Source organism: Blennius ocellaris (assembly GCF_963422515.1).
Source record: "Blennius ocellaris genome assembly, chromosome: 10".
Classification (NCBI taxonomy): Eukaryota; Metazoa; Chordata; class Actinopteri; order Blenniiformes; family Blenniidae; genus Blennius; species Blennius ocellaris.
Window position 1 is genome coordinate 9,565,273 of NC_137659.1, and position 65,467 is coordinate 9,630,739.

General features: G+C 42.9%; 5 protein-coding genes across 7 annotated transcripts in view; 3 read left to right on the top strand and 2 right to left on the bottom strand.

The window, feature by feature from the left end:
- Positions 1–3,843: 3,843 nt before the first annotated feature.
- Positions 3,844–32,943, bottom strand: prkci (protein kinase C, iota). Of its 3 annotated transcripts, XM_080503834.1 has the most exons (19): positions 32,916–32,943; positions 32,636–32,799; positions 23,199–23,320; positions 19,939–20,028; positions 18,263–18,313; positions 17,326–17,411; positions 16,853–16,990; positions 16,664–16,718; positions 15,692–15,746; positions 14,350–14,527; positions 12,626–12,723; positions 12,272–12,358; positions 12,036–12,171; positions 11,857–11,944; positions 8,849–8,974; positions 8,402–8,481; positions 8,046–8,135; positions 5,692–5,807; positions 3,844–5,589 (listed from the first exon to the last, which is right to left on the bottom strand). In XM_080503834.1, exons 2-19 carry the CDS (start codon positions 32,716–32,718, stop codon positions 5,502–5,504), a joined length of 1,767 nt encoding a protein of 588 aa, XP_080359960.1. In that variant the 5' UTR covers positions 32,719–32,799; positions 32,916–32,943; the 3' UTR covers positions 3,844–5,501. The 3 variants fall into 3 exon arrangements, with proteins under 3 accessions (XP_080359960.1, XP_080359959.1, XP_080359961.1); XM_080503833.1 differs by having other exon boundaries at positions 32,636–32,928; XM_080503835.1 differs by lacking the exons at positions 32,636–32,799; positions 32,916–32,943 and adding an exon at positions 31,942–32,016.
- Positions 32,944–37,726: 4,783 nt separating this feature from the next.
- On the top strand, positions 37,727–46,621 carry LOC308135131 (polyhomeotic homolog 3; the record flags this gene model as incomplete). Its single annotated transcript, XM_080503005.1, has 13 exons — positions 37,727–37,894; positions 38,723–38,878; positions 38,957–39,028; positions 39,383–39,535; positions 39,708–39,797; positions 39,904–40,126; positions 40,945–41,697; positions 42,342–42,628; positions 43,289–43,445; positions 43,551–43,662; positions 44,618–44,747; positions 45,265–45,553; positions 46,467–46,621. Exons 1-13 carry the CDS (start codon positions 37,739–37,741, stop codon positions 46,619–46,621), a joined length of 2,733 nt encoding a protein of 910 aa, XP_080359131.1. The 5' UTR covers positions 37,727–37,738.
- An 822-nt stretch (positions 46,622–47,443) lies between these two features.
- On the bottom strand, positions 47,444–54,119 carry dapk3 (death-associated protein kinase 3). The gene is made up of 9 exons (XM_080503950.1): positions 54,059–54,119; positions 53,256–53,351; positions 51,075–51,435; positions 50,457–50,586; positions 50,296–50,344; positions 50,177–50,203; positions 49,938–50,090; positions 49,799–49,844; positions 47,444–49,006 (listed from the first exon to the last, which is right to left on the bottom strand). Exons 2-9 carry the CDS (start codon positions 53,315–53,317, stop codon positions 48,470–48,472), a joined length of 1,365 nt encoding a protein of 454 aa, XP_080360076.1. The 5' UTR covers positions 53,318–53,351; positions 54,059–54,119; the 3' UTR covers positions 47,444–48,469.
- A 2,018-nt stretch (positions 54,120–56,137) lies between these two features.
- On the top strand, positions 56,138–59,864 carry bet1l (Bet1 golgi vesicular membrane trafficking protein-like). The gene is made up of 4 exons (XM_080503935.1): positions 56,138–56,175; positions 57,343–57,428; positions 57,961–58,017; positions 58,138–59,864. The coding sequence occupies exons 1-4, from the start codon at positions 56,157–56,159 to the stop codon at positions 58,303–58,305; spliced, it is 330 nt and encodes a 109-aa protein (XP_080360061.1). The 5' UTR covers positions 56,138–56,156; the 3' UTR covers positions 58,306–59,864.
- An 818-nt stretch (positions 59,865–60,682) lies between these two features.
- The window catches only part of tgs1 (trimethylguanosine synthase 1), an 8,798-nt gene continuing 4,013 nt past the window's right edge, over positions 60,683–65,467 (top strand). The window contains exons 1-8 of the mRNA XM_080503009.1: positions 60,683–60,877; positions 61,327–61,394; positions 62,009–62,130; positions 62,725–62,815; positions 62,984–63,058; positions 63,344–63,772; positions 64,541–64,667; positions 65,292–65,378. Of these exons, the coding sequence (XP_080359135.1) occupies positions 60,762–60,877; positions 61,327–61,394; positions 62,009–62,130; positions 62,725–62,815; positions 62,984–63,058; positions 63,344–63,772; positions 64,541–64,667; positions 65,292–65,378 (1,115 nt within the window). The 5' untranslated portion in view covers positions 60,683–60,761. The remainder of the gene's footprint in view (positions 60,878–61,326; positions 61,395–62,008; positions 62,131–62,724; positions 62,816–62,983; positions 63,059–63,343; positions 63,773–64,540; positions 64,668–65,291; positions 65,379–65,467) is intronic.

The following is a 65,467-nucleotide window of genomic DNA, read 5'->3' on the forward strand; positions in this document are numbered from 1 at the left end:
GAGAGGACATTGATTTTCCTGTAATAACATCACTCCGTGTACTGCGGGGAGTAAATTAATCTCATATGTGCAATAATGCGAGCGGCGCTGCCCAGTGAGGTAGGAAGTGGTGTGGGGGGTGTCGAGTTGGGATTTAAGACGGAGAGGGACACTGATAAGCCTCTCCATTAGGCCGGAGTCTGTCTAACTGTTATTGGACTCGGTACTAAGTGGACCCTGGGGGCAGACACCTCGCAGTGGTTTTCATACATCCTGTCCGAGATCGATGGCACATATCAATATGGCCAAAGTTGTTCAATGGATGTATGTGTAATTTGAAGAGTAATGAGGCTTACTGAAGTGGCGTCTTGAGGTCCCCCACCCCCACCCCCACCCCACCCCACAATTCATGACAAATTCATCTCTCCAGGTCAGGTGATGTATTTCCTGTGTCTGGCTCCAGAAAGTAAGTCTGGAAAACCTGTTGAACCACCGAAACACCTCAAGAGGAAAGTTGTCCGTCATTTTGTTTGTATAATTTGTGAAAATGCTTCGAGTTTTCTGAAGTTACACACAGTGTTGGGATAATTGACGTTTTTTTTTTTTTTTTTTTTCCAAGGAGGGAAACTGGTGACACTGGTGAATCACATTCAGGACAGTTAGTGTGTCGACATACAGTTTTTCTGGCTGGAGTCTATCTTATCCTGCTTGACAGAACCGTATGTACATGTTTATAACAGGAAACATTATCAGGATCGCTTCGAAAGACTCCATGACACTTTATCCTGCTTTCTGAGTGGATTCCATGACCCTAAAACAGTTTTTCAACCATCATCTCTTAATGACAAGTCCAATTTTCAATTATATGGAATGAATTTGGGTGCAGTTTGAACCTGATATGATAGAAGACAATGAAATATTCCCTTTTTCCTCTCAGGCTTGTTTTCAGCCGACTCAATAGCGCTTCAGTGCAAACACGAGATAATAACAAGATATCCCCTCAAATGTAATTCCAAATAGACTCAACATTTGTCCCTTTAGCTGATAAACCATAAAGTTGAACTTTTCAATGAGATCATTTGTATTTGAAACTCACTCAATTACAACCAACATGAAAAAAAAAAAGTTTTCTTGTCTATCCACTAAAGGAAGTGTAACTCTGAAGTTTTAGGTATTCTGAATACCTAAAAAACATGTTTTGAAGACAATAAAGCAGATCTCAGGCGTTAGGATAAACACTGACATTATAAATCTGAGTGGATTTAACGGGAGGAAAAAAAAAAAAGGGAGATTTATACTTTTTTGGAAAGACAAAGACAGCTGCTGATCAAAACGCAGTTGTCGGTGTGGGAGAGTCATTTATTTCTCAGTATTCAGTCATATAACAGCTCCACCTGCTGACTTTTTTTTATTTTCAGTTTTGAACTTTTCATACTTTTACATCTTTCTGCATCATAAACACTGAGGTTCGTCTCCTCTTTTGTCCTTCATGTAAACGTAGTTTTCTCCGTAAATGCATCTCCCACAACCATCTATGAGTCTCTTTCCATTGCAGGACTGTCAGACTGGTAAATAAATGTCATAATAACCTTTTTTTAAAAGATTTGATTATTGGTTTTTAAGGTGTTAAATCAGTTGGCACCTTCTCATTTATCCAAGCGTTTACACGTTTATACCCGTTTCGTCGTTGAGGTCGGCGAATCAGATGGTCTGGAGGAGAGCTAAACATACAGGCCAACTTTATCTTGAGTGGCAAAAAGACATCAAGAAAAGTAATAGTCCAACAGACATGGTATTCTGTATTTAAGTCAATATCTGTTCCCCAAAACCTGAATAAGTTGATTATTTTAAGGAAAATAAACTTCTTAAGAATACTTCCAGGTGGAAAAAAACCTGTAAAAATCTATTCGTCCAGAGTAAAACGATCAGTAAAGCATATAACGAAATAAATATAAAATGAAGCATCATCACTTTTTTTAAAGGACTGAATTCACAAGGCAAACACACACAACTAATAAATATAATACAGATGAATATTGGTCCAGCGTGTGGGAAACACACCGCTCAAGAATTCTCCTGCTTCGCTTCTTTATTACTCTAAAAATTACAAAACAAACAATTCCACGTGTAACACGAGGAACTCTGGACATTCTAATGTGGATCATTTGCAGCTATTTTTTTTTTTCTGGGGAAAGTATAAGTAAAGAACGTTGCGGCGAGTCGATGGACAATAACAATGGTCGCACCCCCCCCCCAGAGTGACACGACTCCCAGACGGTCCGTATTCTCCAGGCAGCCTCTCATCAACAATCCCCTCAAGTGCTATTGAAACCAGAGCTTTATGTTTTTAATCACCACCGCCATGATTCCACCAAATCGTTGGAAGTACAGTGCAAGACGAGTGTGTCTGCAAGTGTGTGTTTTACTAACGGGTGCTGTATTTAGCAGCACCGGGTACGATTCTTCGTCTGCTGCTTAATGAATCCCTTCAGGGAGGAAATAAAACACCCAACAAGATAAGTGCAATTAGAGAAGGAAGCTTTTTCTTTTTTTTTTTTCCTTTCCCTTTTTCTATTTTCCATCATTAATTATACAAGGTGAGCGTTCCCCGTGCCTGGGGAGCCCCCCCCCCCCCCCCCCCCCCCCCGTTCTCCACCGGCGAGGGCAAGGGAACAATGTCAAACACAGTGTCGGGGGAGCGCAGCATTATGCAAAGACATTTATCGTCGTCCTGCAAGCGGCACCGCAGCATCTGTCTCGTGTGAAAGTATGGAGGTGTGTCTGTGTGTGTGTGTGTGTTGGGGGGGGGGGGGGGGGGGGGTCATTTTCTACAATATCCAGCAGTTCCAACAGACCGGGATATGGAATAAGCTTCACACAATGGGCTTCAAGCCACCATTGTGCCTCTTACTGCAGCTCACGGATCAATCCAGTTTATTATTTCTGACACGTCATCATTCCCCCCCCCCTCTCCCAACACACACACACACACACCTTTCTGTATGGAGCAGTGTATGAGAGAGGGGGGAGGGGCCTTCCAGAGACCTTTTGACCCTCTAGAAGGATGATGAGGTCCTGTTCTAAACACCAGGCAGGAGCGGTGGTGGGATCTGAAGCAGCTGGTGTTCTAGAGCTCTGCAGTTCAAACTGTCTCAGCTGGGGGGGTTTTTTTTCCCTGTGAAAATTCAATGTCGTCTTTTATTTAGAAGCGGCGTCAAACATAAGGCCCGTGGGTCAAAACCTGCCTTCTTTGTCGTTATATCACTTGTGAGCAGACCACCTGAAAATAAATAATCTATTGTCCCGTTTAGGGTGATCCTGTTGCTTTATTTTCCCGTTCAGAAAGGATCGTCTTCATACCGCGGTTGTAAAGAGTTCACTCGAGTTATTCTTGCCCAAGTCGTCTCGTTGTTCTCCTCTGGCATCAAGAAGGTGTTTTGTCCCAGAGAAGTGCAGCTCACTGGATATTTTCTCCTCTTCACACCATTCCCCGCAAACTCTACAGATGGCCGTGTGTGAAAATACCATGTAGAGCTTTGCAAGTTTGTGAAAGAATCCGACCAGAACGTCTGGCACCAACGAGCTCGTCTCACTCAGACTCGGGTAAATCACCTTTTTCATGCTCGGTTTCAACTGCGGGCGCTTATCTACCAACCCTGGTATTAGTCTGGAGGTCTAAAGCCGGGACTAAAGCCTGTTTTATTACGACGTTTCAAGAGAAAACGGAAAAAAAAAAGCATCATTTTTGTGTTTTCGTTTCGACCATCCAACGATGACACAAGTCAACCCATCTGAAAACTCACGTATCGTCTTTACACAGCGCGGCGCAGTTTCCCTCAAAGACAAGCACAGATTACCACGAGGAGATAAATAAAATGTTTATTTTATCATTTGTGTTTCTTCTTTCTTTCTTCGAACACTAATAATAAAGTTCACCAGAGTCCTGTGGATGGTAAACATCCCCAAAACACAACAAGTACAACAAATAGTGTTTGCATTGGGGGGGAGGGGGGGAGTCACCCAGTAACATTTTGGAATCATTGTGACAAAACAAAAACAAAAAACAAAAGTAACCTGATTCACAAGTATCAATAAATCAAAAGTAACAGAGTGTAACAGATAAATGTGGTCCTTCGGGCACTGAGGGGGGTCGGGGGGGGGGGGGGGGGGTCCCCTCTGGGTGTTCATGCACCATCACCTCTATCTTAACAGCTTTTTTTTTTTTTTTTTTTTAAAGCTGATTTATAAAATGTCGGACTTAGAAAATGAAGAGCGGAGGAGATTCGGATTCAGGTGGAACCGGGCTGCGTCGTGGACTTTGGGACCGTTGACAAGAGTTCTTGTTTTGATAATTACAACAAAAAGACGCAACATGGAATGGAAAACAAAAAAAAAAAAAGAGATAACAGACCATAACTTTCAGAAAGGTGTAGTATTAAAAAAAGTATGTGTGCGTGTGTGTGTGTGTATATATATATATATATATATAAATTCTATGACTGCGGACAGCACATGTTCTGGATGTAGACTCTACCTTCTAATACGTACCAGCGAGACAATTTGTAACATTGTTTTTGGTCCTGTCTGGTGTGTATTTCGCGAACGCTGCAACACACGCGCGGGCCCGAGCGTTCGGGGGTGCGTGTTGTGCGATTGGTTCCAGCCCCCTTCCCCCCCCCCCCCCGCCGTGGCGAGATCTTCCGTTCACAGTTTGAGAGCACAGACTCGTAGATCAGTGTCACGCGGCGCTCGGACGTCCTTCATCGTGGGAGAACAGACCTGAAGCCGACTTTTTCAGTCCCGGGAGTGTTTTCATCCGGATCCTGCAGGCTCAGGCTGGCCGTCTGACACTCAGAACAACATATAGATTTGTGTCTTTTATTTATATTTAGAATGACTGGGATGTTGTTAAATAAAACATGAGAAAAATATATAGTTTTTTTTTTATCTTTTTCCTTTTTCCTCTTTAAAAAGCTAGTGTTATGGTTCTTCTTTTGTCTACAGAATGCGCGTTGCGACAAAACTAACTCCAAAAAAAAAAACCTGGGACGTCAGTGTTCTCCGACTGTGGCTGGAAAGCTAAAAAGGCATCATCTAACCTCAATAGTAGTTTGATATGTACACAAATAAAATCCCCCGTGATTAGTTCGTCTGTCGGGGGCGGCCGTGCCTCGTCCCACCCCCCCCCCCCGTCACCCCGCCCACCCCGGCAGCAGCCTTTGGAAGAACGATAAAGAGGCCCCGATGAGAGAGAATCCGTATCAGTGCAGATTTACAGGATATAAAAATAATTAAGAAAGAAGGTCGGCTTAAGGGCAAGTGGTTATAAATGGCAGAGTGTGAGACTGGTTTTGGCAAATAAGCGTTCTGCTGTGCATGTGTGGCGGCCCCTCAAAAACAGAAGGTGGATGTCGTCCGGTTGTCTCGGAACCATGCAGCTTGAAGACACAGAGAGAGAGAGAGAGAGAGCGAGAGAGAGAGAGAGAGAGAGAGTGTGTGTGTGTGCAGAAGTTGCACATCCCTCACACACACTCCTCCGCGGACATCAGGAGGGGGTTAATGTACTCGAATCCTTCAAACTCAGACTGGTCGATCTTCTTCACCACATCACTGCAAAAGAAAAAAAACAAATGACATTTATTTTTTTTCTATATATATATAGAGGAACGTTCCGGCTCAGCGGGGGATTCCAGCAGGGTGAAATGAACTCACTCGTCGTCGGGTGTGAGCTGGATGGGCTCGTTGGTGAACTGGGCGTCAAAGTTGTCGAGCCCAAATTCTCCTGAGATGTTGGGCTTGAAAGGAGGAACCACCTGCTTGTGCTCCAGCTGGAAACGATAAGAGGCCGACAGACAGCAGTCAGACGGGACGTCAGAGACACTACGAGCTACAAAAAAGCATATCAAGGGCAGAACGAGGCACCAAATATTTGATTTTTGAAGAATTTGGGGGCGGAAAATACTGAGTTTCGATGCAAATTTAGAAATAGATCAACAATTCCACCAGTGGTCTGCAACTTCATGACCAAAGGAGACAATTTGACAACTTTACACTGATTTATGCCACTTTTAAAATAAAAAGAATAGAGGTTTTAAACTTGAATAGAAGATAAGAGATTTGATGCATTTACAAAACAGAACATTGCTCTTCGTTCTTTATTATTCTCACTACAATTAAAAAACCGCTCATCTTCTATTTTTTGAGAAACACAGATCAATTAGATATATGTCACGAAAGGAAATTCATTCTACTTCGCATTGTCATCAATATTGTTTCTTTGGCTATTAAATCATGTTTCAAAGTACATGTGAGAGAACTAAAACCTGGCAGGATCCTCATTGATCACTGATTATCAAACTCGTCTGTGGAGGAAAGTCCTGTTTTTAGAAAATGAATCAATCTATCCGTCAGTGTTCGATGGTCATTGAACCTGTATTATGTTTTTAGCTTCATAAGTTTCACCGTCTTTCCTCCCAGCCTTTACTAGAAACCTTGAATCTCAGCCGCTTCTTCATCATTGCCGTGCTCGGCGGCTGCATGAGCTCCCCCTGCAGGCCGCACTGCAGGGACAGACTAAGTTTGGCGGTGGGGGTGGGAGGGGCGGGGCGGGAGGGGGAGGGGGGGGGGGGTGTAAGCTGATCCCTCCAGACGCTCTGACCGACTGCTGGGTGCTCTGCTCCAGACCAAACAGGGAAAAAGAGGTCAGGGCGGTCCCTGGCGAGCTGCCCCGTCTGTCTATCCTGCCCAGCATGCATCTGTCTGCCCTTCACTCGAAGGTGCAGCGAAGCCGTGCCGCAACGGGAGGACGGGCTTCCTCGGCTCCCGTCGCTCTTCTTCTGAAGGATTAAATAATAATCTGACCTCATTTAAAGTTTGATGATGAACAATTATGGGAAAAGTCTCTCGGTCAGGCAAAATGGACTCCAGACTTCAAACGTTTTCAGCCTGCATCAATACAACTACCTGCAATAAATCAACTTTAGACTCATAATGTTAAGAATTAAATATTATTATGGGATTATAAGCGAAACCAGCTTCCGTCTTCCTCGTATCTTGTATAAAAAAAGATGATGGCGTAGTAAAGCTACACTTCCAGACGGCGACCATCATGTCCATCCAGACGAAGTTAGTTGAGATGGAGCGATTGTAAAATGCTGCACTCTGCAGGTTTCAGAACGCAAAGTTTCTCAAAGGGAGGACGGACTGAACCCAAGCCGAGGATTCATGAGAGCATTTGGCTTCGTTTTCCAGCAGAAACGTTTGTACATTTCTTTCACGTTGCAATCAGAGCAGAACGAAAGTGATGTCAATAATTACAATGAAAGCCCAATCCGAACGGAAATGCTTCAACGTGTTGAAATGGAAGATTCTGATCTGATGGGGGTCTGCTCTGATCAGGCCTGGTTCAGTCTTTCCTGCATGGCTGTTCTGCATCATCTCCAGGTGACACTTTGTGCTGCTTCCACACAAATTAAGTGTTTTCCTGAACAACCATCTCATCTCTCATTAGGAACAAAAATCAGCCGGATTGCAGGAAAAAAAAAAAGTGACCGTGTAAACATCGGCAGCGTACATTGCGCTCGCCGTACACGAACCTCAGGTTGGCTTCATATTCAACGAATTCCTCGTGAAGTGGAATCTGCTCACCCTTCTTTGGCTTCCTGCCTCGGTCTGTGTGTTCGTCATCCTATCTGCTGTCGCCAGTCTTCTGCCTGGCCTATTTCTAACTGCTTGCTTTCTACAAGGACCCGAGCATCACCTCACAAATAATAACCTCAGCACTGACAGAACGTCTGTGCCTGAGAGGTGGGAGGTGTGAGGCGTGGGGGGGGTGGGGGTTAACCCTGCGCACTTAGATTTGACCTTCTGCTGTCTAGTAACAGCTTCCTGTTTTTCCTCCCCTCTCCTGCGATCGATACATGAATTCACGGAGACCCGTTTGGCAGGTCTGCGTGCGCCGCTACCGATCTCCCTCGCTCGGAGTCGTCTTCGGGAGAATTGTGATTAAGAGAACAGATGAGACGAGCGTGTCGGCGGTTGAGAGGAAGAAAGTGAAATCAACTCGCCAGGTCCCAGTCGACGTTTCTGAAGAACGGGTGGCCCATGATGTCGGCGAAGCCTGTCTGAGGGTGGCAGCCGAGGCGCTCCTTGGGGTCCTGCGGGTGAGAGGAGGGTGAGAGACAGCCGGGGGATGATGGCAGACAGCGGGGATAACAAGTCAAATAAGCGGCGAGACAGGCGAGAAGAAAGAGAGAGACAGAGAGAGGAGGTGCAAAGAGGGAGATGGGGGGTGGAATGAAAAGGTTTGAGGAGGTAGGAAGGGAAAAGGGCTGAGCAGCGGGAGACGGCAGGTGACTGGCAAGAGATCACAACAACTCGGCGGCGGCGTTTCATACAAAGCCCCGTCTGCCCCCGTTTGTACCTTGTTGAGGAATCCCTTGAGGACGCTGGCGGCCTTGACTGACAACGAGCGGGGGATTCTGATCTGTTTTTCCAATATTACTGTGGGAGGGGGGAGGGGGGCACAAGAAGAGCAGAGGGTGAGACAAACGGTCCCTTGAGGCTAAAATGACCAACGCCACAGTGTATCCTCATGTTAAACACAGGTGAGGGTGTCCATCCCCTTGAAATATCACTGCATACTAAAAAAAAAAAACAATGCCTGGCTTCACGAGAGAAATATCTGCCATGTTTTTAATGAATCGCACAAGCTTTCACACATTTCCCCCGTGACAGATGGCGCGAGCCTGGTTCTCAGGGGAGCCAGGAGAAAAGGTGTCGGTATAAAGGTGTCGCATGCTTACACACACACTGTGAAGCTTCCTATGTGGAAGGAGATGCAGTGTGTGTGTGTGTGTGTGTGTGTTACCTTGGAAAAGGTAGTCTTCTGTGTTCTGGTCTGGGTTGTCGGAGCTGCCGACGATGTCGAAGGGCGAGCGGCCCGCCATCATCTCGAACATCAGCACGCCCAGCGCCCACCAGTCCACGCTGAACCCTGGGACACACGACATGTGGCATTTACGGCGTGTTTCTGGACACAGACGGGGTGTAAGCAGGTGATAGAACGCAGCGGGAGAAAGCGGGACAGAATAGCGCAGGGTGTTTGGTCCTGGAGGTGAGATCAGCTCCTCGCCATCCTGAGCACCAACTGAATAAGTAGAACCTTCTCTGCCGACGTGAGGCTCTGCTCACTGAGGTGACCGGGTGAGGCGTGGCAACGCCGTAAGGGTTGAAGCTTGCTGAATCTGTGCCGTTTAAGGTGCCTGTTTGAACAACATTTCACCTGAAAACGCATCATTTTGTGGGTTTTTATCATTTTAGACAGGTTTTGAAAACGAGGTCGGTTTACGTGGAAATGGTAGAAATGCACAAAGCAAGTCTCAACTTCACCAGGTCTCAGGAGAAAATGGAACTATTCACTCCAGATGTGGTGGACATGCGGAGCAGCATGTTTTCCGCCATCTAAAATTGAGACTGAGGTTCTCTTTACACAACGTTTCAAGTCACAAGCCATTGTTTTTGCATTTTTCATTGACACAACATTATTTTGAAAACAATCTCCATTTACAGGGCGACGGCAGAAGCATTTCCGCCGTCTACATGGAGACGGAGATGCTTTTTCCATCTTGCCACAGAGACGGAGTCAAAGCGTTCTCAAAAAGTTCCGTTTTAAGTGGCTCAACGCACATTGTCATTTCACGTTTTTAAAGGAAAACGCTGTGTGATCAGGGCCTAATAAAGCGGCTGGTTATTGCATATTGTTTCAATGATGGCAGTGGTGTGGCAAGCGTGATGCTGAGACAATAAATTGTTTTCGTTTAAATTTTTCCATCGCGCCGAGTGAGAAAACCACAGGCGTTACTCAGAGGCGAGTGTCTGTGGCAGCTTAGTGGAATCCAGCCGTCATTGATGTGTACTTTTCATTTTGGTGACATGTCAGAATATCCATGGTGACAAACAGCCATTGTATTCATTTAAAGAGCACAGGACTTTTTTGCTTAAAATAAAAAAAGCAAAACAAACAGAGGAACTTGTCGCTATGATACCCGTTTATGTAACAAAGGAGCGCCTTCTATTTCCACTGCATTGTGTACACATGCACCATTACAGCACCAATGGAGAGACTCGTATTTCACCGAGAACTTGAAAGTTCCTAACCTTTAAGAGAAGTGTGTTTCCCCCCCCCCCCCAGTCAACTTTCACCACGTCATTTTATCCTATTCATATCCACAGCTTTCAGCCTAATGAGATTAGATATAATCTTTTAAGAGGATGTTAAAAGGGCCCCTTTTGTAATCAAGATTACATCTGAAGTAGCTCAGATTGCATTACCCCAACATAAATTATGTCTCACTGCAAAGTAACAAAACTTTAAGGCAATAAGTAAAAATATGATTTAATTGTTCCGTCGGTGCTTCTTCTCATTTAGTTTAGTCCATGAATCCATTTCCATCCTCTAACAGTCTGAAGTACCTTCTGCTGCGCTGGTGCACACAGTGCTGACAACTCAGCTGACATGTTGCAGCAACACTGCCATAACTTTATTACCAACATAAATAATCAGAATTTTTTTCCAGTAACTAACAAAGTAAACACAAAAAGTACTTATTTACTCAAGACTTGACAAGATAGTATGACTAAAATCAGGTCTCGTACATGTTAATTCCCTAAAGTTCACGTTCAGACGTTCATCATACTCCAGGATTGATCAATTCTTTATCGCTAAAGTAGATCTACAAAGGGTAGATACAAATATCCTATCAATTACTATATCTGACCTCTCCAGCACTGAGCTGGAAATAGAACACTGCGAATCTATTTAGAAAATTTGTATTTAATAAACCAGGGGGTGGTCATCAAATTGATCCCAATTTAGTTGCATCTCAACATTATTCAATTCAAACTGATTTTAGTAGATTCCTTTTTTTTTTTTTTTTTTTATTCTAATGTGGCTATGTATAGTTTAAGTAATCTATTGGGCTTTAATCTGGACTAATCCGTCATCATGATTAATCCGATTAAATTTTTTTTTTATGCAATTAACCCATCTGCAGAGCATGCTGTGTGTTGTGCGGCGTGTTTAGGGCTGCGCCGCGTCGCCCAGAAAGTAGAATCCTGCCAACTTTTCGCAAACGAGGCGCGTCGAGCAGCGGTCCGAAGTATCGCAAACCTTTCGTCAAATTTCTAAACAGGAAGCAAGACGAGGACAGATTAATCCACTGCAACAGCTCATTTCTTGCCTCAGATGTTTTCAGTAATACTTTCCGCTGAACTGCTTTACTTATAAAAAGAGAAAGTTTGTGACTTCCTCTCGGACAAGAAGCTAGTTTGTAGCTGGTTGAGAAAGGAGTAATGGTCACATTAATGAGGATTTACGCGTGTGTGTGTGTGTGTGTGTGTATATATATATATATTCTGTTCTTTCTTGAGTCCGTTTGCTCATGCAAAATAAATCCCGATTGGTACAGAATAAAAATGAATAATAATGTAAAACGTTAATCGTTTGACAGCGCGAGGAACCTTCAACATTGGAGCGTCTGTTCTTTTGGCTGCACATTAAACACTGAAGTGACACTAAAAACACTAATTGCTTCAGTTACCTTGAAATTCTTATATATTCTGCACCCACAAACTGAAACCTTCCATTCATCGGGTTAAGCCACGCGCTCTTATTAATTTCATCATAACGTTCGTTCGCTGCTACTCTTGTTCGCTGCTTTCCGTACGTAGGTTTTTGATGCATGGAGAATTGTTGGGAGTGTAAAATTAAAGCATGCACAAATGTGTTAATGTTATTTAATTGACCCAGTACGCATTTCGACAGCAAGCGGTGAGGCAGCATTGATTGGCAAGTGGCTAAAGTGTTGGAATTCTCACCGTAATCTTCGCCTCGGAGTATTTCTGGCGCGATGTAATTTGGGGTACCACAGAAAGTGCTCGTCGTGTCTCCCGGTCTCAAACCCTCCTGCAAAAACCAGCCGATAATCAGCTCCGACGTGGTCACGGGAGGGGCCGTTAAACATCACCGTCGACGTCGTCGGTTCTGCGACGCTAACCTTGCACATGCCGTAGTCTGTGAGCTTGATGTGTCCCTCCGAGTCCAGCAGCACGTTGTCCAGCTTCAGGTCTCTGTAGATGATTCCCCGCTCGTGGAGGTAATTGAGCGCCATGCTGATTTCTGCCGAGTAGAATCTGAAACAAAAGCGGAGCAACGTTGGATGTTTTTTTTTTTTTTTCCCCACCCCCCAAATCAGCTGTTTGTCATTAAACAAAAAAGAGGATTTTGCTCTACCTGGCATGCTCTTCTGGGAGTTTCCTTTGCCTCTGCATGTGGAACATGAGATCTCCACCATTTACATATTCAATAACAAAGAAAAGTCTGTGGAAAAAAACAAGCAAGTTTACTGAATATGAGATAAGTCACCTAAAAGGCTTTTCAAGCTTTTGCTTGTATTTATTTCAGTCGCGTAAAAACCTAAATTGAAGAATATACATCCAACCGTCCATTTTTTTTTTTAACTCCCTGCCAAACCGTCAACAAATACAAATATTCAAATCCAAGAGACTTTCACCCATAAACAAATAAAAGATGAAAATGAGATCCAACTCAGTAAATTTCCAGAGCTCCCCGAGGGAGTGCCTTCACCTGCTTTCTGTCTGGAAACAGGAGTGGAGGCCGACCAAGAAGGGATGATTTGAGGCCTGTTCGAAGACGTGCTTTTCTGTTTGGACCCAGTCGATGTCCTGGAAGAGAGAAACACACAAAGACACTATCAGCTGTCAATCACGGCTCAAGCCGACACGCTACCCTTGAACTCAGAAAAATGCTGAATGAGCCGCATCGACCACGCTTTGCGAAGCTCCGGGTTCAGCGGCCTGCGAGACGGGCCGTGGCAGCACAAAAAGGGCTGACCCAGGAGGAGCGGGAGACTGATGATGATGATGATGATGATACGTCTGGACGTGGATGCTGCTCGCTGCTGACAAGGCAGGGACACCGCTGCACTCGTACATCGATTGAGAGGCGCATGTCAATTTGTCAATCACGGTAAGTGCGTCTAATCAAGGCTAACTACTCCGACTGCCGCTGGCCGTGCCGCGACACGTGTTGGCCGGGGATCGATTTCTGGTGGCGTGATGGTTTATCTACACCTTCTTGGAAAGACTGATGGCTTCACAGGGGTCTGTCAACTTACCTCTTAAGTGTCTTGGACAAGATACACACGATGACCGTTCGGTCACATGAGACCACCGTTCGGTTCGCCATAAATAACAGCTCCCATCAATTGTGGTAATTGTGTTAATTATTCGCGGCAATGACAGGAGACTGATGACTTCTCTATTAACTCTCTTATCTCAACAGGAACGACGCTACTGTGTCACTGTACTGAACAAAAGAAATTGGCCGGCTCACACGGAGCGCCGGGGATCCTAACAAATGAGCTAAAAATTCAGGGACTGCTTCACCATGAAAAGTGCGTAAACCTCAATCAGTATTATCCTTGAATGAGTAAGGAATTTGATTTGGCCTAATGTTTACCTTCTTACATTACGACTGAATTTCAAATAAGAAAATCGGGCGGAAAACCAAGTCACAATTTGAAAGCTGCATTTGACTATTAACCTATTGTGAGTATTTTTTTTAATGATACATTCGTTTTAAAAACTTGACTTATAAACAAGATTAGCAAATACTTAAAAATGCTCACAAATTAACAATGTTTTCTTTGTTTTTATTAATTGCAGGTTGACGACCAAGCTCGATTGTTATTACGACTCAACTATAAAACTACAAAGTCCCAGGAGCTTGAATATAATATACATTTATTTTTTTATTCTTGAGATTTTTCTCTTTCAATCAAGGTTGCACCGAAACGCAAGTGTCAAATACTTACCTTTAGTTTAAATACAAAAGTTTGATCTTCATGTCACCATATTTTTCATTGAAAATGTTTTTTCCAATAAGAAAAAAGAAACAGACTGACAGATGCCAATGATTATTATTGGTTTGCATAACTTCGTTATTTTGTACTAGGTCAAATATTTCTCTGTGTTGCAAACTTAAAAAAACTGGAACTTTTCTTTCAGGGGCGCGAAAAAAAGTGTGCGTTGGCTCAAAAAAGGTTGAAAAACACTGCTATAGAGCATCCTCACTGCGCATGCACACCATACCCCCGTGATAACCTGCTCCATCTGCTCACGAGCATGTAAACAAACATGGCGGCCCCCCGTAGTGATATGACTCGCGGTCCATATTCATATTCTAGTCTCATCGTCCATATCGGTAGTTTCATAGTTGAGCCCTTATTATGTACTTTTCCTGAGGTCAGCTCACATCGGGCCCATGTTTAAAAGCGCAGCGACGCGTACCTCGTCATCGTTGACCAACTCCTTCTTGACGACCTTCATGGCGTAGATGCGCTCCGTCTTCTTCAGCTGCACCAGCAGCACCTTGGCGTAGCTTCCTCTGCCAATCACTCTCAGCAGGTCGAAGTCTGCCAGGCCCAGGCTGGAGGGGGATTTCCCCGTGTCTCGACTGCTGCGTGCCTGCGTGGAGTCCGTTCAAAAGAAGCGTTACATTACAGAACAACCGAGAGTTGACGTTCAATTTAAGTCCATAAAAAAAAAAAAAACGTTTTTGATAGATTTATTGACGCCCAAAGCCATTCGCTGTCTTTCACAAACAGGAAAACTACTTGGATTCCATTTTGAAAGCACTGTAAATATAAGTCATGACTATCAGTGTTCTAAACCCTCATACTCCCCCAGTTAGATTAGATCTGTGCTTCTCAATGTGTGGCATAGAGAAGGCTCCCCAGGGGCGCCAGACAACTTCAAGGGGGGCAGCAACAAAGACATCTCAGCGTTGGCAGTGACAGTCGGGGAACATATATGAATATATGAAGACGTGTCTGGTACTTTGAATTGAAAGTGATTAAGTGGCATGAGAAGATATGACAAACGAGGAGACAAAGCGTTCTACTAACTCGTGAAAGTTATTTGGATGGATGTGGGGGAGTTGTTTAAGCTCAGCGTTGGTGGTGGCTTCCTCCAACACTGGATTAGATACTCAACCTCCCGGTAAACCTGCGTCAGACCTTCATCAAATCCTCCTCAATCTCTGAGCTCCCCTGTAATCTACTCTGAAGTGAGCGATTTCGACTATCTATCCATCTAGTATCCTCGTCCCGTGACGCGCCCCCCCCGATCCCCAGAGTCACACATGAAGCTGTAGATAAGATCATTCAAGCTTGCCCTTTTATCTCTGTCTGTGTCCAACTCGATCTATTCTTTCTCTGCGCCGCTTCAGCCAGCAATCCCCACAGCCCAAACTCCAAACTGCATCCCGAGCCATTAATCAGCCTCTGGTGTTAAGAGCTGTGATAAAAGGTTACTTTATTAGCACTACCAAAGGAAATCAATACACACAGCAAGGCAAGGGTGACTACATCTGCAAGCTCGCTTTCTAGCACACGTGCACAGCGGGTTGAGGAGGGATCACCCAAAAGCACGACACGGCAAAAAAACAAACAAACAACAACGAGCGGACAAAATCCGGCTCTAGTTGATCTGATTCTTTCTCCCTTTATAACAAGCAGGGCCTGTTTGGAAATGGACACACGCCAACATATCCATCCAGTCATTATGGCAGGTTGACAGACTGACAGTCGCATCTCAGCAGTGCAAGAAAAAAAAAAAAAACTTCTCACCTTCCTTCTCTTCCCCGTCATAAGTCAAGCTTTCCTGGGAGTCTTTATGTTGAGGGCCTGAGAGAAGAGAGGGTGAGGGAGAGAGCAGAGTAAGAGGACAAGAGTGAAAGACAAGACAGAAGGAGAGGGGGGAGGACGGGGGAGAAGGGGAGAAAATAGGTGAGAGACACACTTTGTTCACAGCTCTGCAGTGCCAGAGTCACTTCTCTCTGCATGGTTACAGAGTACAATACTTGGTGTATTTATCTCGGTGAAGACAGAGAAAAGCAGGATTCAAGTCTGACCTTTACCTGAGCTGTGTATTGAATTCAACACTGATGCATTTAGAAACACTGTACAACACAATCAGGAGTTTCTGCTGCCTTTTTACACGACAATGCTTAAAGTTTTGTTTTTGAAAATGTTCACACAGCATTTTGAAAACAATGTAGTTTTCACGTTGGGTCACTAGTGGATGCTTTATTTTTTGTAATATAACCACACACACATGGACTTAAAGAAAACACTATGAGCATTAACAATGACGAGTATGTGGACAATTGTATGGACAGACGACCAAGTTGGATTGCCATTATAGTGGCACTAAACTCTAAAACTACCAAGTTCCAGGTGAAAATGGGCTCGGAGTGATGACACTCGTTAGGCCGCCATTGTTGTTATTGTCTGTGTACTCACACGTGTGCAAAAGAAGTATTTACTAAGGCTGTGTTGTGCATGTGCAATAGCATTGTTTCAGAATAGGTTCAATTTTCCTTCGTTCCCATGGAGACCGCATTTTCATAAAGTTCCACATTCGGAGTCAATTTCAAAAATGTTGTGTTTTCAGTGACTCCGCGTACCGGAAACGGACACCCAAAACACAACAAAACACAACTGTGCAAACGAGGCCTTCATGTCAAAGTTTCCCAACCGTCCATAAATCTTTGTTTTCTCCATGCAACAACTTTTATTCGCATTTGTAAACATGTTCTTACCTGGCTGTTCAGGCTGGTCTACCTGACCTGATTGTGGGCCGGGCATGATTGGTTCCTAGACAACAAAAAAAACAACAGGAAGCGGCAATTATAATGAACAAAGGGAAACGATTCTTGAAGTGGGTATGATGTACGAGTCCATTCGCAGCCTTGTGCTAATTAGTGGGACGCGTCACTGCAAGAGCTTACTTGGATTATGGGTCTGCCGCACTCCACCGTCACCATCTTGTGGCACTTTTTGTGGACCAGCAGCTTGCAGTTGATGCATTTGTAGCCTTGTCTACCCAGACCCCAGATTCGGTCCGTACAGATGGCGCAGTGGGCTCGCTGATTGGTGGGATGGACGTAGAAACCAAACGTTATCATGGAGAGACACATTCACACCTCCTCAATTTACAAATTTGCTCAACCGTAATGATGTTCTGCTGGGAATTCCTCGTCACGCCTCGACTAAATGGCGATGTACTAAGTGGCTATATATATATATATATATATATATATAAACGAAGCTGCATTCACACAGTAAATAACTGCTGTGAATCTGTGTTTATAAGACAGCAGAAATACTTCAACGGTGATGTAAAATGCCCAGGTGGGAAGAAACTATTCAAAGCCCTGACTGAAGGGGTCTTTATATGAATGATTGTGAATTCCTGTCTCACCCTGTTGAAGCGCTTGGCCTGGAAGGCATGGCCGCTGGCGTAGTAAAGCTTCCTCCAGCGCCGCGCTCCACGGCGATATATCGACTCTGTCGAGGGAGGAAACAAGATGTACGGTTTCACACACAAAGTCAAAGGGACTGAGACGAAAGAACATTCTTAAACTCGGAACAGAAGTAGAGAGCAGTGACGATTTCAGGGTATTTGTGACACAACAATACTCTTGATAGGTCTAAACACTGAACATTTTCTAATCTGCATATCTTTTAAAAGACCATCTAATCAAGCAGTGGGTGAATAAAATAACTCAAGGAAACATTGGAGGTTGAGATAATAATGAATGGCAATTGCTCTCTGGTGCTTTTCCCATTGTTTACACTCGGTGTGTACTGGTTCGGAGCTCATCCAGCCCTGTTTGAACTCTTCCTGTACACACTGATAGACATGCTGCTCCCGCGACTATAATTTACATGTTAATGGGCTTTTATGATACTCTGTGGAAATCTTGTTGCTGCTTTATTACATAACTGAATAATTGAGACGCTGCCATTATCACCATCATCCTTTTATAGTAGATATTACAACATTAACATGAATAATAGAGAGAGAGAGAGAGAGAGAGAGAGAGAGAGAGAGAGAGAGAGAGAGAGAGAGAGAGAGAGAGAGAGAGAGAGAGGCAGCAAGACAGAGAGAGAGAGAGAGAGGCAGCAAGACAGAGAACCAAAGAGAAACAGACAGAAAGAAAGATGAAAAGAGAGACAAGGGGGACTGAAAGAATGATACAGAGACGAAGAGAGAGAGAGACAAAGAGAAACTGATAGAGAGCGAGGCAGACAACTCTCGAGAGTGAGGCAGACAGAAAGAGAGATGGCGACGAACACTTTATTGATGAAGCAAAGTTAAATGAGGCAAAAGTGGAGACGTAAAGTGTTTCACTCACTGTCTTCTCCTGGACACGGCATGCCAGGTTTCTCTGGTACACAGGGGAACACTGGAAGACGCAACACAGACATAATTACTCTGGGCAGACGGCGTTAACCTGAAAGCACGGTTGTGCACGTCAGTGAATTACACGCGGAACACCACAGCGACTCAAAATGAACAGCAGAGAGAGAAACCCATGGCCCTGAGCAGGATGAGCGCCGCTCGTATTGTGTGCTCATGACAGTGGCGGTGTGTGTTTGTGTGCGACGCGCAGGGAGGTGGCGAAAAGACACAGTTTTACAGAATGTGACGGGAAGGAGACAGACGGCGCTAGACCAGAGGCGGTGTGAGTCAGAGGCGAAGCGTGGGCTGCAGAGCTTGTTAGCGAGCAGACCTGGCGACCCCCCCCCCCCCCCCCCCCCCCCGGCACCATCACATCCGCCACACACACACACACACACACACCTCCCCCATTCATTCATCATCTGCCGTCACCGTGCCATCCGCTGCACTCTTGACCCGTCACCTCTGATTTGATTAAAACTTTACATTAACAACAGCGCCCAGCTCCTGCTGCCCCAGGTCTCTCTCTCTCTCGTGCGCACATATACGGCAACGGCCTGTCAATCAAATGTCCCATTTAACTGCACATACACCATCCGCGTTAGCCCTGACCCCTGCTTGCATGAAGTTGCGCCACAGTTTGTCAAGTGGGCTCGGCTTAGGCGAGGATGCGAAATGGCTCGGAGGGGAGGGGGGGGGGCATAGACAGCCGTCAACATGAGAAGCAATGTAGTTTTCACAGGTCAGTGAAGCATTAGCCATAGGTTTTGATGGCTCTTTGTTGTTCCGTACAGCCACGCGCATTCAGTAAACGGCGTTGAATAGCACACCGAGACACACCAAGGACGACTGGAAACGTGATGTAACGCGGCAACTTTTCCGACTTGCATACGTTTAAATTAAATGTGAGTTTTTATGTAATGAATAGAAGAAAAATTATTAGAAATGATAGAATATAATCATTTGTAGTTTTTCATTAGGAAACAAGATGGCACCTCTGTTTACACTGCAGTTCCTAAGAAAACTGCACAAAATAATATTTCCAAATGTATAAATGACTTGGGTGTGAGATTAATCACAGAAAATGGTATTTGTTGCCCAACACTACTGAAAACCTCTGTTGACCTTAAAGAAAATTACATATTATTACCTTAAAAAAAACAACAAGATTTATGTTTGCAGCAACTTTATCACCTTACATTTGCAGGTCAGTACGTTTTATCATGAAATATATTAGAATAGAAGACAGATTCCATTTTTCTCTAAATTACCAACTACTGTGCAGCTAATTCCAAACTCTGGAGGAATCAAATTAATGAGAGGACAACGAGTAAATATTCATCACAAGTGACACAAAGCGGCTTGTGAACCACAGTCGTGTGCTTTGGGCAGTTGTATCCTGTCGCTTTGTGATCACATATGATATAAAGTAATGCTTCTAATCAGGAGGGGAAAAAAAGGAAGAGGAACGAGCTGAAGATACCGATCTCCATCTATCACTGGCTAGGAAAACGGGACTCAAGTGACATCTGACAGGCTTCAGCCCAGCGGAGTGTCCTCTGGGTGAGATCCTGGAAGTGGAGAGAGTTCTGGTGTGAATGTGGCCTGTGTGACAGCATTAAGGCTCACCGTGGATAATGAGCTCCGAGTCTTTGTTGAGTTCGTAGAGACGAAGCGCTTCTTCCAATTCCAGCTGCGACGAGACGGTGCAGGGGTCACCTAGTGCACGGAGGAGAGCGGGGAAAGTGGGAGACGGCAGAACACAGGACACTTTTAGACCTGCTGCACGACGCTTGTTACGCGTGTTTAAACTGGATTCCTCGTCCACACCATCAACTACCATCGTAATCCCTTTGGTACATTAGCGAGCTACGACACAGGAGCCTGAAGACCACTTTCTTTTAGACTGTCGGCATTGACACACTAAAAACACAATTGCATGTATGACAATTTGTCTCCAATTCAAATACAAAATAACAATCATACGCAGACATATTTACCTTAGTTTTGAATTGACTCAAATATGGTACAAGACAAGTGACAACTATTTCGATCATTGACAACTGAAAGGACTAGTTGACTAATTAGGAAATAAAATGAATTATTAATTTTTAAGATGGTATAGGAATCACTATGTTTCTTCCCGTATTGTAACACATTTTGATAGTTTGATTACGTTTCATCCGCTATACTTGTATAGAGGCCGTGTTTACACAACATTGTGTATGGAAACTTTGATTGCATTTTGGGTGTCCGTTTACACAAGAATGGTGTCCTGAGCCAATGAAAACACTACTTTTTAAATAAAACTCTCAGTGTGGAACTTTTTGAAAATGCTCAGATTCCGTCTCTGTGGAAACGGTGGAAAACACAACTTTCTGAAAATCTTGCTACTGGGTATGCGCACCACAGATCGAGTAAATAGTTCTTCTCGCATGTGTGAGTAGATGGACAATAACAACAATGGCGGCCAGTCCATGATCTCCTGGGACTTGGTAGTTTTGTAGCTGAGAGTCACCGGTAATACAGCAATCCAACTTTGTTGTCTGTCCATATGAATGTCTGTGTACTAACCATCCATAATGTTTATAGTTTATTGTTGTCTGTGTGCATGTGTGTGGTTTCGTTACAAAACAACCAACAGCACTCACTAGTAGCCGTACACGCTAACTACGCCACATTCAAAACTTTGCCATGCAAACTTGAAACTTCTCTGAAATGAAAATGCAAAAACAATTCATTTTATCTTTAAAAGTTGTCATGTAAACTGAGCCTTATTGTTGAGTCTTTTCTTCATTTTACATTTTCAACACTACCTCCAGTGTTTCCCCTCATGAAATAGTGTTTCATCAGTTGTTTTCAGCTCCTAAAACTTTCTTCTATGAAAAGTGCAACATAAATAAAATTTGATTGTTTGATCGATTGAAAAAAACACCAACAATAGTCAACATTTAAATTCCTTGGAGGGTGGATTCATAGATTTTCGTCTACAAGCTCTGACTAATCGTTGCAAACTTAAGACGGTGGTGGATTCATGATCCAGGACAGAAAACTATTCACCAACCTGACTGATAATCCTTACTATGTTTCATGTTATTCTTCAAACAAACACTATATCGGATCGATCCGACCAACTGAAACCTCTATATTATGTCTTCAGGTGCTCTCTTGTTTTCTTCAGCATCCACAGGTCATGAGGGGGTGAGGAGATAAACAAACAGTCTGTTTCCCGTGGCTTTTAACAAAGGACTTATTTTTAAATATGCAGAAAAATGAGACAGACTAACAATATAGACACAATTATTATAATCACTGCACTTCCATTTCTCGGAGCAGAAGGTCAAAAGAGGAAAAGGTGAAGTTATACAGTACGCCGGCTTGACATTTCAAAATGGCTCCGACATAATTGTAGGTGTGATAAGAAATCCAGTACATGAATTCGAGTAAACACGAGACAAAATGAGTGGGAGTGAGTGGGAGCATGGGAGACTGCAGGAATCAGTGTTGTCATTTCAGACCGCTTCCTCTTAATTGCACATGTACCTTTGTCGGACCATCAATAATTAGTGCACCTCAGACACACATCTAATTATTTCCTCATCATTAGCAGTGAAAGTCGGGTGTCGGCATGTGTCACTGGAGGAGACGCAGTGAGAACCGACACACGGGCCACCGACTTTATTCTTAGCGTACATCTAATCACTATGACAAACTATTAGCAGAAATAACGAGAACAGCAACCATGACGAACACTGCGAGAGTTAGCGGGTACACCATGTCAAAGGTGAAGTCAGATTTATTCTTCAATAGCTTGTTCTCGCTTTGGAAGGAAGTGCCAAACTAATGGAATCCTTTACATCAGGTATCTGTGATAAGAGCTCCACATTTACAGTTTCGTATTGAACACACAAAACTAGTTTGTTTTCGACTTAGGCTGAAAGATTCAGGCCACGTTTACACAACAACGTCACAAGTGAAAACTTATCGTTTCGCATTTTCATCTCAGAAGTTTCCCATTTAGACACTACCATTTTGAAAAAGATGTCAAGTTACGAGAAATACCTGAAATATTGAAAACTATATACTTGGCATGCGAGGCCACGAGGTGGCACGGTTGGTTGTTTTTGTAATGAAAACACACACACACGTGCATCCATACACTATAAACATCAACAATGACGAGTAGACAGACATTTATATGGACAGACCACCAGGTGGGGTTGTTATTACAGCGACTCAACTATGAAACTACTAAATCACAGGACAATATGGACTGGGAGCCATAACCCTCTGGAGGCCACCATTGTTGTTATTGTCCATCGACTCGCACAGCTGCAGAACAACGGCGTTTTCAAAAAGCTCCGTCACTTTTGATTCTACAGTGTTGCTCGGAGTGTAAAAAGATTTTTTATTGTCTGACGCATTTTGTTGGGTTTGCTGATCAAGTTGCTTTAATCTCTGTGAGAAGCAGTGAATATGGTGTTCTCACACCACTGGTCAAAAGCTAATTGATCTTATTAGCATCGGGTAGTTTATTATAATCATTCCAAGGTCTTGCTTCTTCTTGGTAACACATCAAGCAGCTTTTAATCCTCATACAAACTAATAAGAGATGACTGTTGGTGGCCTCTCTGCTGGGACCTGATCCGAGTATAATGAGTGAGGGCAGGCGGACCTTAGAACAATCACCACCTCAACAAGCTCCACCTTTTCTAGAATACCGTCGCAGCTGACGGACTGATAAGTGATTGAGTGGTGGGGGAGGTATGCCTTCGTTTTTGGACAAGATAAGACTGAACGTCACAGTCACGTGACAAGTGGTTGCGCTTTTTTCAAAATGCCAGTAGATGAGGCCAAAAGCTAATTTAGCTGGAAATAAAAACACATACCTTCCTCGTCGATCCATTTCATGGTGAAGAGCTGGTCGTTGTCCATGGAGCACATGTCTCGGACCTCTCCATACAGGTTCTCGTACGAGATGGACGGTTCAAAATGTGTGATCATGATATCCCTGCAGGAGACAGAAAGCATGGACGGTTTAAGTTTTTCCTAATGCAGTCACTTTTCCTTCCTGTTGTAGTGTCCATTTACTTGTTTACATATATTATTCATCGAGTTACAGTGAACCAGTGTTATAGTGTTTACAAACCCGGTATGATACCAACAGTGGGACCACTGCGGAGAAGATACATTTCATTACTAAGAGAAAACGTAAAAATCATTGCTTCTCCTTTTACGGGAAAAAAACGGCACCCCAAGGTCAAACGCATAAAGACACAGATTCCACCTGCCAGTGCAGCGCACAGTGAAAACAATTCAAACTAATGTAATGATCCTGCAGGGGGAAGACGAGTTCAGAGCAACTGGTATATACACACAAAACGCATAAATCTAAACAAATGCACCAGAACACTACAAGATGCTGAAGTTAAACCACTAAACTGTTTTTTTTTTTTTCCTTGTTTGGCTTGTTTTGCACATGTTTATGATGTTTTCAAGGCTTGATTCTAGATATTGTTCCTGATTCAAAGCTTGGAGCGACACTGTTAAAGTGTTGAGAATTACCAGCTGCAGCCAATCCATTTTTTTTTTTAAGGTTTCAAGGATTACCTGCTGAACTGTCTACCTATCATTCTCAGCAGTATGTAGACACCAATTACTGTAACTTACAATGTGTTACGATTAAAGTGGCTTACTCACTTAACCTTGAGAATACAATATATCGAATACAGCATGGCAGCTTTGGATGAGTGGCTCAATTAAACAATTTTTTTTAATGCAAGACAAACTCAGGAAAGAGATGGATCACTGCAGTAAGTTCCACTAAGATATGCTCTGAAAGAAATGCTGGTTAGATATTGTGATAATTGCTTGAAGTTGTGATTCATTTTCAAACACATCTAATGTGTTGTTTCTTTGAATGAAATCCCAAATCCATACAATCAGATTGTGGCAAGAACTCTTAGACAGCATCTTTAAGACAAATAGTTTTGTCAGGCCATTTGTCCACCATTCAATAATATTGACAGAGACCCCCCCCCCAGGAAAAGCAGAAACACTTCACAAACTTGAACCAGGACCTCTGGGTATCTGTGTGAATATCATTTGCACACATTGCCATTTTTCACAATTTAAATGAGCCAATATGTCTTCTGTGGTTTATTTTTCCATAATCTATCAAATTCTGACCCAGCCACTGAAACCATCTCATTATAAACAATTAAAATTCAAAGCACTCATTTCCATCAAAACACAAATAATGCATTTTTTTGGTCTTTTGCACAGATCCGTTAATTGCACTTAAGTGCACTATTGACCTCTCACAATCTTACCCCTGGTTTTTAATCACACTGCCACACCGTCTCAAAGAGAGTCTTCAAAGCCAAGAGAACATTATGAAAATGATATTGTTTTTTTCCAGTTGCAAATCAAGATCGAGTGTACAAACGGGATCATTTGACAAAATGTCTCAGGAAACATCGGGTGTTTCCGCGAAATTTAAATGCCGGGAATACGCGTTTGTATGAGTGTAATGACGAATTTCCTTAAGAAAGTTACTGACAACGTATTACAGATGTATATCAAAAACTGCTTTTTTTCCCCCCATGTGGATTCTGGTAGAATGACTTTAAAGGGCGAGAAGGGGAAAGCTAAACTCATTTGATAAGTGGCTAAGGAAATTAATTAACTTATTGAGGCAGAACTTAATGAGTAATCCCCCGCCTCTGATGCAACCCACCCACCCCTCCCCGAACCCGTTAGTCACCGTCTCACACTTTGTCACATTTGTGAATGCACTCATCTGTGCATCATGATTGTGGGTGTAAGAATGAGAGGAAGAAAAAAATGGGGTCAGAAAGACTGTAAAATAAAGAGGTTGTGAGAAACAAACCACAGGGGATGCTGGATAAATCTGTGTCCATCGAGCCAAGACAACCTCAAGACTTTGTCGTCGCCTGTTCTCTTTTCTTTCCCCCCTTTTATGACTCAAACATGACGGATGTAGATAAGCACAGGATTTTACAGATCTGTATATGGCAAAGATATCTCACCTGGGAAAGAAATGATTATTGTGAGGGGAAAGTATTATATAGCAAACAGATGGGAGTAAAGAAAAGTGTAGAAGCCTCCACAACAGGCAAGATTGAAGTAATGTATACTCAAGTATTTCAAACCTTGTCCCCTAAAATATATTACATATGTTAAGAACCACTTGAAGAATTTGATCACAATGTTCAACTCCATTTAAAGGCACTTCGTGCTGTGCGGTACTCCTGGAAGTTAGCATTTTGCATTTCGACACAGAGTATTAACCTCAACGTATTCCATTCACTTAACCTTTAACAACCTCTAAGCAGATCTGGTGCACTGCAGTCTGAAAGAGCCATACCTCCAACTAGTGACGAGCAGGGGTATGACAAGCAAGTGTTATCCATTTATGAATGGACGACAAGAACCTACAAATACTTCTGGTGTGAACAAGTGAGTGGGCAGACTTTTAACAACTAGTTGCATGCATCACTAATTAATGTAATTTGCACTTTGAAATTATAGCGCTTGATCTCTTTTTATGCACAATGTGAACAAGATGCAACTGGCACCAAAATGATTCTTTTTTTTATTTTATTTAACATGCGTTTCTGCAGGTCCCATAGGAAAAGCTGTTGTTTGAGGTCATTTGAAAAATTAAAGTGAAACATCATCTGCCGTCAACGCAACCTGATGTGGTGGGGTTCCATGTCGTCTGATAGCTACATATGTTATCATGAAGAGCATAAATGCAAAGTGCACGGAAGCATTATTTGCTGCAGTTCAGTCCTGCACTGAACACAACAAGGTTGTCAAGTGAAAAAGAAAAACTTTGCCCTGGTTTGCGAACTCAGGTAAACCTCTGCTGGGAGCCAGAAACATATAAAAGAGACATTATCATCTTGTTTCATATTCATGTAGAGCATCTGCGGGAGCCTGTCATAGCGCAGTCATCTCACAGCATGTATGTCACCGTCTGCACTTGCAAATCACACGTGAAGAATGAATAAAGCTTTGTGAGCAAGAATACACTGACATTATTGACACCACCACCACCACTTCCTCCTCCTCCTCCCACGGTTTATTTTCTCACCCTCATCCTCCTGCTGTTAATCATTGTTCAAAAAAAGCCCTCTAGTTTGATCTCCTCCAGAACCGGGATGCGCTGCAGCTCTAAAAACAGTCCCAACAGCTCCCACATTACTGCTGTAATCAATCCAAGCAGGTGACTCTGAACAACGTCACATGTAACTGGAACCGGGTCATCATTAAACACCAAATGTTGATGTTCGGCAGCATTTCCCGGTGCTTCAAATAGCCTGCCCCTGTAACTCAGATGCAGGCTCAGTTAATGGGAATGCTCCAGGAAACCAGACAAAGAGATAACATATCAAAATCTGGGCTGCAAAAAAAAAAAAAACCTGGCGCTTTTCTAATTACACCTACTCAGCCCAATTCAACTCTAGTCTGTTTTATCGCTTTTCCATTACGTGTTAGTACCCGATACCAGGTACTTTCTGTGGTACCTCCTTGACCGAGGTTCCAAGCGAGTAGAAAACATGACGTCGGGAGATGGCGGGCCGCTGATAGGCTGGCGCCAGACAACACAGATGAGTCAGGGGAGCGTCTCGTTCACCCGGCCATTTTTAAAAACCAATCACAACACGGACTCTCACAGAGATCGACGCACAGATGTCAACCTCGTGGAGCAACGACTCAGTGCAGAAGTTACAGCGAGAGCTCCACAGATTGACCCACGACAAGTGTCGGGATGTCTCGGAGTCACGGACACCACTGGTGTTTTGGATTAACTGGTTTTTCCTGCTAACTGTTTCACTGTACGTTTTTTTTAATTCCTCAGTTACATTAAAGTAACATATACATTATCACAGAATTAAATAAGTTATATTGCTGCCTGATTGGCTCATCTAGTCCAATGATTGTCTCATATAACCAAAGCAGACTTTAAACTACAATTGATTGAGATAAACTTAACTCTTTTAATCACGCATAGATTTTTAATCACATTATTGCGACAAAATGTTTCTACTCAGAAACACTGAATGTCATTCAGCTTTTGTTTTCAATAGAAATTGTTAAAATGTAAATGCATTGATATATACTCTATAAATAAATGCTACTTTTTCAACCATGCCGTGAACTGTAGCTATGGAATGCACGTTTTGGAAAATGACTCGTGAAAACAAACTGAGCAAGCAGGTAGTGGAGGATAAAGGAATGAGATACGTAACGGTGACTATAGTGGAACAATCGAGGAGTGAGCAACTGGGAGCTCATCACTGGTGAGAAACAGGGAGGAAGTGGCATTCCACACAAATCTGGCATTCCTCAGCTCTGTGCCGTCGTACGGTACGGCTAAATTAAGGGAGGAGGAGGAGGAGGAGGAGGAAGAGGAGGAGGAGGGGGGGGAGTGGTAGCCTATGCTCCGGGCATCTCAACTGCCCTGAGTAGAACTGCGCGGCCCCATCTGCGCTGCATGAAGCCATTCGTCACTGGCGAGCGCTCAAGCAGGAAGAAGCGCCGGGCTGCCTCCCCAGGCTACCAAGACCACCTTGGCCCATCTATCTCCGTCACTGCTGCTCTGACACTGCCACGCGGGGGGAAAAATGCCCTGCAACATCCTTCACGAAACCCATGTGCACGAGCACATGGCACGACATCGTGCAGCAACTAAGAATGTTGTCGAGTATGAGGATATAATTTGCCAAAATATAAACATGGCAGGAATTGATAAATTACTCTTGAAGTAATAAAGTGAATTACATGCACAAGGCATTTTGTTGGGCGGCATCCTGTCCTGAATAAGAGCTATATTGTCGGCATGGCCAACGGCTGAGCCACTCCGAGTGCCAGGGCTCCACCAGATGTGACTTCGGGGTTAATGAGGGCTTCTTCTTTGTCCGGATTTTCCTCGATGATCCGTTACTTCAACCATCACGACGCTAAATAAGCCCCTGCTCTACACGGTCACCTCAGACCCTGGGGCATCTCGGGCAGTCGGGCTCCAGATGATTACAGTGTGCAGTCCTAACAGAGTCAGAATCACATGCAGACACGTATATATCGACGACCCGTTGGGCTTTTCATATACGAGACAATCCTCTGTAGTATCACCTCATGCTACAGGTCAGGGTGATTCTAATAAACTCCTGCTGGATGATGTGGTCTCTGTGCAACGTACCCCATCCTGCAGTACTTAACATAGGTCAGGCCCCAGTCTTTGAACACACCCACACACACCGAGTCCAGGGCAAGGTCAACTTGCAACAAGACAAACACGACCAACACTTCAAGCTCTATTAGTCATGCTTAGATAGATGCTACAACAATAAAACAAAAAAGCCCACATTTCTAAGCAGATGAAGAGAATCTCAGCTATTCATACAATCAAGTGGAAACGTGTGTTTGATCAGAAGGATGGATGGATGGCTGCGTGACTTTGTGGTTGAGTGCATGAGATGCTTTAAGAGTGGAACTAAACATTAAGATGAGAAACGCCTCCGTTTTCTTTCTTTTTTTTTTTTTTTTTACACAAAGCTTGAGCCTTGGAGCAGAGATTCATAAGTGTCTTTGGAAAAGAGGAATGACTACTTTGAAAAGAGAGGGTGGGGGGGGGGCAGAATGGTTCAGTCAAGTCAGCGTCATCACGGTTTCCTGACAAACAACATGCCTCACACAGGAATCTTCAAGTTTAGCACACAAGGAGCCCCGTGTTCATTGGTGCTTCACTGACCTACAGACAAGTGTACTTTGTTTTGTTCAGGAGACCAGCAGAGATACACGCCGCCCTGCCCTTGGATATTTCATTTCTGAGCTTTTATCTGAGCTGCGGGTGAACTTTCTTTCAGAATTACACTTTGCACATCAATTTCAAAGCTGGGCGATTGCACCAGTCAGAGGCAAGACGGCAATACCAGAGGAAAGGGTTAGCGTGTTGCTGTCGTACACCTACACAGACAAGAAAATAAACACAAGGCAGGAAATATTTGTTGAAGTTCCCGCTTAAGCCCTGTTTACACGGCAACATATAAAATGACATTTTCATTTATGAATTTTCATTTTCAGAAATGCAACGCTTTGAAAATGGAAAACGGCAGAAAACTCTGAAAACAACGTAGTTGGCATGCCGGGGCGAGAATTGGTGCCGTTGATAGTTTTTGTAATGAAACCACAAATACGGACTTGAATGTGGACTGCGAGTCATGACGTTCTGGAGGATGTCATTGTTGTTATTGTCTACCTACTCGCACATGTGCAGAAGAACTGCTTACTCCAGTCATGGTGCAAACATGTAGTAGCAGCGTTTTTCTGTTTCCATGGAGACTGAGCGTTTCCAGAAACTCCACATTGGAAGTCATTTTCAAAAAGTGGCATTTTCAGTAACTCCGAGCGCCACTGCGGTGTAAACAGATGTCCAAAACGCATACAGAAGCTTTGCGTTTTTACTTGAAAAGAGTCATATAAAGGGCACCGCAGTCCAGCAAAACACTATGGATGTGGGAGATGAGTTGAATACGCAATTAAACTTTTACTCTCTGGCTTGTTGCCACTCATTAGGTGGCTGAAACTCTGTTCTGCATACATAGATAAAACAATGACCTGGTAATATTTGTGCTGCTGTATCGCTGAAGCATTTCTACTCTATTTACCAGTAAACACAATTTGATGCCGTGAGGTTCTTTTCCGTTTCTTCCAAATTCACATACAGTTGATCTACTACTGAGCTTGCATCGCTGTCAGTTACAGCTCGTGCGGTCGGTGCTCCTGCAGCCGGCTCAGGGCAAAGCGAGGATGAACCAGTGACAGGCCGAGACGGGTCCAGGCTGACACCAGCCCACTCACACTGGGACTGGTTGATAGCAGACACACACACACACACACACACACACACACACACACACACACACACACACACACACACACACACACACACACACACACACACACACACACACACACACACACACACACACACACACACACACACACACACACACACACACACACACACACAAAAGAATGGACTCAGAGATTATGCTACACTGAAACCAGATAAGCTGAGACATCACGACAGAAGGTCATCACAGCAATCACACAATGGGATGTGTTGTCTTTTTTTTTGATAAAAACAAAACAAAAAATAAAACAATGTAGAACTGCTGATTCTATTCATTTATGCCTACAATCAAGGTGACTGTAGTTGCATGTAGTGAAAGTAGTGAAACCAACTTTGACTTGATGCATCTCAACGGCATAAGAGATGCGACCATTAAACTGCATTCTCTCTTTTAACAACATAGCTGAGATTCCTCAGCGGTGAAGTCATGAATACTTTAGATGCTTTGCTGGGTGAAATGACAACTCTCAGTCGACACTCACGAAAGGGTTCCTGAGGTGTGTCCCAAAGAGAGAGAGAGAGAGATAGACGACAGGTCTGGCTGAGGTGACTTGTGCGACACGTTTTTCAAGTCCTGGCTGGCCTCCAATCACGGAGTGCCGTCATACAGAGGCGAGCGGGGCAGGGAGTGTTGCGGTGATCAATGATTTCCATCACCACATTCAAAAGCAAACAAAAAGCAAATAACCCTCTTCCAGCAGGAGGATAATCAGCATCACTCAGTGTTTATGACAAAAGTTCTGAGTAAGGTTTGTGCAACACTTTCTACGCAGAAAGAAGACTTCCTATTAGTTTCACTTTAAATACTTTATTATCGTTAAGACTTTTTCGACACTCCAGGAGGAATTCATCACACCTCCCCACTTCAATCAGCGCGACCCAAGATCGACAGGGACCCAGTCGAGCTCATGTATATGTTATTACGATGTTATGTTGACTATTATTTGAAGCAGCTCAGGACTACTTGTTCTGAGTTTCCTGAGTGTAGCAGGAAATATTTCCTACCGACTGCCCCTGTAACACACACCGCTCATATTTATTTAGTAGCTTGGCATATTTGCACTTCCCTGCACATAAATAACGTCAACATGCTGCTCTTCAATGTCTTCCTTTATTAATTTTTTTTTTTAAGTATTCATTCTATGGTTTTGGAGATTTCTTTTGGAGGAAATCTTCGTTTCAGATAGGATCAGTGTTTCTTCCTGTGTTTCACTGGTTTGTTTGACTTTGAGACATCAATACAGTATAAATGCATCTAAGGTGGCGTTTCTCACAGGATCTTGTAAGAATATAGTTTAATCAAGAATAAAGCATTTGATTAAAAACAACAAAAATTGCAAATATAATTGAAGTTAACTAAAAAAAAGTAACTCAACATGCCATGAATGACAGCATGAGTCTTTATTAACTGCAGATGTATAGGTCGGGGGAATAAAAAACAACTACATCTGTTCTCTCCATTTGTTATCTTGTATTAGTTGAAACAAACATGAACACATTATCAGGATTTTAAATAGTTAGAATAACGAACAATATATATATACAAATGATTAAATGAACAACAGCTATATAAGCATGGTTTACTTTAAGGTGCTCGGATTCTCACAATGAAGTTGGCGATTATATCTTGAATATCTCATTGTTGTGGACAATATCTTGCATGACAGGCTATGTGGACGACCTACCACGCAATTTCGGTTGTGTCTTTCACTGTTCTAACATCTCGGAGACAAACTCTTGGGTAACTTGAACAGAGAGCTTGTTCCTAAACGAAACCAGGAGGGGAAAGGCAATCAGCTTTACGTAAAAAGAGAAATTAGATCATGTAAAAACACAGTTAAATGCGTTCCACAACGTCCAGTTCTATTTCTAGATGCCATGCAGTCCAACCAGATAAGCATAGGCACCTCAGCTTAGCAGAGCTCCCACACCTCGTATGTGCTTCTGGCAGCGAAGCAATTATCAAGTGCAAAAACAAAAAGTGCCAAGTTTGAAATAAAAGAAAGCCAATAACAACAAGTCAAATCCTCATCACACAGGGGGGGCTTAAGTCAACTCAGCTAGCGACCGTTAGCAAGCTCTAAAGCTTCCAAACTATGAAGAAATCAACTTTTCGCCCATGGACGTTTGGACACGTTTGCGGACAAGCTGGTCCTGTCGGTGGGAGACAGAGGACAGACTGAGAGGTGGACTCTGTGGACAGTTTCACCTGTCAGCCTGGTCAACTTTACGCAGACCTGCTGCCCAAAATTAGCCCCGTTAGCCGATTCAGCTAACGCTAGCCGACTGCTCGCTGCATTCGCCCAGTCTTGAAGCCGGCGCCTGTTAGTTTGTTGCGAAGCTCATATGGGTGTACTGGAGGACGGTGTGGTTTCTTACCCTTTGTAATAGGCTTTAACCCGGACTTGGTGGGAATTCTCGCCGGGGTGGGACATGGTGCTGTCCCGCAACGTCGGCATCATAAGCTCAGTCGCGGACAGTCCCGAGTCTCCAACTGCCTTTCTTCTTTCTTTCTTTTGTACTCGTACAACCCGAACACTTCCCTGTAGTGGTTCGTCGACAGTTCCAACAAATAAGGTGGCGAATAGTTCCAAATATGGTGTTTTTTTTACCTTTCTTAGACTAACGAAAATAACATGTGAAGTAAGGAAAAACTTACGGGTCCGCCAAACAACTCCCTACTGCAAAGGCCTACCGACGGACGAGTCCACTTCGGAATGCTGAGGGTGAAAACAACTTCGTATCATCATGTAATATATTATAGCAGTCAACAAAGATTGCGTCATAGCATCAGCATATGTAATTTTACAACTTTTATTTCAAGACGTATCCGTGAATCACGGTAGTTCCGACAAAAACTTAACTATATAAATGGCCGGTATTTCGACTGTACCAATTGGGAATTTTGATGGAGGTTAGTGCTGCATTCACCACCACACATCTAAGCTCGGAAAATGTTAAATGCCCTCAAGACAACTCGGACATTCAAGTGCCGTGGTTCGGAAATAACATCAAAGTTGACCAGTAACAAAGACATAAGCGAGTGCTTTTTAAATGTAATTTTAGCAACAGTGTTGATGGTCTAAATTGAGAGCATAGATATGCAATATGCGTATAATTAATGTAAAACAAAAGCAAACCGAACAATGTAATTTCTTTGCATGACCTTAAACGCATCGCTCACTTTACACACTGGAAATAATTTAATTCATTTAAAAATCAAACACCGCGAATTGCTAAATAGCTGAGTTCAAGAGAATAGATATCTGCATTTCCTTCTCCATCCCCTTAAAATATTTGATAGCCTTGACACTCACTGGGTCAAACGTTTGTTACTATTTCATGACGACTGTGAGATACATATCATGCTTGGCTTCACACAAAGGTGAATGCAATTTTTAGCAATTTGCTGCCTCGGTATCTTCATTTATGCATGATTATGTGTCTGCAGCATAACAAACAGAAACAAACAGAAAATGTCAAACTGGTTGTCAAACATACAGCTGAGGCCAAAACAGGTCGATCAGAGGGCCCAATCCAGCCTGCAGGATTTTATTTTTTTTTTAAAGTGCCGTTGTTGACTAAGTATTAGAGATTTTTGTGTTTCAATAAAATAAGTTGCCCTAGGCCATGAAAAAAGGCCACAAATAAAGGAATTGATTTGTGACACCTTATTATATTTTACACCAGGAGGCACTGCTTAATGATATTATACCTCTTTGCATTTGAGAAATTAACATCATTTGGAGTTGACATCTTTTTGTTGTCATTTTTTTTTTTTATTTAGCAGCTCCTCTGTTGGTTATGGCCTTTTTAGATGTGACCACCTGGATATTGAGGAGATACAAGTCACCATTTGAAATTGCTTTACAAGAGGTCAATCCAAGTTACAATACAGAGGTATCTTGTAACCCAAAATATCTTCAAAAATAAAAGTAACCCTGTCCACAATTGGTGGTATTTTCGTGAATGGCATACAAATGTGAGTGTGACTGACAATGCTGTTTTGTATTTGCAGATTTTGGATAATTTGACAAATTTGACTAATGTTAGTTTGCCAATCCTGACCTAAAAGCATTGTCTTTGTAATTTCGTGTTCACAGTTTGAACACCAGGTGTCACTGTCTCTTATGCGGGTTGTAAAACTGTTTAAATACTGCACTGATGAGTTTCACGCTCATCCTGGATCATAACCACATGTAATCACACAACCTCATGTAATCAAATCACACAAAAAAATTGGATGACTGATTATTTTTGATGGGCAAAGATGTTCTTCCTCAGTTGAATACACTGGAGGAGACAGTGTATGTCAGTTCCAATAGACAGTAGAAGGCAATGAGCTGCCTATAGGTCACTGACAACAAACCACAGTGTGAAAGACTGCTGAGAAAAATAGCAGGCTGGCGAGATTGGTTTTTAACCACAATTCTGGACACATAAAAATGCCAGTCATTGGACTTTAAACAGCAAGTCCTCTTTTCGGGATGAATCACAGTATCTCACCATGGCTGACAAATGTGGGATGTCGTTCACACTCGTTCTCTGAGACACAACAATAAATTCCTCAATCAATGAAAGCCAACATGTTCTATTTACCTCTTTTAGTGAATCCCATCAAATCACAGGGCAAACACACAAAGAATGCCACACACACTCACATTCACTTGAGGGAAATGGAAGGCCACCATTTAACATCATAACTTGTGTGTGGGGGGGTGGGGGGGGTACAAGGAGAGGAAACCAATGCAACTTCATGGCCATCTCGCTGTAAGGCAACCTCTAACCACTGTGCAACTGTGTGGTATGAATCTAATACTGTAAAGATGGAAACAAAAGTGGCGGGAAAGAGGGAAAAGGGAACTAAGAGAACAAAAAGGAAAGACAAAATAGAAAAAAAGGAAAACACAAAAAGAAAAAGAGAACAAAAAGAAAAATAGGTGGAAGAAATAATACAATCTATATAATTATAATAATAATAATAATTATTATTATTATTGTTGTTGTTATTGTTGTTGTTGTTATTATTATTATTATTATTATTATTAGTAGTAGTAGTAGTAGTAGTAGTAGTAGTAGTAGTAGTAGTTCATTTCATTCATTTGATTTTGATTTTGATTTACAGCTCCATTAGCTCCTAACTTTTTGCAGGAGCTACTCTGCCTGGGGTAGTAATAGTGTCAATCATTGTAATAAAATGCATGAAATTGTCATTAATGATTGGAATTGGCCATAGTTGATATTTGAAATTTTTCTTCAAGCCAAAAGACTTTCAGCTGCAGGAATCTCTCTGCACACTACACGGTGTTGGACCGCATGCCAGGTATTTATTTGGCACTCCTGATTTAGGATGTGCGTAAAACCAGCAGGATCCATTGAGTCGGGATAGTGACCATAATAGATATAGCAACGGGTTCCTCCTCCTCTTCCTCCTCCTCCTCCTCCTCCTCGTGTGGAAGGTCCTCCCGCACTGTGAGCGGTGCTGTGCCAGAGCTTTTTTCCCCCCTCCCTCCTTCTCTCCCCCCATCCACCGCCTGCTATTACACCCCCACCCCCCTACCCCCCTCCCCATCTGATTTGTTCATCTCCATTTTAGCCAGCACTGACGCACCAGCGGGCTGGATGAGACGGGATGAGCGGGACAGCGTGCCGGGACGCGGTCAGCTCCTGATGGTTCCGGGCAGGTAACACCGACAGCAGGTGAATGATGGCGCTCGCATCACGCGCCGTGGAGGCGGTGTGAGTGTGTGTGTGTGTGTGTGTGTAGGTGTGTGTGTGTGTGTGTAGGTGTGTGTGTGTGTGTGTGTGTGTGTGTCTGTCCAGATGTGCTGGACGTGATTCATCAATGGCTCTTTATAGATGATCTGGCGTGAGAATCGCTCTGTTCAGAATATACATCCTGTGTTTAATTGGACAAACCACCACAGGCGTCCATGCGCCATCATACATAAACCAACAGCTGTGGGAACATTTTTCATATGAAGCGTGCTGCGAGTTTCACACCATTTGTTGTAAAAAAAAATGTAGCCTACGTGTTGTCAAACCTATGTAATGAATCAATTTCTAATTAGTCTGATCATGCAATATTTGTCAGTGAATAGAAAAATGGTGTGAGAAAAATTCACGGGACTGGTAAAAAAAAGTTATTATTCACTTATAATGCAAGAACACTGTCCACATTATAACAAAGGGCAGAAAAAAAGGACATGAAAAGGTGAAGGATTTGTTATAACTAGTATAGATGTGTTTCAGGACATTTCACTTTTTTTGCAGGATGCATCTCTACAAATTGCTTAATGTTAAAATTCAATTTCGATACACAGGTAGACCACATGAACATTAAAGCAGATCCAAGTATCATCATTCAAGTTCAGAATCAGGTTTCAACAAATAAATTAGATTAGTGCATAAATAAACAAAGTTACAGGCAGCAGGGGAGAGAGGAATACAAGTTGGACCTGTGTTTGGAATTAAAAGCGATGGAGATGACGAGCGAGGCCACCGACCACATCCTTATTCTGATCAATATTCTTTTGTACATCTTGCCATGTAAACATATTTGTTTAATCTCAAGAGGAATGTTTATATTTATGCTCTATCAGATATTGTAAAATTTAGACTGTTTCACAAAGCCCATTGGCACTAAAATGCTGGGAAATCTAAGTCTTTTTTCCCCCCAAGACCGTCTATTTAAGAGTTTTTGTGAAGCTATACTGGTCCAGTCCCATCAGAAGTATAGACTGAAAGGAGTTTGACATCCGTGCAGCAGAGCATTAGGCGGCCTCACAGTTTTCTAAGAGTTATTTTCCTTTGGATATTTTAGAATTGGAGGGTAAAACAACTACTTTTTTCTGATAAATCACACGTTTTTTAAATTACAAATAGTCTTGCTTTCAAGTATAGATATTGATATGACGGATGTTGTTTGTAACTATGATTTTACCAAAGAGAAGAACATCTTGTGTGCTATTGTTATTATGTGATGGATACGCTGCTTTGAAGTGGTGCAAAGTAATCAACTATCCGACAGGGGGCGCTTCAGTGTCCTCAGCGCCTCTATTTCCCTCAGCCTTGAATTTAATTATCCCAGGACTGCATTACCAGCTCTTTCAGGCTTTTCATGTAGCCTGAAGTATGTGTTTTTATTACTCTCCATATTTAACTATTTATTTCAAGACAGAAAATCTATCTGCATTGTAGTGCTTTTGTCCATTTTAAAAATCAATACTATAAATTATTCATATTTCTAATGTATTTTAACCATCAGTCCATACATCCGTTGCTTCATTCATTGATTTAGTTTTGTTGTATGAAAGAAGTTTCTACCAAAATGGTTTTATACTTGATGGAATGACTCATTCCAGTATCTTATATAAAGATTTTTTTTTTCCTGGAGTTACCAACTCTGTGAATAGATTCCCTTTTTTATATATATATATCTGCAGAGCCTCCCTGTTACAGAATCTGTCAGTGACCCGGGCCATGGATCGGCAGAGCCCCGGAGAGAAGCAGTCGAACACTAACAAGACCCCCGCCGCCACATGTGCAGCCGTTACCATGGGAACGGGTGGGACCACATGCAGCCAGGCACCGCCTACTTCCCTCAGCATCATCCCACCCGACAGACAGGCCGTCCAGGTAACGGACAGCACATTTCAGACCTCTCCAGACTTTGATTGACTGGTTGATGGTCCAGATTATAGACGGCGCCCATCACCTCAGCAACCATTGTTTGGTTTGACAACCAATAGCAATACTCAGGTGCCTCCACCTTTTTAGGGCTCGCCACTTATGATCCAATTTCCCTAAACGCATGTTAATGCCAGGTTTAAACGGGTCTGTAATTACCAGAACCAGAAATCAGAAAGACTTATTGCCAGGTACGATATGGTGCAAAAATCAGAAAGTCAACCCAAAAAATCAAAAAGTGCAAAAAGTCAAAAGAGGTACTTTTCTTTTCCACTTAACACCCAATAAAATTGACCAAGAGCTGCAAAACATGTTTAACCTTCAAAATGAATCCGACACATTTAAACTAGCTGTGTAAATATTGTTTTTTTTAATATATATTTACCATATTTAATGTTTTTTTTTAAGATAACAATTGTTGATATATTCATTCTGTTCGACAAATTTAAGCTGCTCTATCTTATTTAGCATTTTCTAGCATTTGTCAGTGTTTGGTAAAGCTGTTAAAGACCATTTTACCCAATGCACAACTTTGAGATGTTATTCCATTTTGGCTCGATTGAGAAGTTTTCACAGTTTTTGGTGTTTTACCCTATTAAGTCACTTTCTTCCACAATGTTTATTGTCCTTTTCTTTTTACCCCATTCGAAAACAAGCAATCTTGACCTGCATAAACATAATCCCTTTATAAGCTTACATACATACATACATACATACACCTGCGCTACTCATAATACCATCTGAATCTGATTCTGCGTTCTTCATGTGGTCCACCAGGTCATCCAGCACTCCATCCACAGACCTCAGAGCATGGCGGCACAGTACCTCCATCAGATGTACGCGGCCCAGCAGCAGCACCTGATGCTGCGGACCGCCGCCCTGCAGCAGCACCAGCATCCATCACACCTGCAGAGTCTGGCCACCATACAGCAGGTCAGCAGGCGCATCTGTGTGCTATGTGACCGTGCAAACATGACTGGAGAGGCATAATGTGCTCCCCGTGCTTTTCAGGCTTCAGTCTGTCAGAGACAGACGCCTTCCTCGTCCAGTTTGGTTCAGCCCGCTGTGGTTTCCCAAAGCTCGGTGACTATCTCGCACTGCTCTCATGCATTTTTCACTTTGATCATGAATATTAACCATTTCAAAATGACAAGTTCATTTTGTCTATTTTTAAAGACCGAGATGTGAAATGATCATGAAATCAGTTTAATTTTTTTTCAACTTCTTCCTAATGCATTAACATATAGTTGATTTATGATAGACCTAATTCACATGCAACTTTACCTCATTTTTCAATGGAAATAGAAGAACAACACAAGTTGATGGAACATCACATATTACAAAATGTCACATTTTAACACATATACATTTTCAACCATACGTGTCAATTAGATGAAAGAAAACCAACACCCTTCGCATTGTAAAACTCGATTCCAGATCACTCTGCCAGCGTCTCCAGTGACGGCTCAGCTCATCAGTCGAACCCAAACATCCACCGCTGCCTCCACCACGATATCCCAGCAGGCCATGCTGCTGGGAAACAGACCGGCCAACTGTAACCAGGCTCAGATGTATCTCCGCACCCAGATGGTACGCACCCTTTCCAAATGTTTGATGCTGCACCAATACTTGATTTCTACTAAAGCCTATCATTCCTGCTTGCTACAGTGACATTTCTGCAGATCATCGAAAGGTGTGGTTGTTTGTAATTCAGCGGCTGGGATCTGGGTTTGTGATTCCTACTTTGCTTTTCTCCTGCCAGCTTATTCTAACTCCAGCAGCCACAGTAGCTGCAGTTCAGTCCAACCTTCCCGCTGTGACCTCCTGCTCCTCGATACCGTCCTCCTCTCAGGTAACTTTCACCAACACACTGTAGCGGAGGATGTTTCAAATGTTCAAAAGTGAAAAGTTCTCTTTTCACGTACTGTGACAATATTCACCACGGACCCTTCATCCAGGTGCAGAATCTGGCTCTGCACGCTCATTTGCCCGGAGCTCTGGCGACGGCGCATGGCGTCATCTTGAAGCCGCCCACTCAGTCCCAAGCTCTGTCGCCCGGTGCCTCTTTGTCTAAGACCTCAATCTGTGCGCTGAAGACCAACCAGCTGAGTGACGCCTCAACCGACGCCGCACCTCCAGATGTCTCCCAGCTGCCATGCAGACCTCAGATCATCGCCCCGGGTGAGTTTACGTGCTCTTTACTGGAGTTTAAATAGACACCGAGGACAACACTGACTGAGAATTTTGAGACTTTTCATCGTTGGGGGGAAATAAAGAAAGTTACTTTATTTTGAATGATGCTGCAAATGGGATCACTGAGACACAAAATATATATATTAAGTGAAAGGAATTCAAATAGTCACTGTTGTAATATTGACTCTTACAGTAAACATTAGTGAGATTTAGCTTTAGACACACACACACACACACACACACAGACACACACACACACACACACACACACACACACACACACACACACACACACACACACACACACACACACACACACACACACACACACACAAAAGTAGGTCCACATTACCCCTCCCACTTATAATACAACTACAAAATAAAATCTCAGTTATATCATATTATTAAAATACAAAGTATGCTTTTTAAAAAAAATAAATTCCAAATCAATCAATAATGTTTTTTTGCATTTGTATTGGTCATCCCTCTAGGCGATGTGTCTGCAGCCTTTATGAACCTTTATCAAATTGAGCTGGAGCCCATAAACCGATTTGATTCCTAAAACTCAGCCCTTAAAGTTTCATATCTAGTTTTTCAAATATGAACAGAAACGGTATCTTATGCTGCATTAAATAAGTTTTAATTACAACATTTCATTGCATTTTCAGCTTATTTTGTATTTGATATTAGTGGTGTCAGCCTTTTTAAGCATTTCTATTAAGAACATTTTAAATAGTTTTGGTTTTTTTTAGCTTTTTTTAAACGTTCTGGCTTTATTTTAAGCAGTTTAGTGTTTCCCCCTGCAGCGTACTCTTCACTGCAGCCCCACGCACTGGTCAAGCAGCAGTTGTCATGTCCAGTGGGCCAGCAGGTGGCGCACCACCAGCTCATCGTCCAGCAGGCCACAGGAAGAGGAGGAGGAGGATGTCCCAACCACAGACAGCTCCAGCCCATCACCCTCCGAGTAGCTCCCCAAGACAGCAGCCCCAACCCTCTTCCTCTGTCTGTGAAAAGACTGACGGGTTCCGGCACGCAGTCACAAGCGGGCAGTGACCCTCCGGCCCCCCTGTCCGTCACCGCCGCGCCGTCAGCGCACGCCGTTCAACCTCAGCCTCCCCCCCTGATGGCTGCTCCCCAGCGTCGGACCTCCTTCCCCCAGCTGCAGAACTATCCTCCTCCTCCGCCTCCCCCTCTGGTCCTCCCCAGGCTGCCGCACCACCCTGCGGCCTCCCACCACCCCCCGGCCTCCCTCCACCGGTTCTCCCTGCAGTCCGTTCAGGCTCTGGCCGTTCAGTCCGGACAGATGCTGCTCACAGAGCAGGAGCTGCCCGTGGCTGAGGCTCTGGTCCAGATGCCCTACCAGAACCTGCCCCCTCCTCAGACGGTGGCCGTGGACCTGAAAATGCATCCGGTCAGACGTGGCGAAGCCAGCCAGCTCCAGGCGGAACAGAAGTGCAAAGAGAACGGACTGAGTTCAGAGGAGAGCAAAGACTCCTCGGGTCCAAAGGGGGAACGGAGTCCCACCAGCCTCAGTGTCTCTCCTAAGCAGAATGGTGCAGGTGAGTTCAGAGAATGAAAGAATAAAACACAAAGTGCACAAAAATCTAAAAACAGTCAATGTTTTCAACTCTCCACACAGAGGAGGCGACTGTTTCTTAAAGTTGCACCAAAAAAAAAAAAAAAAAAAGGGCTTTGTGTGAAAAACATGTCTATAATACACTGAAAAATCTGAAGTAGGACTAAGCTGCTTTTGAGATAATGTCTGTTTTCCAAGCCTGGAAAGACTTAATAGAATACAAATACCCGGTTACATTCGGTCATGGAGACTGTCTCTATTAGAAAGGTTGGTAGCTTTTAACACACAACAGATTGAACTCTCTGCATATAACTAAAAAGACTTCATATCATGATTTCTGTTGGATCCCAAAAAATCTCCCCCACATCATTAGACCACCAGCATCAGCCTGAACTGTTAATATAAAACATGATGGATCCATGTTCTCATGTTGCATAGCGTTTGGTATCAAAGTCAGTCACTTAATTAATGCCCGTTCTCGTGCTTGGTTTCAGCAGTGAACCTTGACCATGTCTACATACTTAGATACTATTTAGCTGGGTTGCATTAGATCCGAGGAGTTAAGGTTATTAAAACTAACGGATCTAATAAAGTTGTTGTTTATTTCTGTGTTTTTTTTCTGTCCAGTGGTGTGTTCATCCTTTGGTAGCTCCAAGTCACAGCAGGCGGAGAAGTCGTGTCAGCTCACTCCCACCAGTACGAGTCTCAGTAACCCTCCTCTTCCTCCTCCTCCTCCTCCTCCTCGAGCGTCTCCTCTCCCTCCTCCCATCCTGCCCGTTGCAGTCCGTGGGCCAAGCCAGCCTCCCTCGGACCCTGCCAGCCTCCCGAGTAGTCCTGACAGGACCCTGACGACACACGTCCTCACACACCTCGTGGAGGGTTTCATCATCCGAGAGGGGCTGGAACCGTTCCCGGTATGTAGAGGTCTGCTATTGAGTTAAAGGTCCCATATTATACAGTTTTTGTTTTTTGTTTTTAACAATTTGACAATTTGACAATTTCAGTAGGAGTCTGACAACATTGTATTAAAAGTGTATTGTCTAAAATCCACCTTTGGTTCTGAATTTCAGAGTGTCTGTACCTTTAAATGATAATGTTCCGTGTCTGTCCACACCTAATCCAAGTCTGTTTTCTGAAAAAAATGGTCTCCGCCTGGAATTTTAGAGAGCAAAACTCATCTCCCAGTGGGAGTGTCAAAAGGAGTTTCCACTATCAGAAGTGGTTATTTCCCTGAATGATGTCATGAAGGGAAAATCTCTGATTTGTCTATATGAGCACACGTTTGCTAAAAAGTCAGCAAGTGAGGGTGGTGACAGACTTTCTTTAGTTTTGGAGCTTCTGGACACATATTGTTTAAAAAAAAAAACTTTTAAATTTGGCGTATTAATGTCAAATCACACAGTAAAACACTTAAACCAATAGTGCTTGTACTTTGTTGTGTATAGTGTTTCTTTTGCTTTATTCATGATTGACGGTCACTTTTCAATGTTTCAAAAGTGTCGTTTTATCTAATTATTCCTCCCCGGCTATATATTTCCTAAGACTTGATGTTTTCTGCGTGTGCCGTGTTACAGGTGGGTCCGTCCTCACTGCTGGCTGATCAGCAGGCTTCACTTCCTGATTCCCCGGATGTACAGACCAACGGGGACGTGGCAGAGGACAGTCCTCTGGACGCCGACCAGTCCGACTCGTCAGAGTCCGAGATGGAAAACGAAGCCCCGGCGGCAGATGGTAAGGACCCTGACAGTGATGTGTGACGCTGCTGATCTCCTGACTGATCTGATGAGGAAAAAAAATCCCCCAAACCTAACGGGGTGAAATCCTCTGAAGTTGCAGATCTCCAGGAGCGCGCTGCCGATGTGCTGCAGTGTGAGTACTGTGGAAGCAGAGGTTACTCCGACACGTTTCTGCGCTCCAAACGTTTCTGCTCCATGACGTGTGGCCGGAGGTAAACCAGAACATCGGCACGAGGCCTTTTTATTCATATCAACAGTGTAAAGCTTGAAGTCACGGTTTTTATTCAGAATGAAGCTAAATCTGTGTTAGTGAGGCAAGATTATCCATCCACCTCACAGGTTCACAGTTACAATCGCAAAATTAACACAAAAAAAAAGTAATTAAAATATAAACATATCATATATCTAACAGGTTGCCTTTGTAGTGAAAGATTCAAACTCATCCTGAATATCTGACTCATGGTGAAATGGGACAATATGAAAGCTCTCACACTTTTTTGCGCAACACCAATATGCCGTATAAGTTGTCGGGAAAATTTCAATGGCATTGTTGTCGTCTCAATCCGAAACTTTGGAGCACATGTCACATCGAATATTGGAGGCAATCCAGAGAAAATCAATTGTCACTTCCAACCACAATATTTATTGAAAAAAGAAACAGAAAAAAAGCTCATCAGAGATTAAATACATGAAGTTTAATTCCAGGATCTGTCGTTTGTAGTGAAAAATACTGTTGTTGTTCCTCTTCTGACCTTCAGGTGTCCTTCTTTACATCTTAAATGGTTACAGGCAGCAGTTCTAATCAAACCATTGTTTGTTTCCACAAACAAATATTACCGATCAAGAATAAACCAACTATCCTATTATTTTATCTTATCTTTCTCTTGAGTCACTTAAACTTAATTTTGGCCCCAACATACATCAAACTTCAATAAAACAGCATTTCTTAGTTTTACATTCGATCTGTGTTCTTTTCTGAGGAAATGTTTATTTTAAAATGAGAAAATACAGTTAAAAAAATAAGAATTGCATAGAGGCTTACCAACAGTATTTGACATCATCGGTCCTTCACACAGTAAAATAAAGCCTCGAGCAGGTTTCAGGCTTCATAAATCAAATGCGGTTGTCTAAAATAAGAGTGTAACGTCTCCTGGCTCCCGTCTCCAGGTACAGTGTGAGCTACAGCAAGCGAGTCGCCGTGCAGCGCCCGGGACGCTGGGGTCAGAGGCCGATGAGCAGGCGAGGACGACCTCTGAGCAAAGTCAACGGCGCCTCCAGGGAACATTTCCTGCGACAGGTCTGCTCACATCATTGACCTCAAGAGGGCAGGGATCGCGTCACGCTGTCCCCTGATACAAGCTGCTTTGTGTGACCTCGAGTGTTCCTTCGGTCTGGTGCTGTGGTTTAAAAATAAACTGGGATAATGGCAGTGGTGGTGCTTCTCATGCTGAAGTGGTGATAAAAAAACATTGTAGCTTTGCATCAACGAACCACATAAAAATATGTAAAATGGAACAGATTGTAAATTTGCACCATATAAGCAGATCGATCTGATCTTATTTGCACCATCTGATTGAAATTACGATCGGATCGTAGGGGGTGGTGTAGTCCAGTTTTTGATTTATAGACTAGTAGATTATCGCTTATAAAGTCTCATCCGCCTATAATAGTAAACCTGTCCTGAAAACCTGCTTTGACTCCATTGTGGAGAAAAAAAACAAGCTCAGAATACGTTTTCAGTTTTGTGAGATAGAAGTTTTTGGATCATAACCTGAATCTGAAAACAAACATCCGGTCGTCTCGGTGCCTCGCAGACTCGCGCCTCATTCCACTCGGACGAGAACTGGCTGGGGTCGTCCCGGAGAGAGCCGGAGGAGGAGGAGCGAGAGGACGAGCAGGAGCCTGAAGAGCTGGAGGAGCTGGAGGAGGCACCCGTTCCCATGACGACCAGACTGCGAAAGCAGACGGAGAGGGAGCGCGAGCGGGAGCAGGAGCAGGAGCAGGAGGTCTCAGAAACCATCACGGTGTCTGACGGAGAGGAGAGCAGCAGTCCGTCCAGGTGGAACGTGGAGCAGGTGTTTTCGTATATCAGCTCCCTTCCAGGTGAGCTTTCCCTCCATCCTCCACAGCTTCCGTCATGCAGGTCAAGTTCCAACCATGTTGACACCAACAGTTATTATTAAAAAAAATAAGCCACGTGCCAGATCCCGTGGAACACTTTTTTCAATTAAACGTTTTGGACTGTAATGTAACATTAGCCGGTTTTATAGAAGGATTTACCAGATAATTGAAAGCTTTTGCCTGCGTCTATGAATGAATGAATAGTTTATTTCTGGTCATAGTTCAGCACAGAAAATACAAACCTTGCATACAAAACAGTTTTAAACTTTCCTTTAGACATAATGAAAAACTTTAAATATTACTTCTTGGCAATTTTTTCATGGGACAGAAAAACAACTTTTTCTTCTGTAAGTGCATATTTTGCTTTGTGAGGGACTTGTTTTAAATCAGGGATCTGCAACCTGCCACTCTTGATCCACATGTGAGCTCTGCAAAGCTATAATGTAATGTAAACATGTCTTAGTTAATTCGCTCTTTTCTTTTACTCTTACCTTCTTCCTGAAGAAGACTGAAAAAAGGTAGATCACTGAAACTGGGTAAAATTGCAAAAACAATAAAATAGGTTGTAAAGGCCAAAATGGCTCAAATCTTTCCAAAGAAAAGGAAGAACAGATTCAATTTCTCAAAGAGTCGAAACGGTTGTAACAACTAAAACAAATATCACATCAGAAAACATCAGACACGTTATCCTTATTTTAAAGGTTAAATAACGCGGCTCCAACCACATTCTCTGTGGTAGAAAGAGGCTCTCTTTGTCATTGAGGTGGCCGCCAGCTGTTTCATATCATTTAAGCTCTACATTAAATAGGTATTTAGATTATTTTGTGGGGGGGGGGGGGACGACATGCTCTTCGACATCAGGTCTTTCATGTCAGTTTTCCCTTCGTCTCCTCAGGTGGTTCGGACGTCGCTGCGGAGTTTCGCTCGCAGGAGATCGACGGCCAGGCGCTGCTGCTCCTCACCGAGGAGCACATGGTCAGCACCATGAACCTTAAACTGGGCCCGGCGCTGAAACTCTGCGCTCACATCAACGCTCTGAAAGAAACATGAGCGAGCGAGCAAGCGTGTGTGTGTGTGTGTGTGTGTGTGTGTGTGTGTGTGTGTGTGTGTGTGTGTGTGTGTGTGTGTGTGTGTGTGTGTGTGTGTGTGTTTTTCCTGGGCCAGGACCGACGGGAGCTTCATTTCATCGTTATTGGTTGTAGCAGTTTGACTCCGGTTATCCATTTGTTTCAAAATGGTTTTTGAAAGATTCTTTTTGTATCACTCGAACGCAACGCTGTCACACGTGTACAGTCTCAAAGTTTACAAAGCAGATTATTGCTTCTTGTTTCAAACGTGGAATTTGATACATTGATCATCAGAAGAAAAAAAAAAAAACAGTTGGGATAAGTTATGAAAGCTGACTGACTTATTTATTTATTATTTATTACCACCGCAATGAAATCATTTAAACAACACGGCTCTTTTTTTCTTTTGTCTGTTTCATCGCAATCAAAGCAGGAAAACATATAAAAGGTTCAAATATTTACATTTTGTGCCCTTTAAATCTAAAATGTATTTTACAGGTTGATGCAGGTCAATATCGACGCGGGACAGGAATTCACTCTCAGACCAAAATATATATTTAGAATATATAAACAACATATGTGAGATAATTAAATCAATGATCAACTCACTTTTTTTTAAAGTTTCAAAACACTAATTTCAAATGAAAAGAGAAGAATATGCCACGTACTACTGTATTACTGATTGAAAATCAAGCAGTTTTATTAGAAAGTAAAAGATTCAAAAAATCGATTGATAAATTTCACAAGCGGACGTCCCACTGTTAGTGTAACAACAGTAAAAACAAACTCAAACAATCGACGGTGCAGGTTTGATGATAAGTTTATTTGAAACAAGCCGGGACATTTAATTTATACAGCTCTCTCTTACATCGAGGCGATTTAAAATATATATATTTTTGGAACACTGCTACAGTGGTTCAAGTGCAAATAAGTACATTTGTCTACATAAAAAATACTCGAGTCTATACAGTAAGCTCTCTATGTTTTAGACGGGGAATGTGCTGGCTGGATGTGACGCTGACAGGAGGGAGTGTGTGTCTACACACACACACACACACACACACACACACACACACACACACACACACACACACACACACGCGGGGAGGAATCCGTGCGCACTATTTGGTTTGAGGAGGCTACAAGACGTCGAGCGGATGAGAGGCAGCGAGGTCCATCCGTTTTACAGGCACTATGAAGATTTAGACATTCGCTTTGAATGTCGTCACATCCACCGAAAAGTAACGTTCGGGATAAATGGAGATAGAAAAGAAGAGACGCGATTGTGACACTCAGCTGTGAGGGTTCATGTGGAATGTCAAAACTTTCTATATCACCCACCAGACTTTAAAACCCAGACTCTGCTTTGCACAGAATATGCATGTAGTTGTTTTTTTTTTTAAAACTAAAAAAATGCGTTTAACCGCATTAATAAAAGCCTCGCAGATCCACCCAGTCCTTCACGCAGCACATTGTGCAGCACTGGCTTCTAAAACAAGAGCGAGATGAAAAAACAAAAACAAATCATGACGTTTAAAACAGAAAGAAAAATATATAAGAATGCCATCGTAAGAAAATCCAGTTGAGGATAAAATACAGAACATGAAAAGGAGTAAAACCATAAATTAACGTATATAAAAAAAAAGAGGAATGTGGTTTTGGTGGTGGAATGGCTGCAGCCTCTTGGTTTCTCGCTCGTTCTCTCAAGACGGTTGGAAGAGTTTGAGGAGCGGCGTGTAGCTTATGGTGACAGCGACCCATCTGCACGCCAGACGGCGGGACGGCGCTTTGGGAGTGACGATGTCGGCGGCGGCGTTAACGGCGGCTTGGTTCACGGCGTGCTCCCGTAGCCGAGCCCTTCCTTCTCCGCCGACACGGACTTCACCAGCTCCTCCACCCAGCGCACCTCGGAGGCCACCTGCTCCGCCAGCACCTCGTAGCGGTTCTCCAGGCGGCCGAACTTGCGCTTGAGGATGTTGGCGGCCTGCATGGTGGCGCGGGCGTCCTCCTGGCACTTCTTGCGCTGGAGCTGCGTGCGCTGCAGCTCCTGGCGGATGTGGCCCAGGTCGCCGGAGATGCTCTGGTTCTCCTCCTTGTACCAGCCCTCCTTCTCCTCGTAGATGGACAGCAGCGCCGCCACGTCCTCCCGGCACGAGCGCTGGTTGCGCTCCAGGTCCTTCAGGCCCTCCTCGGCCGCCGCGATCTCCTCCAGCACCTGCGAGAAGCGCTCGAAGTTGACGTAGGTGTTGTTGGGCGGCATGCTGGAGTGGGACTTGATGGTGTACTCCTTCAGCCGAGTGGTCTTCAGGCGGCGGCGCTCCGGCTTGTGGTCCCTTTCCTCCTGGCGCACGTTGCGCCTCTTAATAACCTGAAGACGCCAAAAAAAACAACACGAGATTTTAGTCATCCCAGCTCGCACGCTGAATGCTAACTGTTATTGAGATTCGGCAGAACTCTTCTTAGATTACAACTCTTGTACGTCCTCATATTGAAACTACCTGTTGTTACGCCACAGGTTAAAATTTTTCTCCACCCATTTATTTCTTTTAGAAAGTTAATATGAACCAATCCAGGTGGGTAATAGTGAATCCCAGGGATGGCAACAGGAAAAAAAAGTATTTCAGCCGAAAGATCTCGGGCACTTCAAATAAGTTACAATCTTTGTTCATGAAGGTCACACTTCTTCACATCATAAATCTAATGTTTCACTTTCACATTGCAGCAGTTTTTCTTCAATGGCGACTTAGTGTTTCCCGCCGAAAATATTGCTTACGATCCCAAACTGAACAAGCAATATGTCCGACTAAGAGTGACATGGATCGGGCATTCTCATTGGTCAAAATTGTTAAATCTCAGCCGATCACGGATCTGTTTACTAATTCTTTGTCGAAGACACAACTCACTTCCTGTTGTTAGCGAGACAGTATTTTGTTTTCTAACCCCAAATAAATGTTTCACAAAAAATGACCAATTTAAATTTCAAATCAGTGGAAATCAGAGGAAGATTGCCAACCCTGACATCCTCCCGACTCTCACATCTCTCCTGAGGCTTTCTGACGGGCACTAAGTGAGGATTCCTCACACTTAATCCCATTAGAACCGCGTATTGTGGCACTCCAGCGAGCTGGAGGTACATGTGCGCTCTGATCGGAGCCCCCACCTTAATCCAGGGATGCTCCAGACTTTCATCGATTGTCATTCTCTTCCTGCAGGGGACAAAAAAAAAAAAAAACCCCGTCAGGCATTCAAGCCGACACACAGATTGTGATGGTTCGCCACGTCGCGGGACGCGTTCTCACTTCGGATCTTTGACCAGCAGACGGCGGATGAAGTCCTTGGCCAGCTCGCTGGTGTTGCTGAAATACTCCTCGTCGAAGTCGTAGTTGACGGCCGAGATGTTGGTCAGGGTCTCCTGCTTCGTCTCGCCCAGGAACGGCGATGCGCCGCTCAACCTGAGAGGGACACGAGAGTTCGAAATGGAGACGTCACACGGCCACTTCCTCTCGCCACAAACTCGCAGAGGAAGACATGTACTCACAGGATGTACGTGATCACGCCGATGCTCCTGCCGAGAAAAGAGGAGGAATTACAAATCCATGAAAAGTGTTGGATGAGGTAACACGAAAAAAAAACAACAACAATATGTTGACGTCGTACCACATGTCGGCCTCCAGTCCTAGCGGCTCGTAGTTGACTATTTCTGGAGCTGAGGAGAACGACGGAAAGAAGCATTTAACACGAAGCAGATGTGGGAATGCTGTCAGAGTTTTTTTTTGTTTTGTTTTTTGTTTTTGAACCACAAGGACGCAGGATCTCACCCACAAACTCCGGAGTCCCAAAGATGTTCTTGAACTCGTTTCCCGCTTTGATCTGATGAGCGATCCCGAAATCGATCAGCTTGATCCGCGGGTTGGGCACGTTCTTGTCGAGCAGCATGATGTTTTCAGGCTGGAAGAGGAAAAAACAAAACAAAAAAACAAAACACACAATGTTTTCAGAATGCGGACACACCGATGCTCTTCCAACCGTTTACTTTCTCTACCTTCATCTCACACCAGGCTGTCAAACTCCTTTTACTTCTAGGGCCATATTCAGAGCAATTTGATTTGCGCTCAAGCAGTAAATAATAGCATTATTATCTATAAACTCGAAAGTTTCTCATTAGAGTTTGTGTGCGTTTGCAACGTTTTCAAAAAGTTCCCCCTCGAGACCAGGTTTCAAAAAGACCCGCGAACCGTTGCCATGTGAACGGACGGCCCCAAAACACAACAGAAGATTTGCCCTTTCTTCTCGCGACGGCGCCGAGTATTATTGACGGAAAAATCGGGCGAAGTCGTCACGCGCCTGCAGTATGCGCAGACTGAACATCTCACCGACGTGTCGACTCAGACACCCGCCCGCCCCCCTCCCCCGCTCCCCTCCCCCCGCCTGCTGACCTTGAGGTCGAAGTGGGCGATGCGTTTGGAGTGCAGGTAGTGGACGCCGTCCAGGATCTGCTTGAGGAACTGCGTGGCCTCCTCCTCCGTCAGCGACTCCTTCTCGGCCAGGAAGTCGAAGAGCTCCCCTCCGGACACCAGCTCCAGGATCAGGATCACGTCGGTCTTGTTCTCGAAGATGTCGTGCAGCGTGATGATATTGCTGTGCTGGATCTCCCGCAGGATGTTCACCTCGCGCTCGATCTCCTCGCGGCTCACGCCCCGCCGGCTGGACGACAGGCGGCGCTTCTTGATGAACTTGGCAGCGTACTCCACCTCGGAGCTCTTCTCCTTACACTTGCGCACGATGGCAAACTGCCCGCTGCGGGAGGCGAAAGAGCAGAGTCGTTAAACCCAATGAGGCTCGTGCGATCGTGGCAGCCTTCATTAACCTTTATGTCGGCGTAATAATGGACGTGGACTGTGAAGAAGCCAAGCAGGCCAAGACAATTTCCATCTCCAGGTGAACATCGTGTCGTGACGGTTCACCAGAGAGAAAGATTCTCCATCATAGTTCTTCATTTGAGGGATTACAAAAGCATAAAATGGTAAAAAAAAAAAAAAGAAGTATATCCTCTTCAAAAATGGGGAATATATAAAAGAAATCTATTAAAATATAAAAGACATGTGTGCAACCTGTCAGCAAAAGTGTTATGCAACCGCCAGCCACTAGTCGGAGCTAGAGAGCCTTCAGACACGAGTCTGCCTCCTCCAGTCTGCACGGGTTGCATCACTAAACTACAATGTTCATGTACAGAAATTAAAATGAGTAGTTAGCGAGATCTTGGTGTCCCTTTACATGACAACAACATTGACCTTTTTTTTTTTTTTTTTTAAACAGCTCCCAAAGTACAATTTTTTTTTAATCGCTCCGACTCCTTCTGTGAAAAGGATTCATTCATAACAATGAATCTAACGCGTGCTCTTCATTCTTGACGAGCACCCACTAGTGGTTCCACAGCACTTTCAGAGTTTCTGCCTTTCCCATGCAAATGGGCATTTTCAAAACGTCGCTGTCGAAATGCAAAACTTTTCTGAAGCCAAAACACACAAATCGATGCGTTTTCACGTGAAATGTTGCGTAAACGGGGACTAAGATCTTGCAGCGTCGGCTCAGCATGTTAGTTTCAGTGTGAAATGAGTACAAGTGTAAAATCTAAAACATTCAAACAAGAAGAAAGAAAAGAAAAAAAACGGCTGCTAAAATTGCAGATCTGAAAGAAATTCCGAGAAATCTCAATGTCTGTTCATGTGACAGTTTAAAAAACAACCAATAGAGTAAAAGCTTGAAGCAGTAACGCAGTTCTTTGGGTAACTCAAGATTCAAGAAGCAGATTTTCTGTTATTTTGCTTCCCCGCTGAGGGAGAGGAAACACTGGACAGTGTCAGGAATTCATCAACACTGAGTGTCAGTTATCGAAAACCAGTGATAAGATGCAATGGGAAGCAATAAGACAGCAGTCAGCAGGCAGGGTAACAGCATTTCACTGTGTATGACTGGGCACACAATTACATTTTCATTCAATGCCTGCGTACTTTTCCTAACACACACACACACACACACACACACACACACACACACACACACACACACACACACACACACACACACACACACACACACACACACACACACACACACACACACACACACACACACACACACACACACACACACACACACACACACACACTGCAGTCTCCTTCAGAGGCTGATATAGAAAGGCACATTGAGATTCGGTGACGTCACACTTTTGCTGCATTACTGCAGAAAACGACAGGCAGGTTAGAAAGTTGGAGTTAATTCTTTTCGGCGGCCGTCTTGTGATTGGGCACCAAAACTATTCAAAAATAATGGTTTATACATTGTCGGCACTTTCTACATGGGCGGATTAGATCCTCCAATCTGCGGTTAACACCTGCATGGAGGTGCATCCCAAGTGACCTATGTGTGTTCTATCTGCGCAAGTGAACGAGGAAAATAAAAATACACTATAATAGCGGCAGATATTGGTGCAGATTCACAGAGAGATTTAAAGCTAGGACTACGCTAGGGGTATGACTAAAGAGGAACTTGTTTCCACCTGCATTCAAGGTGGGGGGGGGGGGGGGGGGGGATGAGAAGACTTGAGAAGAGCCTACCTGCCCAGCTCCTCTCCCATCTCATAATGCAGCTCCACATCCTCTTGCCTGAAGCCAGCCATGGCGCGGGAGCGATGCCAACAATGATAGTTTCTGCTGCAAAGGGAGACACAAAGGACAAATCCAAGAGAGATCAGTGTCTATTTTTTTAAAAATCCTGAAAGACATCAGAGGCAGGATAAACAGAAAGGTGCTGAGTGTTTAGTGGGGTTTCTGTCTCCTGCCACCTGGGATGATTTACTCCTTATTTGGCTGAACACAGCTTCAGTTCTCAGCCACTTCCAGGCTGATGTCAGACTGCATACCGTCCCCCTGACATCACCTCCTGCCACCCCACCACCCACCACTCGGTAGAGCCTCCGGATGCCCCCACACTACCGGCGATCATCTTGTACAACTCAAAACCTTTATTTTCTTTAAAAAAAAAAAAAAAGAAATTAAAAAAGCGGCTAAAAACCGAGAGGGCGAACGAATAACATACAGATGTAAAGACCATGTAGACGGGTGGGATACGAACAGACGTTTCGAAATTAAAGGCGCATTAGGGAAAACCGAGCTTCAGAAAAGAGAAAGCAATAGTGAAATCCAATGACTTTATTCGAGATTGTGATATAATAAAGGAATTAAAAGGAATAGATTAACCGACGGGCTAGCTTAGCGGGTTTACGAGCTAACGTGGACCGGCTCTCTCCACTTTTAACGAGTGTTACTTACACACCGAATATGCTGTTAGTAGCATTAAAACACCAACAAATAAGTAGAAATTTGGCCAAATAAGTGCGAAAACTACAATAAGTACTTACTGTACAGCTGGCTACGAAGGCTGCATTCCTCTGAACAGCAGGGGAGTCTGAAGAGTAGCGTCAAGCTAACGGATGGTAAACACAGGGGAGCGACTTCCGGCTGTCAAAATAAAATAAAAAAAGACCTATTGTTATGAACAAGAAGAACAGGACCAAAACCAAGACCAGAACGTCCCAAGACCAAGAACAAGACAAAATCAAGACAAGACCAACAACAGAGTGATGACAGCAGTGAATTTTCCCATGTGCGATTAATAGAATCTGATCGTATAAAGGTGTACCTAATCCAAGAACAAGACAAGACCGGGAAGAGGAGAGTGTCCCAAAACCTAGATCAGAGCATCCCAAGACCAAGACCAAGACCAGAGCATCTTAAGACCATAACAACCAAGACCAAGACTTTAGGGGCCAAGACCAAGTCAAGATCAAGATCTTGAAAATATGTCAACTACTACAACACTGACACACATCAACATCTATTAACAATCTCACATTTCATACTAAAATACTGGATTACGATAATAACATTACTGAATATTACCTATTCAGGTCACAAGCTGCATTTTCAGATTTCACACTGCAAGACTATTTTACATGCAAATTTGAGTGTAAAGAATAAAAGCTAATAGTAATCACAACCACTGATTTATACATGTTTTAGTTTGAGCCACGGCTCTGCTTGAAACTTTGATTTGCACCAATAGTTTCTCTGCAGAAGAATGATGTTTTCAAAAGAAGAGGAGTATTGTCATTTAAAACAAAGGTCCGCTCTTATTTCCATTGATAACAAAGAGGCCTGTTTCACCAGTTAATCCCATCTAGAAATATGTGTTAAAAATTACAGAGACCCTTTCATGGTTGTATTAAATTAGGAAAATAGAAGGAGCTAGTCAAATTGTCCATTTTTCAAGCCCAACCTACAAAATCTACTTTCATTGTGAAAGTTGAGATGTTTGATATCCGGTGTTGAAGTGGAGCTTGGTGATTTAATGAGGCAGAAGGAGGGCCAGATGGACTGACATCATGTCAAGACGTCATTGATTAACAAGATCTAACATGCAAAAGCAAAGATTCAAGAACCAGACCGCAAACTCCAGAGACCTGAACCACTGGGGGAGTTAGAAACAAATCAATTCAATTCGATTCAACTTTATTGTCATATGCACATTAAAAAAAAACAAGTTTCAATGATACTGTTTCTCTGCTGTCCACTGAGAATGCCAGCAGTGAATTAACATATTAAAGAACACGTAGAAAAAAAAGAAGTCCAAAGTTAAAAACGGTCAAATATGGAAACAAAAAGTAGTGCAAAAATATGTAAAGACATGTTTCTATGCAACTAGTATAATAAGAGTAATAAGGAGCACCATGTGCCAAACAAAAGAAAGAAAGAAAGAAATCAGGTGGAGATCAAAGAATTAAAATCCAATATTTGAGTCTGCAACTTGTAGCCCAGTGACTTCAAATATTTGGATTTCAGTCTCCCTTGAAACAATCCCGACTGTTAGAAGGATCAATTTTTTACTGTGAGAAGGGTCAACCTGCCCAGACCTTTAATGAGTTTATGGTGCGTCATAAAACCCTGACGAGTAGACATCTTCAGATACCAGAAGCAATAGATCATAACAGATGGTCGTCTGGGAGCGTTCTGCTCAGACTCAGACCTGCCACCTTGCTCTCAGCGAGATGGCTTGTTTTATATGTTTTTATATGATCTGCAAACCTAAATAATAATAATAATAATAATAATAATAATAATAATAATAATAATAATAATAATAATAATAATAATAATAAATAATATTACTGTTATTAATAATAAGCCCCTTATGTTATTATTCTTGTGCTTTCCTAAGAGAAAAAGATGTTTGATTTTACAATTTTTCGGCACATAACTACTCCAGGGACTGTTGGAAACATAAACACCAAAATCACATCAAAACGTGTGGAAAATTCGGAAATCGTGAGCTATGACTTTTGTTAACGATTCGGCTCATCGTTTCCGAAAAGGAAAAAAACACACACACAAAATACAAAACCGACGTCAAGCGGTGGTCACATGACCGCCTCACAGCTGATTGTGACGTCACTCGGCAACATGGCGGACTGGAATAGAGGTACAGTTTTTTGACACGTATTCACTTCTCAATAATCCAGATTATGTCGTCTCCAGCAGCGCAGAGTTAATGTTCTACCCGTGTTGACGGACTGCAGTTACTTAGAAGCACTTCAAATGTGACTTTCGCGGCTGGATTTGTAGTTTGTGGCACTCGGAACCTCGAGTTTAGCTTGCATGCTAACTCGCTTCAAAGTTGGATTAAGACATGTTTTCAGGGATATGTAGATTAGATTCCTTCGTGAATATTTGCACACATGTGTCGAAGGCAGTATAGTGTTTAAAAAAACGGTGACGATTAGTGACAGCTGAATGAACCGTCATAGTAAAGCTGACTGTGGTTCAACGTATCTCATCCTACCAGATGTAAACAATACGCGTTAAACGTCTAACATTCATCTCATTTGACGTTCCAGTCACCTAAACAGTTGAGACACATCGGTGAATGCATAATAAGTGAAATCGAAGGTATCGTATTTGCCATTGTGTCGAATCCCCTTTTCTTTTAAAGCCATTCTACAAACATCCCTGGGAGGATCATTTGATTGAGTTTCTCCTATCTAATTTATGTCGCATGCATGATTTTTAGCAAATCAACCATCCTGGATCTTTGTTATTGGACTTATAGTTTCAAAAAAAAATCCATGGAATCGCTTAAAGTGTCATCCAATGTCTCAAAACCTTGAGACATATCATTAAGACATCTCATCACTGTAAAGACAGTGTGTACTCACACAGACTGAGAGGACTCTGTGACCCAGCCCATATTTGCACATAGATATTATGAAGTGAATCAGTCAGAGAACTGGTTTGTACAAATATCAGTTCTCGCTGCGAGGCAGGAGCATGAACCACTTCCATCATGCAGCCTTTAGCAGTGCACAGTTGGAGTTTTATGGCTTATATTTAACTAAAATGACCCTTGGTTAAAATAAAGCTGTTTTATATTTGAATTATATGTATTTGTCAGTGAATGTTATGAGGTTCTACTGTATGATTGTGATTCAGGCTTCATTGTCTGTTTAGTGGAGAAATTGTTTCAGAAATGATCATTATTATGAGATTTATTGTGGGTTGAAGCGACGCACCTACATCATTACAAAGTTAGGAAATACTAAGAATGAAGGCATTGTTTCATTTGTGAACCTGTGTGTTTGTGCCTTCCCAGGTCATGACTCTGTGGACGACATGCTGGATTCTGAAAACAAGCGGATGGCTGAGAATCTGGCAACCAAAGTCTCCAGACTAAAATCTGTATGTCAACAACAACACTCACTTCTTGACAGAAGCAAATCCCAGAAAACCTGACACTGGGTCATTTTTAACGCTTTGAGGCATCTTCTCTTCACAACAGTCTGTAAAATGTTTGGGAAGTCAGGAAACTAGGCTCTGGAGGTTTGGGAGAGAAGTGTTACCTCACTCCTTTTCTGATGATGGCTTCTCGCTGGTCAACAGTGAGTTAGTGACTTGTATTTGTAGATTGTATGGAAAATAGCTACATAAGATGTAGCAAATTCGGTTGCTTTCAGCTAAGATTAGCTCAATATTAAAAGGGAAATAAACAGACTCTTCAACAGCATCAAATATATTGCGAGAAAGCATTATTACAGCATACATGATCGACTGATTACTTCCTTTTTGTGTTCCGTTTTTTGTGCACAAATGTTTTGAAATGTGCTGGTTTGACCTGATCAAGATATAACAAATAACGAATCACTAATTGTTTGTATAGTAAAACCAATAATTACCATCTGAGTTGTAATATAATGTATGTTGTGTTTGACAGCTGGCTTATGACATCGACAGAGAGGCTGACGATCAGAACGAGTATCTGGATGGAATGGTGAGCCACTGTGACTTTTTTTTTGGTTTTTTTGTTTTTAAACACGATTCCCTCCCGTCAGTCCAAGTTTCTGAGCCGAGTTGAGCTAAAGTTGCTAATTTCTTCTCTCCTTCATTTCAGGACTCAAACTTCATGAGTGCCACAGGCCTGCTCACCGGCAGTGTGAAGCGTTTCTCCACCATGGTCCGGTCCGGGAGAGACAATCGCAGAATCCTGTGCTACGTGTCTGTGGGGCTGGTGTTGGCCTTCTTCACGCTCTACTACATGATCATCAGGATGCAGCGTTGAGCCGGGAGCCGGTCCCGGAGACTGTGGGCGTCGTGTCGGATCTCTTCAAAGAATTAAAGGAGACTTTTTTTTTAAGAAGGCGGCAAACAGAGGATGGTCAGATGGATCGTTGGTGTGACCAGCAGGGGGCAGTGGCCACCTTGATGGTGAACTTTAAAGATGGAGACAAAGACACTGGACTTTATTTTCTAAATAAATCTGTCTGAACTGCTTTCTGTGGGAGCCAAGAGGTACTAATCCGGGATGAGAGGGGGCGGAGCTTGGATGGAGGTAAAATTCAGGTGGGGCCCATCACTGGATGAACCAGCCTGATGAGACGACATTCTTAAACTGCTCTCAGTCTGTTTCTTCATGTTCATGTACACATGTTAGCTCAAAAAGCCTCATGCAAGTGAAACTGAATGCGACAAAGAGATCTAAAAGAGTTGAACTTGTTTTAACCACATGCAGCTTTTTGATCGAAAGTGAAAAATGAAGTATGAGCACATTATGACAATTAAATCTATTTTTACAAAGCCTGAAAAATAGTTACAAATTCAAGATGATGGTATTTTCAATGAAAGTGTACTGTGATTTGTCAAGCAAATCTTTCTAGAGAACTTTTCTCACTGAAACAGTGTGACTCATGAGAATAAACCAGACACAAAATTAGATTTATGAAAAGATTGACGATAATATTTCCCTTGTAATTTTTTTTACTTTGCAAAGTAAAGTAGATAAACCTAAAGTCTCAGATTTATATATATAATGAAGCTGCTTTGTGAAGCGTTCAGACAGAAGACAGAAATTTTTACATAAGAGTGCAGTAAATGAGGTGTCTGGTGGTGATGCTTTTAATTCGACACAAGCTTCATCTTCTCGCAGATGGTATCATCAGACACAACTGTACATGTACTTATCAGTACATATTACAAAAGACAGAATGGCAATAAATAAATTTCTTTGCTTTTCACATTCTGGCTCTTTGTGGAAACATACCTAATGTTGGAAAAAAATGGTGTGTATTTCACTTCATTTATTCAGTTTTACTTCAAATCTGATGGCAACGGGGCAAGTCAGAAGTTCAAATAAATCAAGGAAAAGTCACAATAGATTGCTCAGCTTCTGCAACTGCTGATGCGTTGTTGATTAAAAACAAAAGAAACACATTCACAGTGCTGGTTTGTCTGGTTAGAATTGGGTCCAAGAAGAGAGAGAGCTCTGACATTTGGAAGGGTTAGGGTACAGCCTATACTTAAGTCTTTTTAAGTTTTGTATATTTCATGGATAACTAACATTGTGCAGCCCGACCGAAGAAAATTGTTACATCCATCATACTGTCTCAAGAAAGTCTGTTCATCAAACTAAAGATCTTTATGGATTTATTTTCTACTTTCATCTTATGATCAATATCAAGTGAAGGAAGCTCTCTTGGTCGAAGTTGCTGTTCATTCCATTTTATTTTTTTGAAAATTTGGGGGAATTCAAGGTTTTTCTTTCTGACTTGTTTATTTTCATATTAACAACTCTATTTGAATAAAATCTGTAACTAGACAATAAAAGATGTATTTTGGAATTAATATTCTGACAGACAGCTTTTTTTTCCTGCATGTTTCACACCAGTGGTAGGAATCGAGGGAATCCTTTTGGAGTTGCCTGGTATTCTGCATTAATAACCATACAATTTGAATTAAGCTAATCATATTTTCCATATAGCCTTGAAAACATTCCACAATGACCCATCCTATTTCTGAGATGCGGTCGCCAGCCACATACTGTAGGAAGCTCACTGTGGTCAAGGGTCATGCTCAGGCTGCCACAGTGTCTGCTGTGAGATCCAAACTTGTACACTGATTTGTAAAGCTGTTACAAAAAACATGTTACTTAGCTTATACATTAAATAATCTCTATTTTTTTTATTAAATGTATCTAAACATGTAATTTGGACCATTTGTTTGTATTGTTTCATCCACCAATCTGTTTTATAGAATAGAACAGAACAGAATAGAATAGAAATACTTAATCCCAGAGGGAAATTTTCTTTTACAGTATTGCTCCTTTCCGGGCCTTGCTGTGTGGATTAGGTAGGATTGGAAATTGGATGGATGGATGGATGGATGGACAAGTGTCCTAAAATACAGATTCATCCAGACTAGAAATACACAACCAAATAATAACCTATTCATTTGCATCTCAGTCCTTCAAGATATAGTTCATATTATGATAAAGACAAAAAAAACAAAAAACATTATCAGGTTTTGAAATAAATAAAAACAATTTCCATTTTATTCCTCAAGAGCTGCGCTCGAAGGTTCCGATGTTGCCTTGTTGGGACCGGACTGAGTACGGCGGTGCACACGTCCGTCCATGTGACTTTGTTGTTGTGTTGCCGGCGGAATTCAAAGTGGGAGAGCTCTGTGTTTTCCTGCGTTTTCCTGTATCTTCCTGGGGTTTTGTGTACAGGGGAGGAAGGGGACATGATGCTGGACCGGAGTAGGGTGACGGTGGTGGCAGACATCGTTTTCAGCCGGAGACAGTCGTCCTGTGAGGGGGAAGAGACCGTCCAGTGCCGCTGCTCCAGAGCCTTCGTACTGTCAGTGTCTGCTGGTTCACATGAGATTACTGAACTGATCTTATCTATATATTTATTATTTAACATGTGGGAAGGTGGAGGTGTGGTCAAGAAAAATGATTACAATCTCAGGAAGGTTGTGTCTTTGATATTAATCATAAAAATGTGTCTGAAAAACCTCCATGACTCTGGGAACACTTAGTAAACCTCTTCTTTCGGGCTTTACAGATACAGCGTACAGAGTTTCATGCTCTACAAGTACATATGAGCTTTATTTAGGCTCGAGATCATTCAAAGCTTTACAGACAAGAAGTCCGATTTTGAAGTGGATCCTTTGACAATCAGGCAGCCAGTTCAGATTTTCTGTTTCTCTGAATGTTGTTCAGTCAGAAGTTGTTGAGGCAGCAGATTGAGGTGTAGATCAGTCACTGGTGGTTTGCTCTGGTCTTATTTTCACTTCCTCTGTACAGTGATCGGGAGCTGTATCGCTCTGATAACAGGCTGATCTTCTCTGATCTGGCAGACGTCAATGTCCAAGGTTGGTCCAACTACTGCTAGTATTATTCAATCCGAACATGTATGGATGTTGTCAAGCCTCGCAATAATGGTATGATTTGGGATGAATACATACTGTGAAGGAGATCATGTTGATAATAGCAGTGCTATTTCTCTTAGTTCAAACTGGGCTTTAATTCTTCTCTCTCAAGTACATATCTGCTGTTTTAGCACCAGCAGTGTTTGTAAAGCGAACAGTCTTTTTCTAGATCTCTGTGCTTCTGAGGATAATGTTGCAGTAATTAAGTGAAATTTTATCTATTTTAAACAAAAGATGTCTAATTGTGAAATTGACTGCAATGTCAAAACATATTTTTGCAGCCATTTCCTGTGTGGTTCAGACTTGTCCGTGGAGCAAACCTCATTTATCACGGTACCCTTGTGATAATTATAAACATGTAATATATTGTGCAGCTCTGTTTAACTCTTTCACTGCATATGTGTAACACTGGAAGAAAGATGTTCTAAATAATCCTCCGGAGGCCCCTCGAGTTGTTTCTGAGGACTTCACTGACACGTTATCCTATGGAGAGTGTGAAATAAAAAAAAAAAAGGGAAGATGAGTGGTTTCAAACTGTGTTTTGCTTTTACTGACAGAATCGGATGATGAAGAGGAGGAAGCAGATGACGAAGGGGAGGAGCTGGATGAAGAGTCTAAGTTGATGGTCAGCATGGGTCTGCCTTTGTCCTTTGCCAGCTCCTCTGGCCGGAGGAGAGCGGTGAGTCATGTGGTGCAGGGTTTACTGTGTACGTGGTCTCAGATGGACATGTGATGCGCTCAGGTTGTAACATGATCTTTCCACATGCGGGAATAACTGGAATATTCTCCACAGCCTAAGTCGCCTCCCGTCAGATACTGGGGGTCTGCAAGGAACATGTGGCTCTTTAAAGCCCCCGTGCCACTGAATAGTGAAATCAATGCCTGTGAATAGACGCTGTAATGGAGCTTGAGTAAGAAAGGGAACCCCTTTTTTTTGGGGGGGGGGGGGCAGTGGCGAGAGAAGTGGACTTGAGATCAGAAGTTTGTAGGTTTGAATCAGGATCACAAGTGTGGGTCCCTGATCAAGATCCTTGAACCCCATCAGCTCCCCGGAGTGCCGTAATGTGACTGCCCACTGCATCTGAGTAATAGGATGGGTAAAGGGGGAAATGGAATTTTATCAAGGGAATTAATAAAGGACTGGGAGTGAATCACATTTTCTGACTCAAGGGAAAGTTATTTTGCTCGTAATGTTTGCAGATTGCTGGTGTAGTTGTTGGAAAGGAGACGCGGGGTTGACCGTTACGAGACGTCTTGCTGTTGTTTTTTTCAGGCGAGGAGGTCAAACTGGATTCAGGAAGAATCATCTGAAGAGGAAGACGAGGAGGAAAAAAAAGAAGAAGGCATACAGGTGGACATCACAGGTAATTCTATTGTTTTAGTTATTTTAAACAAACGAGCTCAGTTATAGAACTCTAACATGTTTTATCATGCATAAATAAAACTTTAATCTATGTATACGCTGGTAACAGTATCACAGATTGATCATTGGGATGTTTTTTAACAGTGCGATGTGATTTCTGTCCTCACAGAGAAGAAGGGAGTTTGTCATCCACACGCTGATAAAGCAGAAGAGACAAAAAATGATGGCTGGGAAACTTACTGGGGTAAGTTGTGAGAGGGTTCTTATTATTTTTAGTAGTAGTAATAATACACCTACCCACTGTTTCTATATCAGGCTTGTCAGACAGACGGCCTCAGCGATGACCTTATAAACTGTGAAAATAGTGGAACTAACTTCTGTTATTGTTTTAATGCAGTGGTTAAATCTCATATATTGTTCCGTAACAATTAAAAGTTTAAACCTTAAAGCTTCGGGAAACATTTGAAGTTAAAGCCATTTAAAGTTACCCTTGAACTTCTCACAGTTAATGTGAAATGATCCTCTGAAGCTCAACAGGGAGAAGCTCTGCTGTGGAGCAGCTGGCTGCAGAAACACCCGGAGTCGTCTGAAGGTCCACAACCAGCGAGCGCTCCCTGGGACGACCTGGACGCAAAGGCCGAGTGGGAAACCCACGCTACAGAGACGTACTACTCCTACTGGGAGCAGTATTCATACTGGGCCGCACAGGGCTGGAGCGCCGGCCCGGCTGAGGCCAGAGAGACTGGGGATGAGGAGCGGAGCCAGCAGGGCCGCGTTGAGGCTTTAGGTGACCTGATGGAGCAGAGCTGGACGTTGGAGGCCGGTCGGAGTGGATCGATCGGCTCGGAGACACGGGAGCAGGCAGGAGGAGAGTCGTGTGGCTCTGACGGTCCTTCAGATGGCGGGAACGATCGCAAGCGGTCTGAATCCTCACAGCACAGCACTGACCAACAAACAGGTGATTATTATGTATAGAAGTTCAAGTTCCGGTCTTTATGCCTTCAGATTATTTGTATTTTCATTTCTTTCTTTTTCAACATACCTTTTTGACGCGTTTCGACGGTGTCCTTCATCAGAAATGTCTTCCGCTGGTGGTTAATGAAGTGTCTTTTTATCAGCTGATGTTCTGGAGGCGATGACAAAAGTCATCATTTAATCAGGCCAACAAATGAAGCCTCATATATATGAAGAAAGTGTTTTTGAATTGTAAGTGAATTAGTTTGAATGCACTGAATCACATAAAGATGCAACTTACTCATAATGCTCATAATTATAAACATACATGTGGAAGATTATGGGATATGTACCATTTGCAGTCCTGAAATATAAGAGAACTTTACTTTTCTGCAGGATTTGGTTTGTTGCTAGAAATTGGTCAAAATAACAGCCACTGATTTCCAAGATGATCCCAAAATGTCCTGTCACTTCCTGGCTGATGATGAGAAAGGAAAGCTGTAGAATAGAATAGAAATACTTTATTTATCCCAGAGGGAAATTCTTTACATCTACATAGATTCATAGATTCTTTACATCTACTGACATTCATCACTCATTACATGAAAGTCCTTGAAATACATCCGTCATTGGCAGTTATTTTGATGTAAAACCAAGACAATGCAAAATATGTCTTGGCAAACTTGCTTATTTTGACCGAATTCTCAGGGTATTGAGATAAAAGGCATTTTCTGTTGTTGTTGTGGTAAATAACCTCAACATGTGGACTCAGTGTCCCGGCAGGCTGCAGGCGGCTCGAGCTCACAAAGTGACTCGGTGAGTGAAACTCCACACAGAAAAAATGAAGACGACGAAGATGACGATAACCCTCCCAGAGAACAAGCCAAAGTGAAACGCAGGTGAGACGTCCTGATATTTTGCAACAAGTTTCCAGCGATTTCGCTTCTCTTGTTCAAACGCAGTAAAATTTGAGTTCAGATAAAATAATTATTAGTTTTGGCCTTCAGTTGTTTACCTTTTTGTATAATCTTTAAAAATGAAGAAGAAACTAATTCACACTGGATGAAGATAGCAACCTGACCACTAGATGATTTCAATGGCTGTGATTCGAGTGAAAAACTAAAGCAGGAAAGTCCATGGAAAAAAATTAATCATAGGAAAAATCTCTAAAAATGACCACAAGAACTAAAAATGCAGCTAAATTATACTTATGAAACTTTATGAATGCAACCCAAAAAATTTGTGTCGCACTTTTTGTGTTTCTCCTTCATTACAGAGAGTTTTCATGTTTTTGCAACTCCGGACAAATTTTATTTAGTGTGAAATTTCAAAAGTGTCTCTTTTAATCCCTGGTCTAAGTCTGCATATGCTTTAGTTTTACACTTTTCAATTGTTTTTTGTCATTCAGACATTGTTTGTTTAAAGTTTTTCTGCTCAGGAGAATTCTTGCATGTAAAGGGGGTTGTTCATTCTGAAAAAAATTTTAATCTAACCATCATACTGTTATCGTGATATTTCAACAGCCATGAGCTGGATGTGGAGGAGAGTCCGGCCCTGACAGCTGAGGAAGCTTGGAGCAGACTGGGACTGAAGCACAACCCCGAATCTCTGTGAGTCTCTCTGCTGCTGCTTTTACGACTCTTTTGGTTGGCCGATCGCAGCGGACGTTCACTGGACGTGGCCACGTTGCCTCCTAAAC

Coding starts and splice junctions, on each gene's coding strand:
- prkci (XM_080503834.1), bottom strand. CDS start 32,718: ATGATGCCGACGTTGCGGGACAGCACCATGTCCCACCCCGGCGAGAAT. Junction 23,321..32,635: donor GTTAAAGCCTATTACAAAGG/GTAAGAAACCAC, acceptor TGTCTCCTGCAG/GGATATCATGATCACACATT. Junction 15,747..16,663: donor AGACCAGCCTGAACAGCCAG/GTAAGAACATGT, acceptor CTCTTCTCTCAG/GCCCTCAACATAAAGACTCC.
- dapk3 (XM_080503950.1), bottom strand. CDS start 53,317: ATGGCTGGCTTCAGGCAAGAGGATGTGGAGCTGCATTATGAGATGGGA. Junction 50,204..50,295: donor GGACTGGAGGCCGACATGTG/GTACGACGTCAA, acceptor TTTTCTCGGCAG/GAGCATCGGCGTGATCACGT. Junction 49,845..49,937: donor CTGCTGGTCAAAGATCCGAA/GTGAGAACGCGT, acceptor TGTCCCCTGCAG/GAAGAGAATGACAATCGATG.
- bet1l (XM_080503935.1), top strand. Junction 57,429..57,960: donor AAGTCTCCAGACTAAAATCT/GTATGTCAACAA, acceptor TGTGTTTGACAG/CTGGCTTATGACATCGACAG. Junction 58,018..58,137: donor ACGAGTATCTGGATGGAATG/GTGAGCCACTGT, acceptor CCTTCATTTCAG/GACTCAAACTTCATGAGTGC.